The sequence below is a fragment of the Zingiber officinale genome, unplaced genomic scaffold, assembly GCF_018446385.1.
Source record: "Zingiber officinale cultivar Zhangliang unplaced genomic scaffold, Zo_v1.1 ctg72, whole genome shotgun sequence".
Taxonomy (NCBI): Eukaryota; Viridiplantae; Streptophyta; class Magnoliopsida; order Zingiberales; family Zingiberaceae; genus Zingiber; species Zingiber officinale.
This window is the reverse complement of record NW_024589968.1, coordinates 661,482-733,570: the sequence shown is the minus strand read 5'-3', so window position 1 is coordinate 733,570 and position 72,089 is coordinate 661,482. Positions and strand designations below refer to the sequence as shown.

The 72,089-nt window shown below is 39.7% G+C and overlaps 1 long non-coding RNA gene, 8 other non-coding genes and 3 pseudogenes across 9 annotated transcripts; 11 read left to right on the top strand and 1 right to left on the bottom strand.

The window, feature by feature from the left end:
* Positions 1-1,081: 1,081 nt before the first annotated feature.
* Positions 1,082-1,278, top strand: LOC122037717. Its single transcript, XR_006127729.1, has one exon. It is a non-coding gene; the product is annotated as a U2 spliceosomal RNA (small nuclear RNA).
* Positions 1,279-4,113: 2,835 nt separating this feature from the next.
* LOC122037716 lies at positions 4,114-4,310 on the top strand. Its single transcript, XR_006127728.1, has one exon. It is a non-coding gene; the product is annotated as a U2 spliceosomal RNA (small nuclear RNA).
* Positions 4,311-9,076: 4,766 nt separating this feature from the next.
* TRNAA-AGC lies at positions 9,077-9,149 on the top strand. Its single transcript has one exon. It is a non-coding gene; the product is annotated as a tRNA-Ala (tRNA).
* A 2,549-nt stretch (positions 9,150-11,698) lies between these two features.
* On the top strand, positions 11,699-11,883 carry LOC122037727 (annotated as a pseudogene).
* Positions 11,884-17,281: 5,398 nt separating this feature from the next.
* On the top strand, positions 17,282-17,479 carry LOC122037685. Its single transcript, XR_006127699.1, has one exon. It is a non-coding gene; the product is annotated as a U2 spliceosomal RNA (small nuclear RNA).
* Positions 17,480-24,192: 6,713 nt separating this feature from the next.
* On the top strand, positions 24,193-24,389 carry LOC122037713. The gene has a single exon (XR_006127726.1). It is a non-coding gene; the product is annotated as a U2 spliceosomal RNA (small nuclear RNA).
* A 2,760-nt stretch (positions 24,390-27,149) lies between these two features.
* On the top strand, positions 27,150-27,347 carry LOC122037709. Its single transcript, XR_006127722.1, has one exon. It is a non-coding gene; the product is annotated as a U2 spliceosomal RNA (small nuclear RNA).
* A 9,758-nt stretch (positions 27,348-37,105) lies between these two features.
* Positions 37,106-37,302, top strand: LOC122037681. The gene has a single exon (XR_006127695.1). It is a non-coding gene; the product is annotated as a U2 spliceosomal RNA (small nuclear RNA).
* Positions 37,303-43,779: 6,477 nt separating this feature from the next.
* LOC122037663 lies at positions 43,780-48,750 on the bottom strand (annotated as a pseudogene).
* Positions 46,635-46,707, top strand: TRNAA-AGC. Its single transcript has one exon. It is a non-coding gene; the product is annotated as a tRNA-Ala (tRNA).
* A 354-nt stretch (positions 48,751-49,104) lies between the features above and the next one.
* Positions 49,105-49,289, top strand: LOC122037677 (annotated as a pseudogene).
* A 10,207-nt stretch (positions 49,290-59,496) lies between these two features.
* LOC122037666 lies at positions 59,497-61,445 on the top strand. Its single transcript, XR_006127689.1, has 3 exons — positions 59,497-59,922; positions 60,004-60,071; positions 61,404-61,445. It is a non-coding gene; the product is annotated as an uncharacterized LOC122037666 (long non-coding RNA).
* Positions 61,446-72,089: the final 10,644 nt, after the last annotated feature.

Sequence of the window (72,089 nt, the reverse complement as noted above, 5' to 3'; positions counted from 1 at the left end):
TCCGACGTAATGATGCAAAGCCTCTGCGAGTGGCGGCCATGAGCACAACCACCGACCAATATCAGAGCAAACTTTGTGGGTGTCCCTCAAGGCCTACGACGTCAGCAATTGGGGAACTTTGCGACATGGACGCTATCTTTCCATGTGTTGGCAGCAGGCAACAAAATCGATCGGAGCGGCAGGAAAAGAGAGCAAAAGGAAGGGGTAGAAATTTTAAGCAGGAGATTTGTCATGCATTTATAACTAACTATGTGCTATGATACCTTTGTTGATACTCTAAATGCACGAATCAAAACGAATTAAAATGGTAAACACTTACAACGATCTCCCACAGATCTACAATCGACGACGATTGGACTTGCTGCTGGAAGAGCAATCATAGGATTGGAAAGCTCTCCACAATTCCACGAACCAAATCTCACCGTCTCAGATATTCTTCTCACTCTCTCGTTGTCTCTTTCTCTACACTATGAATCATCCCCCATGATCCTTGGACGCACCCCTAAGAAAGGAAAATAACTCAAGGATATAATGGACTTTTCCATTAAGAGTAGTGGGGAATGTGGGCATGCTCCTACGTTCCCATTTCCTATAGGACCGACATCTGAAGCCGACTAGTGACGAGCTGAGCGAATCAGGGGATCAAACCTACAGACACCTTAGGCAAAGAATTTGATCATCTTACGAGGGAGCGAGGCGGAGAGAAGTTGACCGACGGAGGAGATGCCCTGCTTGTCGACGCAGCTGCAGCGGCGAAGCAACAAACCTTAACTGCCTCCAGAACAAAATCACATGCAACAAAACTCTCCTTTCTTTTCCGTGGCAAAGGAGAAGGAGACGTGAGAAAGATCACGATTTGCAGTGTACCCTCGCCTCTTCTTAATAAAAAACTCTAATGGCCATTTATACCTGGTGGAGTTGTACTCTCGCCTCTATTTACAAAAAAAATTTACTGTAATGACCTTTTATACTAGATGGAGTTAAGAGTTTAGGGTTTAGAATTTAGTCCCATATCGTTTGTTTTTGATTGACGGAGTGGAACTAGTGCTATAAAAGAAGAGGCTATGGCACTTTCTCATTCATACCTTTCTCGGCCTTTTGGCTAAGATCAAGTGTAGTATCTGTTCTTATCAGTTTAATATCCGATACGTGGGCCATTGGTTCACTATGATATTAAATTAATTTTTGTTTTGGGGAGGGATCATTATAGTAGCTTGCTAATGGATCCTTCGCGGTCATTCCTGTGTTGCAGTATTGTAGGGGTTCGACGCACTCGCCCAAGATAAATTAAATTTTTATAGTAAGTTAAGTTTATTTTTAAATTATTAATTATAGTCCATGAAATTAAATCTTAAAGTTTTATATATTTAAAAATAAATACAAAACACATAAAAATAATTGAATTTTTTTATTGATTAAATTATTATTTTTCATTTAATGAATAAGAAATTTTAAAATTAGAATTGAATAAATTGATGTTTTCTAGATGAAATTTTGAAATAATTTAATTAAAATTTTATTAGGTTATTCAATTTTATCGAAATAACTTAATTAGTGTGGTTTTTTTTTAATTTGGTAAGAAAAAATGATTTTACTCCGCCCAAGAAAGAAAAATCACGTACCAAACAACTTTCTAAAAGGGAGGACATTTAATTAATCTGTAGGGAATAAAACAGGTAAAACACCTATATCATCCGAATACCAATTTGGCTACATCGTGGGGTAGAGTTTAATTCAAGTTAGGCTTGAGGTTGGTTTGTTTAAATGTTATCAAGTTCTCAATTGAATTAATATCAAGAATTCAACTTTCACTGACTAATCCTGGGATGGTCAATCCAGCCATAAACATTTTCCACTGGTCCATCAATCCAGTGTTCTTAGATCAATCGTCCATTAGAGAAAATTCATCCGTTAATTCACCGAGATTTAAACTCGATCCTTAAATATTTGGGAAACTAAAAAAGTGCTCTACCGTTGTACTATCACACAAGAACAAACTTATTTATTGTTTGAAACTTATATAATTATTTATTAAATTTAATTATTTTATTTATTTTATTTATTTAACATGTTTATAAAAAAGTTATTGATGATCATTATTCACCAATATACTTGTTCAAATTTATTCATAAGTTTTTGAAGCATGTCCAATTAATTTTATAAAAAAGTTATTGATGATCATTATTCACCAATATACTTGTTCAAATTTATTCATAAGTTTTTGAAGCATGTCCAATTAATTAAAATTGTGTTGTATTGAACGAACATAAATAATTTCATATTAAATTGAGCACCAAACTTATTTTTGAACCATTGGCTTGGGATATGCAACGAGGGCAGAATGATAGGGCACGCTTGGGATGTGTACCGAGAGCACAATGTTGTTACCATCTCGATGATCTTGAACTAACTCCAGACTAATGCTTTGGATAAATAGGCTCGTTCAGTCAGACTGATAAATAGATCACTGAAAGAACAGGCCAAATGAAGGACCATGGGAAAACCCTAACCCTACGGTCTACGGAGGGCCCGAACTATAGGAGAATAACTCGAGGGGTGATTAGATTGCGGGTTAGATTAACTAACATGTTAAGGCGCTTTCATACCAGGAAGCAACAGAGTTGGGAAAGTAGGCAACAAAGTTCTTTAATATATTTTGCAATGGGAGAAGGAAGCACAAAGGCCAAAGTAAGATTGACTTTCCACATCTCATCCCTCCAGGCTATTGCAAGTAGATATAAAAGAAACAAAACGAGTTAAATAGGATGAACGTAGCATATCAAATGAGAACCACCAAAACCTCAAGAGTAAGATGCATGAATTGAGACTTCCTCCTCAAAATATTTGACAGTACGATTGATCATGTCTGAAAATTGAAAAGAGGGCATGCTGGCAATGGTGACTTGGTTATTGATTTGAATAAGACTTTTTACTATGATAAAAAGTTTTCCTTTGATCTCGCACACACTAAAACATGCAAAAAAAAAAATGTTAGTGCCCGGAAACCAGGGGAAGTCTTCGACGATAGCCCTCCGATGCAAATGACGCAAAGCCTCTGCGAGTGGCGGCCATGAGCACAGCCACCGGCCAAATCAGAGGCAAACTCCATGGGTGTCCCTCAAGGCCTACGACGTCGACAATTGGGGAAGTTCACAACATGGACGCTATCTTTCCATGTGTTGGCAACAGGAAACAAAATCAATCGGAGCGGCAGCAAACAAGAGCAAAAGGAAGGGGTAGCAATTTTAAACAGCAGATTTGTCATGCATTTATATCTAACTATGTGCTCTGATACCATTGTTGATACTCTAAATGCATGAATCAAAACGAATTAAAATGGTAAACACTTACAACGATCTCCCACAGATCTACAATCGGCGACGATTGGACTAGCTGTCGGAAGAGCAATCATAGGATTGGAAAGCTCTCCATAATTCTACGAACCAAATCCCACAGTCTCAAGTGTTCTCCTCACTCTCTTGTTGTCTCTTTCTCTACACCGTGAATCGTTCCCCATGATCCTTGGATGCACTCCTTATTAAGGAAAATAACCCAAGGATATAATGGACTTTTCCATTAAGAGTAGTGGGGAACGTGGACATGTTCCAACGTTCCCATTTCCTATAGGATCGACATCTGAAACTGACTAGTGACGAGCCGAGTGAATCGGGGGATCAAACCCACAAACAGCTTCGCCGAAGAATTTGATCAGTTGATTAGGGAACGAAGCGGAGAGAGGGTGATCGACGGAGGTGACGTCCTGCTTGTCGACGCAGCTGCAGCGACGAAGCAACAAACCTTAACTGCCTGCAGAACAAAATCGCAAGCAACAGGACTCTCCTTTCTTTTCTGCGGCCAAGGAGAAGGAGACGTGAGAAAGATCACGATTTGCAGTGTACTCTCACCTCTTCTTAAAAAAAACTCTAATGGTCATTTAGACCAGGTGGAGTTGTACTCTCGCCTCTATTTACAAACAAAAAAAAATTGTAATGGCCTTTTATACTAGATGGAGTTTAGAGTTTAGGGTTTAGAATTTAGTCTCATATCGTTTGTTTTTTATTAACAGAGTAGAACTAGTGCTATAAAAGAAGAGGCTATGGCACTTTCTCATTCATACCTTTCTCGGCCTTTTGGCTAAGATCAAGTGTAGTATTTGTTCTTATCAGTTTAATATATGATACGTGGACCATTGGTTCACTATGATATTAAATTAATTTTTCTTTGGGGAGAGATCATTACAGTAGCTTGCTATTGGATCCTCCACGTGTCATCCCTGTGTTGCACTATTGTAGAGGTTCGACGCACCCGACCAAGTTAAATTAAATTTTTATATTAAATTAAGATTATTTTTAAATTATTAATTACAATCCATGAAATTAAATCTTAAAATTTTATATATTTAAAAATAAATACAAAACACATAAAAATAATTGAATTTAATGAATAAGAAATTTTAAAATTAGAATTGAATAAATTGATGTTTTCTTAGATGAAATTTTGAAATAATTTAATTAAAATTTTAAATTTGATTAGGTTATTCAATTTAATCGAAATAACTTAATTAGTGTTTTTTTTAAATTTGGTAAGAAAAAATGATTTTACTCCGCCCAAGAAAAGATAAATCACTTACCAAACAACTTTCTAATAGGGAGGACATTTAATCCTTAGGGAATAAAACACATAAAACACCTGTATCACCCGAATACCAATTAATTCAGCTTGAAGCAAAGATTTTATAAAAAAAAATTAATTCGAACCGAACCCCAATCTGAATAGAATTCGAAATCTTTAAATATGAATCTAAATAATTCGACCAACTTGAATAACTTAATTAAAAATAATTTTTTGCTTGTTATTTTTATTATATTTTTTTATTTTTATCTCAATAATTTATCATTATTATACTAGCTTTAATATTGATATTCATAATTTTAAAAATAAAATTTGATTTAATTTTAAAAAGATTTATTAAATCCTAAATTTAGGCCAATCCTAGTCAATCTGTACTCCGATCCAATCCTAGTACAACTTAAAAACCCTCCGATCTGAATATGAAAATTTCTAATTCTAGTTGGATATTTTTCGGGTTGACTTGGATTTACAGATCAGATTTATTTTTGACATCCCTAATTATAAATTGTTAAGAAAATTTAATGAAATTTTGTTCCTACTTCTACTATACACCCACACAACTCAGCTACCAACCCAATGTGTATGCTATTATAAAATTTATATAAACACAAAATATATATCATGCCAGACCAAACAAAATCTATATATATTTAGATATTATTACATTTTTAATTTGAAATTGATTGATTAAAATTTTTATATTTTAAAGTTTATTTATTTGATTAATGAGTTTAATATTACAGTTTTTTTTAAAAAAAATTATTTACAAATTTAATAACAAGTTTGTTAATAAATATAGTTTACAAGTTTTGTTTGTGAATATAATTTTTGAATAATTTAAAATCTTTGTTTTAAAGAAATTTATTTATTTTTTTAATGAATTAATCAAGCTTATTTATTTAATTCATATCGAATAAATATAAATAAATGATTATCGAGTTAAACACTAAATTTTCTCATAAATGTTTAATTTATTTTTGTTATCGAATATATTGATAGTGGAAATTGTATTTGAATTTTAAAAAAGATAAAATTATGATGTTATTTCTAGATCTCATTTGATCAGTTAAACTTATGAGTCTGAGAAATTTCTAGCATTTTGATTTTTTTTTTCTTATTGTAATAGAAAAAAAAATATTGTTATCCCTCATAATTTGTCGATTTTTTTAGAATGCATCTTTATGGTTTTTAAATCATTCATTTACCTTTACAATAGTTTTAATTTATTGAGTGCAAGTTTTTTTTTACAATTAACTTAAGCCATATAAATTTAGAATTTCCATTATTTTTTAATGTTACAAACTTATATTTGCAATTCGTATACATGTCATAAAACCAAAAAGCTAATAATCTCTTAGAATTTAACTACCATGTTGGAGATAGAGATGTTCTTTGTATATATTACAAGAAGTTAACAAGTTAATGACGAGTTCCTCTAACAAATAGATCTTTGCCATTAGATGATCTCGATAGGTTGAGTACAAGCAATGAGTCCATTTTTGCCCGCCATATCAAAGGTTGAACTAATTCTAGCATGCCTTATCGCGTCGTGAATTGGTTCGCTCAAATCATGCATGTTTTTATGGTATTGATACTGACAAATCTAAGATTTGCACCCTAAAAGTAAGTTAATTTGATAGGAATATTATAGCGAGGATTTGAGTTATGAAGTCTGATTTAATGATTTTTGATGAATGTATATATTTGCAATGAAGAATACTTTTGAGTCGTGAGATTTATCCCATCGCCGTTAGTGTTCAATCAACCTATTCATGGAGCCTCCGAGGCTATGGTGCAGCGGCAGGGCATCTAGGTTATCACCCAGGCACCCACGGTTCGAGCCTCAGCTATGGTGAATTTGCAGGAATTTTTCCTCTAAATGGGGCACGCAACTAAAAGATGTTGGGCTTCTAGGCTGCCCGCTGCGAGCCCTTCCCAATTTACCTTGGTGTCCGGTGAAAAACTTTCGTGGGACCGGGTACTAGCTTAACATTACAAGACAACATTGGGAAGATGTAGAACCAATATCATCACATCTAAAACCCTTATTGTCTCAATCATTTTGATTTTACAACACACATTACAGGAACTAAAACAAAAACATTTTAGATACAAGTCAATCACTAGAAATATTCTCTAACCATATGAAAATGATAAGAAATCCACATGCGAACTCAATTTGTTAGATGTTTAAAGCAGTTCCATTACCACGCATTTATTGTTCGACCATATATATGAATATTTGCCAAATCTTGAATCTATCGATCAATTCCCTCATTGTCCATGGTATAAACAGGGATTTGACAGTTGTTATTGTTATTCTTTGGGCCATTTATTAGATTCCGATCATCTTCATCTTCCTTGTAAGTTTTCACATATGTTTTGGCACTTGCCAAAATCAATCTTTCTACCATAAAAAGCTGATAGTTGTTCTCGACCACCGAGTCGAATATGTTTGTAAAGTTCGATGAGCATGCCAATTTGTACCTGTTACAAAGTTTGCACTCACACACAAAAACCAACATATATCCAATGCAGAAGTGCACGAATAGATGAAGCAACAAAAACAACAAAAAGTAGTCCGATGTACGAAGCTCCCGTTATGCGGGGTCTCGAGGAAGGATCCATTGTATGCAGCCTTATCCTGCTTTTTTGCAAGAGGTTGTTTCCAGGATTCGAACCCGTGACCTTTTGGTCACAAAGCAACAACTTTACCATTGCAAGAGGCTGCACGAATAGATGAAGCAAAGAAGTTTATTTATTTCGATAGACAAAGCATAAATTCCAGAAATTATAAATTTAAAGAACAGAGAGATTCTTATGAATGACAAAAACAACACTTTAAAAATAGATTAAGAGATTGATAGACACATGGAAGTAGGAGGGTTGTAATCAAAGTTCATTCTTGTCATATTTTATGAATCTACTAAATCTTATTGCATTCTATAATAATAACAAGAATGAAAAGTTATCCATATGCGTTGAAGAAATTCTCCAGTGGTATCTCAATATGCATCATTTGTCTGCCACAAGAACAAATTCATCAAATGTTCTCATGTCACACGTTTGCAAGACTTTTGTGGCAAGTAGAGCAATGAAACTAAGAAAGAGTCACACGAGTCCAACACCAACTATTCATTTGAATGTCATAGAAACATCAGAGCTCATGAAAAAAGTGAATTTCTCTGGAAGGGTTTGTGTCATAGAAACATCACAACCCTAACAAAAAGTGAATTTCTCTTGAAAGATATTTTACTTGTATTATGAGATAGTTATTAGCTATTTTGCAAGTCAAATAACAAATTTGGAGAACCAATACCTTATCTGCTACATTCCTTAGTCTTTTGGCAGCCATCGTAGGAAGAAAATCATGTGGTAGCAAAACAGAGCTGTGATTGGTTCGATCCTTGCACTCCATAAACCTGGATGTTCATCATGGTCAAGACTAGAGCTTGAAGATTCAAAGATCACCTAGCAGAGTATCAGACCATTTAACCATGGCGACATCGTGGGAAATAAAGAAAATTTCATGTGTGGATTACTTCATTATACTCAAGAGGTTGAATGTCTTGATTTGTTTCAATGAATTTGATTGAGATTAAAATCTTTAATCAACATCAAACATTTTAAATTCACATAATCACAAAAAAGAATGCCCTATACATGGAACAACAAGGCACCAAATTCAACGAGTTTGCAAAAAATGAGTTGAGATTCAATCATGAAGTAAATTAGTTTTTATTGACTTCAAATAATGTAACAGGAGTTGAGTAATTGTACATTCCATCTGTATTTGGATTTCCGCTTTGGTGCAGGATCCCCTTCTTGTTATGTGTTGGATTGATGCACATTCTAGAAGGCATCACAAATACTCTGCAAATTTTTTAAACAAGCATAATGTCAGTACAAAACAACTATTAATTAATTCCTCCATCTAGAATTCTTCCTACAAATTTTTTATACGCAAGGAGTGAACTTTAACACCCAAATCAAATGCTCAAAGGCAAATCTTCATAATCCCAGAAACTTGGAGTGTTCTTAATTCCAATTCAACGAATCAAAGAAGATCATCCACAATAGTGATGGAATATTAAAGCAAGGTAGTAGAACAGAAGAGAAATTGATGGCCCAGACCGGCGAAGGTGTCGCAGTGCTTTCCGGGGCAATCAATGTGATCGCCCCAATACAAGTACTTGCTCTCCAACACCGCCTTGGCGGCTTCCCTCGACGACGCGGAGGTAGCAGGGATCGCAGAGGAGAAGGCAACCCAGAGGAGCGCGAGGGCAGCGGCAAAGATGAGGAAGAGTTATACGACGAGGTGTCGTTGGAACCCAAGAATCGCCATAACGGTGAGAGTCCGAGGTGTCGTTCACTAAATGCATCAATCTACGAGACGAACTAATTTTGTAATGATATTTGAGAATATACATTAAAATCTATTAATGGGGATGTAGCTCAGATGGTAGAGCGCTCGCTTAGCATGCGAGAGGTACGGGGATCGATACCCCGCATCTCCATAAAATATTTTATTAGTTTATGTTTTTTATTTTGTATGTGAAAGTAATAAAACTCTTTATATATAATTTTATTATTCTAGGTACTCATTTATGAGAAATTCATGAACATACAATAGTGTTAATTTTTTTTAGAGTTTAGGTTAAAAAAATGAACATTTTTTTTAACAGGTTTTGATGATCTTGGATAGATAACCAAGGCTATCAAGAATACCTCCAACAAAACACACCCTAAATGATCATGATTTGCGTATACATGGGTGTGCATGATAACAAAACACTATAAATATAGTTTAGATATACTGCATACATTACTCTGCACATCTCTTGAGTATCCAATTTGTTTTTTAAATTTAATTTTTGTTATGCTTAATACTATAATCCAAATCCTACACTCAAAAGACAAACTCTTATTGACATAAGTGGAGCTAAAAAAATTCGTATTTCGCTGATTCTATGTGCTGCCCACGAATGTCGCCTAGGCTAGCATCCGTGTGTGTATACTATGTTATGCGATCGTTCGTGCCTGATTGGTAGAGGCACCTGGAATTTATCAAGGCGTCTCAATTTTTTTTATTTTTTAAAATAAAAAAAAATCCATAAATCGGAGCTAAAAAAAAAATCCTATATATATATATATTATACCCGTGAGTATCTAATTTTGTTTAATTTAAACATTATAATTTAACATATATAGACACTAAAGGTAAAATCTAATAAGTTTAAACTCGGAGCTTAAAAAAATAAAATAAACTAACACATGTATTTCAATTGGGGTGTCTGGATCAATTCTATGCGCTCGACAACATAGTTGTGGACTGTTCCACTACAAAAAAAAACAGCATTACCGACGGAATATTCCGTCGTAGTTCGGTCGGTAGAGGCATTTACCGACGGAAAATAAAGTGTCGGTGTAAAATTCGTCGGAAAATTATACTCCTACGAAATTACTGTTCCGTCGGTACATTTACCGATGGAATAACTAGTTTCGTCGGTAAATATATACCGACGGAAAAGTTATTCTGTCGACAATTTTCGCTATCCTAATCTATGAGCCCGACAACAGAGTTGTGGGCTGTTCCACCGCGAACGATATATATATATATATAGGTGCCCATCCTGTATTAGATTTATTTTTTAAAATTTATTTCTTTTAGCTCCTGAGTTAAGCCAATTAGATTTAAACTTTAGGGTTTAGGAGTTGGATTATAGTGTTCAAGCTAAAAAAATTAAAATTAAAAAATTTTAAGTACCCATGGGGTATATAATATATGTATTTTGGGTGTTTAGGATTTACAATTTAAAGGAATAAATTAAAAAAAAATTGAGATGCTTGGATCAATTCTAGGCGCGTGAATTGTTCTGCAGCGAATGATCCTTGTAAATTTCTCATAAAGGAGATCAATGATCATAAGCAAAGAAAACCGGAAATCTCCATGTTTCAGGAGATACGTTCTCTTGTGAAACATAGAGATACGTTCTCTTGTGAAACATAGAACAAACACACTATTGTAAAACAACAAATTACTACAATCAAAGTTAACTGCGAAATTGAATCATTACCCGTTCAGCAAGCATGCAAGCTTTGCCAGGAGTCCCAACACCAACTGCAATTAGTTTAACTCCAACTGCATCAAATTTGGATGAGTTTGCAGGTATCAAAAGAGGAGCTAAACTCACCAACAAAAACATCCAAAATGCCTCATGAGTGCAACCACTGAAACACACTAATCCACACAAAAGTAGTTGATCATGTATCAATCAATCTGCTAGGACAATGAAACGGAACAGCTAACAATTGCCTAATCGAACAAACTAAGAGCAGGTGGTAATCAGATCTAGAGAAGAAAGATTTAGAAAATCAGTAGTTAGTATGAACGGGAGAAGGGAAAAAAGGAAGCAATTTGATATTTCATTTTGGTCCCAGAGATCGCTGAGGAACAGGGCTCTCCAGTGCCCCCGCCGCGAATACACGAATACCATCAAGGGCATCCCGGGTTGCGGTCTCATTGACGCCGCTAGTAGCGACTGCGACAGAGGAACCATGCGATGCAGCTTGAAGGATCGGCATCTGAAGCCGACTAGTGATGAGCCGAGTGAATCGGGGGATCAAACCCATAGATGGCTTCGGCGGAGAATTCGATCAGCTTACGAGGGAGCGAGGCGGAGAGAGGGTGAGCGACGGAGGAGAGGTCCTGCTCGCCAACGCAGCTGCAGTGGCGAAGCAACAAACCTTAACAACCTCCAGAACAAAATCTCAAACAACAAGACTCTCCTTTCTTTTCCGCGGTCAAGGAGAAGGAGACATGAGAAAGATCACGGTTTGCAATATCCTCCCGCCTCTTCTTAAAAAAAAAAACTCTAATGGCCATTTAGACCAGGTGGAGTTGTACTCTCGCCTCTTCTTACAAACAAAAAAAAAATTGTAATGACCTTTTATACTAGATGGAGTTTAGAGTTTAGGATTTAGAATTTAGTCCAATATCGTTTGTTTTTGATTGACGGAGTGGAACTAGTGCTATAAAAGAAGAGGCTATGGCTCTAATTTATTCATATCTTTCTCAGCCTTTTGGCTAAGATCAAGTGTAGTATTTGTTCTTATCAGTTTAATATCTAATACGTGGACCATTGGTTCACTATGATATTAAATTAATTTTTGTTTTTGGGGAGAGTTCATCTACTAGATCTTTCGTGTGTTATCCTTGTGTTGTACTATTGCAGGGTTTGTGTGTTAAGTTCAATTAAATTTTTATATTAAGGCGGTGTTTGGTTTAGAGGTTTGGAAATAAGGGAATGGATTAATTTCCAAACCTGGATGAAACCCACGCCCTCCCTTAGGCTTTGATGGAATGAGAATAAGAATTAAGTTTTGGACAAAAATACCCTTAGTATATTTGTTTAATTTTTCTTTCATTTCATTCTCTCTCCTTGTTATCTCTCATCATACTTTCTCTCTCCTCATTCTATCATCATATTTTTTCTTTCAACATATTTTATCTCTTCTTATTCTCTCTCATCACACATTCTTTACAATTTTCTCTCTCATCATACACTCTCTCTCATTATTTTCTCTCCATTCTCTCATTTTTTTCATCATACTTTTTCTCTCATCATTCGTTCTCTCTCTTGAATCTCTCTTACCATACTCTCTCTCCATATTTATCTAGTCGCACTTTCTCTCTCTTCATTCTCTTCCATCACTCTCTCTCTCCTTATTCTCTCTCATCACACATTCTCTACCATTTTCTCTTTGTATTCTCTCTCATCACTCTCTCTCATTATTTTCTCTCTCATCACTCTCTCTCATTATTTTTTCTCTTTTCATTTTTTCATCATACTTTCTCTCTCCTCAATCTCTCTTACCATACTCTCTCTCCATATTTTCTCTCATCCCACTTTCTCTCTCTTCATTCTTTTCCATCACACTCTCTCTTCATTTTCTCTCATCACACTTTCCCTTTCTTCATTTTTTCCCATCACACATTCTCTCTCATCACATTTTCTCATCATACTTTCTCTCATCACACTTTCTCTCTCTTTATTTTTCCCAATTACTCTTTCTCTCTCAACACACTTTCTCTCTCATCATACTTTTTCTCTTCTCAATCTCTCCTATCAAGCTCTCTCTCCTTATTTTTCCTCATCATACTTTCTCTCTCTTCATTTTTTCCCATCATACTTTCTCTCTCATCATATGTGTCTCTCACATTCAATTTTACTTTCCATCTAATTTTTTCTCTTATTTTCCTCTAAGGGTAAAAAAGAAAATTTAAGTTCATTCCGATTGAAAATATTCAACTAACCAAACATTATTTTTAGGAATGATACCCAAGCTCACACTCATTCACATTCCACAATACTATGATACCTATTCCCATTCCGATTCCTAGAAGAGAACCAAACACCACCTAAATTAAGTTTATTTTTAAATTATTTATTATAGTCCATGAAATTAAATCATAAAATTTTATATATTTTAAAATAAATACAAAACACATAAAAAAATAATCAAATTTTTTTACTGATTTAATTATTAATTTTTAGTTAATAAATAAGAAATTTTAAAATTATAATTGAATAAATTGATGTTTTCTTAGATGAAATTTTGAAATAATTTAATTAAAAATTTAAATTTGATTAGGTTATTCATTTTAAATTTTAAATGTTATCAAGTTCTCAATTTAATTGGTATCAAGTATTCAACTTGCAAATCCTCCAGCCATGAAAATTTTTAACCGGTCTGTCAGTCCAGTGTTCTTAGATCAACCGTCTATTAGAGAAAATTCATCCGTTAATTCACCAAGATTTAAACACGATCCTTAAATATTTGAGAAACTAAAAAAGTGCCCTACTGTGGTACTATTACACAAGAACAACCGTATTTGTTGCTTAAAACTTATTCGATTAGTTATTAAATTTAATAATTTAAACTTATTTTATTTTATTTATTTAACATGTTTATTAAAAGTTATTGATGATTATTATTCACTAATATACATGTTCAAATTTATTCATAAGTTATTGAAACATGCCCAATTAATTAAAATTGTGTTGTATTGAACGCACATAAATAATTCCATATTAAATTGAACACCAAACTTATTTTGAACCATTGGTTCATTTACTGCCCTGTAAAATACCGTAAATTGGCGAATAATGATAAGGGAATTTTCCGAAATTTTTGGATATTTTTCGGGAATTTTTCGGAGCTCGTATGGACGAGTTAACAAGGATAAAAACGGGGCCCGGAAAAGCCTATTTAGGCTACCCCATTTAAGCGAGGAAAAGTTGAATTTATTTATATATTTTCTTTTTCCTTTTCCTTTTCCTTATTTTCCTCTTTCCCATTTTCTTCCTCGCCGAATTCCTTCCCTCTCCCTCACACACCCAAGCCGCATCCCCTCCTCACCCGACGGCATCTTCTCCCGAACCCTAACCGGAGCCGAGCGGTTTCCTCTCCCTCTCCGCAGCCGATGCCATTCTCCCTTCCTCCCTATTGCGTCGCTTCTCCTCTTCTTCGAGCGCCGGCCACCAGATTCACCGAGCCACCATCAGCCAAGTTTTTCTTCCGGCCGATTCACCTCCGTCGGTCACCAGGTCCGACTTAGCACCGCCGGGTGCCGCCTCTCCGCTGAGCCATCTCCGGCCTATGCCCTAGCCGACTCCTTCTTCCCGACGCCCTCTGCCCTAGATTTGGGCCACAGCCGCGTGCCCTAGTCGGAAGCCGACGACCACCATCTCTCTCCGGTGGCCACAGCTTTGCATTCCTCAGCCCTAGCGCCGGGCCGGTCTTCTTTCCTCTGTGCTGCCAGAGCCGACCTTCGTGCTCTAGCACCATCGCCGGCTACCCCTTCGAGGAGTGCCCAAGCGCCGACAACCAACCAATCTGCCTACACGGGTTCTCTGTGCCACTATCCCCTTTGTGCCTCACTGCCTTCCACGGGCTGATCTGTGGCCAAGCGAAAGAAGTCGCCAATCTAGCCTCAAGACCAGCGCTGGATTCTTAGCCTCGGGTTGCTGTGAAGTTGCCGACAGTGAGTAAGGTGATCAGACCACAAGGTGAGCCTTGATTTGGTCTTGCATGGTTGAGTATGTACACACTGTGAATTAGACATTTGTTTTGTCTTGGTGCTGATTTGGAAGGGTTGACTTGCTAGGCAACGGCTCCACCTCGCTCCGGATAGGATTATTGGCAGCAACTTCGCCTACTGTGCTACAATAGTGAATCTTCTCCTGCTGTGGTTTGAGGTGAAAATGTAGGATTTTGACACATGTTTTAGGTATGAATTGATACGTACCTAATTTGGTTATAGGGTGAATTAGGTATGTTATGTTATAATACATGATCAATTATAGTCATGTTTTGAATTTGATATTAGTTAGGTATGATCATTTTTGTTGTAGATAAATTATGTTCGATGGTTGTGTTGATTTGGGTTAAGGAACTAACCATAGTGGAACCACTGATTTTATTTAATTAGGGTTCGTTAATTGTGTTGTGTTGATTAGTTGGATCCAATTTAGAATTTTCTTTAATTGGATTTGGAATTTATTTGGCTAATTGTTGTATGATATAATTAGCTAAACTAGACCTTTTGTTGATAACACAGGACTCTGATTCGAGATAGTATCTCGACGTCGAATTTGGACCAGATACGATTCTTTCTTATTGAAGGCGGGTACTTTTGACTTATTGTCTTTGATATGCATAGTAGTGAAATTAACAAGTTGCATTAATTATGTTCCTCATTTGTTTCGGTTAATCACTACCCGATTACCTGTACCTGCTTGATTGATTGTTTGTTTTGCATTTCGTGTCGTTATGTACCTAATTACACATGCTCATAGGGGTAGTGATATAACCATGCTTCACCATGTTCAGGAGCTAGGTTTGATACCTTATTTGATCAGTGTACTTTGATCTGATTTATTCACTAAGGTGCACATCATTATATGTCCAGAGATTGGTTTAGTATATTACCATGCTTAGTGTCATGCACCATTCGCATGATTGCATGCTGTGTGATAGATTGCTCCATTATTGTCGAGCACATCGCCAGTTTCATCATTGTTCGGTGCTCCGTTGTGACGCTTATGGATAGCGTGACGCAGTGTGGTAGCACGTCAGTTTGCTCTTTCGGTGCTCCGTTAGTCCGCTCATGGGTAGTGTGACGCAACGTGTAGCACGTTAGGGACCCCTCCCCGTCATCGTGTACCGGGAGATGAGAGCATTGCGCTCCCCCATTTATGATTTGGGGTAGGAGTATGTGTGTACTCCGACAGCATCCCGTCCACTCGGTCACTCATCAGGAGTAGTGATGCAGAGTGCACGGTCGTCACAACCCTACCCACTCGGTCCCACTTTTGGTTGTGAGTTGGCTGACTGGCGTCACGATGACCATGACATGGGCATCATATGCATGATGCATTTATTGCTTGTATTTGTGTTTGCTGCATTTATATGCTGCATATTGTTTGGATACCTATGTTTGACATGCATACAGGATTTCTATACCACTCGGACTGTTTGTCCTGATACCCAGGTCCTGGTTAGTACAGTTTCTCTCCTGTTTTACTTCGGTTTGCATTTACCTTTATTTTATCAGGAGATTGTACGCATGATTAGTGCTAAGTGTTATTTCCTTACTTTGCATATCAGTTGTACCTGCTGAGCGTTGAACTCACCCCGCCTCCATTGTTGTTATTTTTCAGGTTGATGCTGTCAGGAGAGAGTTCCAGTTGCTAGTCCCTTGCAGACCACGAGGGCCTTTTAGATCTTTTGGTTTTCTTCTTTACTACACCGTGTTTTGAACTTGTTATGTTTTGGATACTTTGGATCTTGTATGGATTGTTACTTATGACGACTTTTATTGGGATTTGCTTTTACTACATGTCTGCCTAGATGGCAGAAGAGGTAAGTTGGTTTTATCACCGGTTTTGAGCTTTACGAGTGTAGTTGAGTAGGGTTGTTTTCGAGTCAAAATATTATTGTTCTGTTTACTTGTTATATAAACTGCGTGGTGATTGTTTTATTTTTGTTATTATTCCAGCCGCATGTGGCTGAGGTATATTGTGCTTGTAGAAAAGTTTCAGATTGCCCGCCGTACAGGGGAGATGATGCCGAAATTTCTTCGGTCAGGGACTCCTCTAGGGTGTGACAATTTAGTGGTATCAGAGCACAGTTTACAATCTTTGTTTTCGTATTTTGGATATTTGGGATAACCTGATACCAATTTATTTGGTATCAGAGCGCCAGGTTGGCGATACTTGTTTGATTTTTGTGTTACGGATTTCGAGATTTATCTGATACCAATTTATTGGTATCAGAGCGGGTTATGATACGTGAGCAACAAGACTCTCCTTTCTTTTCCACGGCCAAGGAGAAGGAGACGTGAGAAAGATCACGGTTTGTAGTGTCCTCTCGCCTCTTCTTAAAAAAAAAAACTCTAATGGCCATTTATACCAGGTGGAGTTGTACTCTCGCCTCTATTTACAAACAAAAAAAACTGTAATGACCTTTTATACTAGGTGGAGTTTAGAGTTTAGGGTTTCGAATTTAGTCCCATATCGTTTGTTTTTGATTGACGGAGTGGAACTAGTGCTATAAAAGAAGAGGCTATGGCACTTTCTCATTCATACCTTTCTCGGCCTTTTGGCTAAGATCAAGTGTAGTATCTGTTCTTATCAGTTTAATATCTGATACGTGGACCATTGGTTCACTTTGATATTAAATTAATTTTTATTTTGGGGAGAGATCATTACAGTAGCTTGCTATTGGATCCTTCGCGTGTCATCCCTGTGTTGCACTATTGTAGGGGTTCGACACACCCGACCAAGATAAATTATAATTTACATTAAATTAAGTTTTTTTAAAATTATTAATTATAGTGCAAGAAATTAAATCTTAAAATTTTATATATTTAAAAATAAATACAAAACACAAAAATAATTGAATTTTTTTACTGAATTAATTATTAATGTTCAGTTAATGAATAAGAAATTTTAAAATTAGAATTGAATAAATTGATGTTTTCTTAGATTAAATTTTAAAATAATTTAATTAGGTCCTTCAATTTAATCGAAATAACTTAATTAGTGTGATTTTTTTAATTTGGTAAGAAAAAATGATTTTACTCCACCGAAAAAAGTTAAATCACGTACCAAACAAATTTCTAATAGAGAAAAGAAAATTCAAGTATTCAACTTACTAATCCTGGGATGGTCAATCCAACCATAAAAATTTTCCACTGGTCCATCAATCCAGTGTTCTTAGATCAATCGCCCATTAGAGAAAATTCATTCGTTAATTCATCGAGATTTAAACTCAATCCATAAATATTTAGGAAATTAAAAAAAGTGCCTTACCGTGGTAGTATTACATAAGAACAACCTTATTTATTGTTTGAAACTTGTTCAACTATTTATTAAATTTAATTATTTTATTTTATTTTATTTATTTAACATGTTTATAAAAAAGTTATTGATGATCATTATTCACCAACATACTTGTTCAAATTTATTCGTAAGGTATTGAAATTGTGTTGTATTGAACGAACAAAAATAATTTCTTATTAAATTGAACACCAATCTTATTTTTGAACAATTGGTTCATTTACCGCCCTATCCAGCACGCTTGGGATATGCAACGAGGGCACAATGATAGGGCACACATGGGATGTGTACCGAGAGCACAATGTTGTTACCATCTCGATGATCTTGAACCAACTCCAGACCAATGCTTTGGATAAATAGGCTCGCTCAGTCAAATTGATAAATGGATCACTGAAAGAACATGCCAAATGATAGACCTTGGTAAAACCCTAACCCTACAGTCTACGGAGGGCCCGAACTATAGGAGAATAACTCGAGGGGTGATTAGCTTGCGGGTTAGATTAAGTAACATGTTAAGGCACTTTCATACCAGGAAGCAACATAGTTGGGAAAGTAGGCAACAAAGTTCTTTAATATATTTTGCAATGGGAGAAGGAAGCACAAAGGCCAAAGTAAGATTGACTTTCCACATCTCTTCCCTCCAGGCTATTGTAGGAAGATATAAAAGAAACAAAACGAGTTCAATAGGATGAACCCAGCATATCAAATGAGAACCACTAAAACATCAAGAGTAAGATGCATGAATTGAGACTTCCTCCTCAAAATATTTGATAGTACGATTGATCATGTCTGAAAATTGAAAAGAGGGCATGCTGGCAATGGTGACTTGGTTATTGATTGGAATAAGACTTTTTACTATGAGAAAAAGTTTTCCTTTGATCTCGCAAACACAAAAACAAGTAAAAAAAAATGTTAGTGCCCAGAAATCAAGGGAAGTCTTTGGCGATAGCCCTCTGATGTTAATGACGGAAAGCCTCAGCGAGTGGCGGCCATGAGCCAAGCCACCGGCCAAATCGGAGACAAACTCCGTGGGTGCCCCTCAAGGCCTACGACGTCGGCAATTGGCGAAGTTCGTGACATGGACGCTATCTTTCCATGTGTTGGCAGCGGGCAACAAAATCGATCGGAGCGGCAGCAAACAAGAGCAAAAGGAAGGGGTAGCAATTTTAAGCAGGAGATTTGTCATGCATTTATAAATAACTATGTGCTCTGATACCATTGTTGATACTCTAAATGCATGAATCAAAACAAATTAAAATGGTAAACACTTACAACGATCTCCCGCAGATCTACAATCGGCGAAGTGTAACGACCCAAATTTCCTCATTTTCAGCCCCAAAAATAATTCAAAAATATTTAGAAATACTATAGAAAAATTCTAGAGATTTTTAGAAATTTTTAGAGTATTTTTATGCAATTTTTGGAGTTCATTTGGTATTTTACCAAGGAGAATAAGTTTTAAAAATAAACTAAAAAAAAAAAAGGGTTGTAGACGCTGGGATTGTAGTTCAATTGGTCAGAGCACCGCCCTGTCAAGGCGGAAGCTCCGGGTTCGAGCCCCGTCAGTCCCGAACTAGGATCCGATCCGTTAAATAAATTTATCCATTTATTTAACGTGAAAAAAGAAAGAGGGAGCAAGAGCTAATACCCAGCGGGATCCCTATTTCTTTTGTTTTTATTTCGTATTTATCATCAGACAAATATGGGAATTTCCATTTCTTTCATTAGTGCCGATTGATAAGAGAGAGACATAACATAATAGTTAGATTCGTACAATCGGTAGTATTCTTATATTTACTTTACTATTTGAATTTAAGAGATACTTGTCCACTTTTGTTTTTCAATATTCTTGATAAATAAAATAGAAAAGAGTACCCCTTTTTACCGGAGTAAGATGCATGAATTGAGACTTCCTCCTCAAAATATTTGATAATACGATTGATCATGTCTGAAAATTGAAAAGAGGGCATGCTGGCAATGGTGACTTGGTTATTGATTGGAATAAGAATTTTTACTATGAGAAAAAGTTTTCCTTTGATCTCGCAAACACAAAAACAAGTAAAAAAAAATGTTAGTGCCCAGAAATCAGGGGAAGTCTTTGGCGATAGCCCTCTGATGTTAATGACGGAAAGCCTCAGCGAGTGGCGGCCATGAGCCAAGCCACCGGCCAAATCGGAGACAAACTCCGTGGGTGTCCCTCAAGGCCTACGACGTCGGCAATTGGCGAAGTTCGTGACATGGACGCTATCTTTCCATGTGTTGGCAGCGGGCAACAAAATCGATCGGAGCGGCAGCAAACAAGAGCGAAAGGAAGGGGTAGCAATTTTAAGCAGGAGATTTGTCATGCATTTATAACTAACTATGTGCTCTGATACCATTGTTGATACTCTAAATGCATGAATCAAAACAAATTAAAATGGTAAACACTTACAACGATCTCCCGCAGATCTACAATCGGCGAAGTGTAACGACCCAAATTTCCTCATTTTGAGCCCCAAAAATAATTCAAAAATATTTAGAAATGCTATAGAAAATTCTAGAGATTTTTAGAAATTTTTAGAGTATTTTTATGCAAATTTTGAAGTTCGTTTGGTATTTTACCAAGGAGAATAAGTTTTAAAAATAAACTAAAATATAAAAAAAAGGGTTGTAGAAGCTGGGTTTCGAACCCAGCACCCCGGACCCAAGCAAAATCGGCCCAACCAACCGAGCTGCGCTCGATTTGTTAATCATATAAGGAGCGATATATATTTAAATAATAGTTAAGAACAGTAAAAAAATTGGAAATAAAAGTGCGCGGCTGAGGAATCGAAGCCAAGATCTCTGACTTGGTTAAAATCTGGCTAACCAAGTGTGCTGCGGGCAGTTTTGTTTAAGAATAGATAGTAAAATTATTTAAAGAAGTGAACCGAATATTGAGTTATAAGAGAGAACTTAGGGATTTATTTTTCCCGTGACCTAAAATCCTGTTTCCTTCTTCCTCTTCTGCGTGTGCGACGGCGGGCTCGGGCTAAAACGAAGCCGAGAAGAGATTAAGGTTTTCTCTTCAGCGGCCGGCCAAAGGGGACTTCTCCACGAGCTCTTCTCGGATTCGAGCTCCTCTCGTCAAGAAGGAACAGTAGGCACGAGGAAGAGGGCGAGTTTGCGAGATCCTCCGCAAGCCCTAGAAGCATTGGAAGCTTTCTTCTCCGCCAGTAAGTCCAAGAAAAGCCTAAGGTGAGTTGCTTCTCACCTGCAGTAGGAGTAGTTCCGATTCGTTTGGTGTTTCCTTGTTGGTTCGAGTTTTACTGTGAAGCATGTTTAGGGATTTTGGTTTTCTACCGTGAGGGGTTAAGGAAGATGAAGGGGTTTTTGTTTGGATTAGATTTTTGGATTTAGCTTATTCCTGATTTCGAGTTAATCTGTGAAGTTTGATGGTTAAGGTTTGCTGTGCAATTCGGGTTTGTGACCTTGTTGTGCAAATCGGATTGGTACGGATTTGGGTTTGTGCCATGCATTAGGCTTGAGTAACCTTGATTTGGAAGTTCAGTTTTGAAATCTTGTTGTAAATTCCGAACATGAACAGCCTTTATAAGTGCAGATTTAGTTTTGTTGAAATCTGAGATAAATGAATAAGTTGTTTAGGTTTAACATGTGGTTTCGGTTTCTACTAGTTGAACATGAGCAGCCGACCCTTTAGTTTGCAACATTGATATCTTTAAATTCCTTTCTTTGCTACTGCATGAGAATGGGCAGCCGGCCTTTAGCTTGCAGTGTTGATTTTCTTGATTTTTCTTCCTTGCTATTAATTGAGCATGAACAGTAGTGTAGTTTCCTTAATGAGCATGCACAACTTGGTACCTTAGTATATTTGGATAGATCTTTTGTTGCTGTTTTAAGGGCAAGAATAATCTTTATTTAGTTAGAATGAGTTTAGCATTACAGCTTTCTTGTCTTTGCACTTAAGGAGCAAGAATAGTCCTTCACATCAGTATTTTAGTTTTGGGTACCTTGCATTTTAACAAGCATGAACAATTTGTGTCGAGTTTCGGATTTCTTTTGAAGTATGAAGTTATTCCAGTAAGCATGAGATTTCCTATTTGTTATTCCAGCAAGAATGAAGTTTTCATTGCTAGTTATTAAGCACAAACAACCTCTAATTTTCAGAAAGCAGTTTGTTTCTGTTTAATTACAGATAGTATATCTTGAGCATGCAATTATTAGTTTCTTTGCTATTACATAAGCATGAGTTTCTATCTTTAAGAACTATAAGCAAGAAAGACTAAGGTTTAGACTTGATTTCAATTCCAGAAGATTGAATATCAAAAGCGCACACAAGGTGTTTGCTTAAATGCCAAGTAAGGGCAAGTATAAAGAAGTTATAGTTAAAAAGAAAGTATTTTACTTTTAAAGGGCATGTACCGGACACAAGGTCCAAGGGATGGGCTCCAAGATGCCCCTAGGCACAAGGCCTAGAAGTATCTTAGTAGTTTCGGGATTAGCTACCTCGATTCTTATTAGGAATTTGCGCTAAGTGGTACAATGCCGGGCCCAAAAGAAGTTTATTATTATTTTGAAGTATTAAAGTATAAGTTTTGAAACAAATGAAACGAGCTTCAAATCTGTCTAGAATTAGAAAGTTTAGTTCTTGTTGTTTGAAGCATTCAGTAGTAGTTTTATTTGTTTCTTGCTATTAGATTATTCAGCATGTTTAGTTTTATTTGCTTTCAGCATGCTGTTATAGTTTTATTCTTATGAGCATGTTTAGCTTTACATGTTTAGTAGTTTTACATGTTTACTAGCTTTACATGGTTAGTAGCTTTACATGTTTAGTATGCTTCTCTTATTGGTTTATGAGCATATCTAGCTATACAATGATTAGCATTTCAGTTAGCATGATTTCCTTTGCTATATATGAGCATGAGTAGTTTTATATGTTAGCATTCAGTTTTAGCATGTTTTTATATATATACATGCATATCGAGTTTTTGTGAGTAGATAGCGCTCACTAAGCTTTATGCTTATAGACTGCATTTCCTCCTACTGCAGATAAAAGGAAAGAAAAGATACAGTGAAGGAAGGCGACAAGGAGATGCAAGAGGAGTGTGTGATGTGTGGACTATGGAGGTCCTTGGGACTTAGCTAAAGAACTCATTTAGTTTAAGAATTTGTTTAGTTTAATTTCTTATTAAGTTGATAAGAGAATTATGTAGTAAGAGGTTATGTTTTCGGTTTTTCATTATCTGCATGATTTGAAATATTAAACTGCGTGGTTGTGGTTAGTTTTCATTTCTTATTAAACTGCGTGGTTGATTGAAATATATTCCCAGCCGCCTGTGGCTGAGTATATTATGCTTGTATTATGGAAAATGGTCACCGGTATAGGGGAGATTCTGCCGAAATTTTTCGGTAGGGTTTTCCATGTGATTTTTAATAAACCGGTTAAGTAGAGTAGTAGATAAGTAACGGTCACTCTTAGAGAGTAGTAGTAGTAGTAAGAAGGGTGGTCGTTACACGAAGATTGGATTTGCGGTCAGAAGAGCAATCATAGGATTGGAAAGCTCTCCACAATTCCACGAACCAAATCCCACCATCTCAGATGTTCTGCTCACTCTCTCGTTGTCTCTTTCTCTACACCGTGAATCGTCTCCCATGATCCTTGGACGCTCCCCTTATAAAGGGAAATAACCCAAGGATATGATGGGCTTTTCCGTTAAGAGTAATGGGGAACCCACAGACCCACAGACAGCTTCGGTGAAAAATTTGAACAGCTTACGAGGGAGTGAGATGGAGAGAGGGTGACCGACAGACGAGAGGCCCTGCTCGTCGATGCAGCTGCAACGGCGAAGCAACAAACCTTTACTAGCTCCAGAACAAAATCGCAAGCAACAAGACTCTCCTTTCTTTTCCGCGGCCAAGGAGAAGGAGACAGGAGAAAGATCACGGTTTGTAGTGTACTCTCGCCTCAACTGACAAAAAAACTCTAATGGTCATTTAGACCAGGTGGAGTTGTACTCTCGCCTCTATTTACAAACAAAAAAAAAAACTGCAATTACCTTTTATACTAGATGGAGTTTACATGTTAGGGTTTAGAATTTAGTCCCATATCTTTTGTTTTTGATTGACGGAGTGGAACTAGTGCTATAAAAGAAGAGGCTATGACATTTTCTTATTCATACCTTTCTCGGTCTTTTGGCTAAGATCAAGTGTAGTATATGTTCTTATCAGTTTAATATTTGATACGTGGACCATTGGTTCACTATGATATTAAATTAATTTTTCTTTCGGGAGGGATCATTACAGTAGCTTGCTATTGGATCGTTTGCGTGTCATCCCTATGTTGCACTATTGTAGGGGTTTGGCGCACCGACCAAGTTAAATTAAAATGTTATATTAAATTAAGTTTATTTTTAAATTATTAATTACAATATATGAAATTAAATCTTAAAATTTTATATATTTAAAAATAAATACAAAACACATAAAATAATTGAATTTAATGAATAAGAAATTTTAAAATTAGAATTGAATAATAGAATTGAATAAATTGATGTTTTCTTAGATGAAATTTTGAAATACTTTAATTAAAATTTTAAATTTATTAAGTTATTCAATTGAATTGAAATAACATAATTAGTGTGGTTTATTTTTTTAATTTGGTAAGAAAAAAGGATTTTACGCCGCCCAAGAAAGATAAAACACATACCAAACAACTTTCTAATAGAGAGGACATTTAATCCTTAGGGAATAAAACATGTAAAACACCTGTATCACTCGAATACCAATTTGGCTACACCGTGGGGGTAGAGTTTGGTTCAAGTTTGGCTTGAGGTTGGTTCGTTTAAATGTTATCAAGTTCTCAATTGAATTGGTATCAAGTACTCAACTTTCGCTGACTAATCCTGGGATGGTCAATCCAGCCATAAAAATTTTCCACCGGTCCATCAATCCAATGTTCTTAGATCAATAGTCCATTAGGGAAAATTCATCCGTTAATTCACCGAGATTTAAACTCGATCCTTAAATATTTGGGAAACTAAAAGTGTCCTATCATGGTACTATTACACAAGAACAACCTTATTTATTGTTTGAAACTTATTCAATTATTTATTAAATTTAATTATTTTATTTTATTTAACATGTTTATAAACAAGTTATTGATGATCATTATTCACCAATATACTTGTTCAAATTTATTCATAAATTTTTGAAGCATGTCCAATTAATTAAAATAGTGTTGTATTGAACACACATAAATAATTTCATATTAAATTGAACACCAAACTTATTTTTGAACCATTGGTTCATTTACCGCCTTATCTGGCATGCTTGGGATATGCAACGAGGGCACAATGATAGGGCACGCTTGGGATATATACCGAGAGCACAATGTTGATATCATCTCGATGATCTTGAACCAACTCCAGACCAATGCTTTGGATAAATAGTCTCGCTCAGTCAAACTGACAAGTAAATTGTTCGGTCACACTGAAAGAACATGCCAACTGAAAGACCATGGGAAAACCCTAACCCTACGGTCTATGGAGGGCCCAAACTATAGGAGAATAACTCGAGGGGTGATTAGCTTGTGGGTTATATTAACTAACATGTTAAGGCGCTTTCATACCTGGATGCAACAGAGTTGGGAAAGTAGGCAACAAAGTTCTTTAATATATTTTGCAATGGGAGAAGGAAGCATAAAGGCCAAACTAAGATTGACATTCCACATCTCATCCCTCCAGGCTATTGCAAGTAGATATAAAAGAAACAAAACGAGTTCAATAGGATGAACTCAGCATAACAAATGAGAACCACCAAAACCTCAAGAGTAAGATGCATGAATTGAGACTTCCTCCTCAAAATATTTGACAATACGATTGATTATGTTTGAAAATTGAAAAGAGGGCATGCTGGCAATGGTTACTTGGTTATTGATTGGAATAAGACTTTTTACTATGAGAAAAAGTTTTCCTTTGATCTCGCACACACTAAAACATGCAAAAAAAAAATGTTAGTGACCAGAAACCAGGCGAAGTCTTTGGCGATAGCCCTTCGACACTAATGACGCAAAGCCTCTGCGAGTGGCGGCCATGAGCACAACCACCGACCAATATCAAAGCAAACTTTGTGGGTGTTCCTCAAGGCCTAAGACGTCGGCAATTGGGAAAGTTTACGACATGGACGCTATCTTTCCATGTGTTGGCAGCAGGCAACAAAATCGATCAGAGCGGTAGGAAAAGAGAGCAAAAGGAAGGGGTAGAAATTTTAAGCAGGAGATTTGTCATGCATTTATAACTAACTATGTGATATGATACCATTGTTGATACTCTAAATGCACGAATCAAAACGAATTAAAATGGTAAACACTTACAACAATCTCCCACAGATCTACAGTCGATGACGATTGGACTTGCTGCCGGAAGAGCAATCATAGGATTGGAAAGCTCTCCACAATTCCACGAACCAAATCTCACCGTCTCAGATATTCTTCTCACTCTCTCGTTGTCTCTTTCTCTACACTGTGAATCATCCGCCATGATCCTTGGACGCACCCCTTATAAAGGAAAAAACTCATTGATATAATGGACTTTTCCATTAATTGTAGTGGGGAACGTGGGCATGCTCCTACGTTCCCATTTCCTATAGGATCGACATCTGAAGTCGACTAGTGACGAGCCGAGCGAATCGGGGGATCAAACCTACAGACACCTTAGGCAAAGAATTTGATCAACTTACGACGGAGCGAGGCGCAGAGACGTTGATCGACGGAGGAGATGTCCTGCTTGTCGACGCAGCTGCAGCGGCGAAGCAACAAACCTTAACTGCCTCCAGAACAAAATCACAAGCAACAAGACTCTCCTTTCTTTTCCGTGGCCAAGGAGAAGGAGATGTGAGAAAGATCACGGTTTGCAGTGCACTCTCGCCTCTTCTTAAAAAAAAACTCTAATGGCCATTTATACCAGGTGGAGTTGTACTCTCGCCTCTATTTACAAACAAAAAAAACTGTAATGACCTTTTATACTAGGTGGAGTTTAGAGTTTAGGGTTTAGAATTTAGTCCCATATCGTTTGTTTTTGATTGACGGAGTGGAACTAGTGCTATAAAAGAAGAGGCTATGGCACTTTCTCATTCATACCTTTCTCGGCCTTTTGGCTAAGATCAAGTGTAGTATCTGTTCTTATCAGTTTAATATCTGATACGTGGACCATTGGTTCACTATGATATTAAATTAATTTTTATTTTGGGGAGGGATTATTATAGTAGCTTGCTATTGGATCCTTCGCGTGGCATCCCTGTGTTGCACTATTGTAGGGCGACGGTTTAATCTTATATGCCTTATATGTATCAAAAGGAAATCTTAATTCCGGGAAGAACCAAAGTTTCAGATTTGATTTTTTTTTTTTACAAAAAACTCTTTCCCTTTTTCGATTCATTCCCATCCAAAAACTTTTTTCATTGGAGTTGTTTTTTTTGTATAGATTTGTTTCTTTTTCTTTCAATTTTTTTATTTTTATATTAATATTTATTTTTTTAGTTTTAGTATTTTTTTCAAGTTTGGCACCGATGTACATCTGTAAAGTCATGGCATCCCTGTGTTGCACTATTGTAGGGGTTCGACGCACCCGACCAAGATAAATTAAATTTTTTTAAAATTATTAATTATAGTGCAAGAAATTAAATCTTAAAATTTTATATATTTAAAAATAAATACAAAACACATAAAAATAATTGAATTTTTTTATTGATTAAATTATTATTTTTCATTTAATGAATAAGAAATTTTAAAATTAGAATTGAATAAATTGATGTTTTCTTAGATGAAATTTTGAAATAATTTAATTAAAATTTTATTAGGTTATTCAATTTAATCGAAATAACTTAATTAGTGTGGTTTTTTTTTTTTTTAATTTGGTATGAAAAAATGATTTTACTCCGCCCAAGAAAGATAAATCACGTACCAAACAACTTTCTATAATAGGGAGGACATTTAATTAATCTGTAGGGAATAAAACAGGTAAAACACTTGTATCATCCGAATACCAATTTGGCTACATCGTGGGGTAGAGTTTAATTCAAGTTAGGCTTGAGGATGGTTTGTTTAAATGTTATCAAGTTCTCAATTGAATCGGTATCAAGAATTCAACTTTCACTAACTAATCCTGGGATGGTCAATCCAACCATAAACATTTTCCACCGGTCCATCAATCCAGTGTGTTAGGACCAAAAGTAGCTAGAGGGGGGGGGGGTGAATAGCTCGTCGCGTTCGCTCGTTGCTCGGTGTTGCTTGTTCCTTCAAAGATGTGCAGTGGAAATACAAAGAAACAATCACACAACGCTAACACGGTTGGTTTACTTGGTATCCACCTCACAAGAGGTGACTAATCCAAGGATCCACACCAACACACACACCCTCCACTAAATAAAACTCTCCTTTATGGTAACTACCAAGGGCGGAGAAGCCCTACAAGACTCAATACAAGAAGAGAGGGAAAGGATACAAGAAATACAAGCTTACAAGCTTACAATGAGTATAAACCCTAACCCTAGCTTCTCTTCTTGGCTTTGATCCGCCTCTTGACTTGGAAAACTTCCAAGATCCTTCAAGAACTGGCGATCTGAGCTTTGTGAGTGCTGTGGAGGAGCTGGCGAGAAATCTGGAGTGAATCGGAGAAGAGATGCCGAAGGAAATGAACGCCTGCGGCCTTTATCGACGCCAACGGTCGGATCCCGATCGATTCGAATATTCCCAATCGATCGGGGAGGCTTTGGATCGATCCACGGATCGATCCAGAGCGCCTCTGTGCTCTGGAAAAATGCCTGGATCGATCCACGGATCGATCCAGCGCTTATCGCGCAAAGCAGCAGCGTCCCAATCGATCCACTGATCGATTGAGACATCTGGATCGATCCACTGATCGATCCAGCTCCTGGATCGATCCACTGATCGATCCAACACTTGGTTTTTGCCCAAAACCAAGTTCCAAGCCTCTCAAACCAACATCCGGTCAACCTTGACCTGTTGGTACATCATGCCTAGCATCTGGTCACTCCTTTGACCTGCTAGGACTTCCCACCAAGTGTGGTCAATCCCTTTGACCCACTTAGACTTTTCTATTCATGCCAAGTATCCGGTTACTCCCTTGACCTACTTGGACTTCCATCAGATGTCCGGTCAACCTTGACCTATCTAGATTTCCTCGTGCCAAGTATCCAGTCAATCCTTTGACCTACTTGGACTTCCCAACACCAGATGTCCGATCATCCTTGATCCATCTGGATTTTCCCTTGCCTGGCTTCACTCACCAGGACTTTCACCTAGCTTCACTCACTAGGGTTTTCCATCTGCCTAGCTTCACTCACTAGGGCTTTCACCTGGCTTCACTCACCAGGACTTTCACCTAGCTTCACTCACTAGGGTTTTCCTTCTGCCTGGCTTCACTCACCAGGACTTTCACCTAGCTTCACTCACTAGGGTTTTCACCTGGTTTCACTCACCAGGACTTTCACCTAGCTTCACTCACTAGGGTTTTCACCTGGTTTCACTCACCAGGACTTTCACCTAGCTTCACTCACTAGGACTTTCACCTAGCTTCACTCACTAGGGTTTTCCTTCTGCCTGGCTTCACTCACCAGGACTTCCCTGTCAAGTATCCGGTCAACCTTGACATACTTGACTCTTCTTCAATCAATTTCTTATTGTCAAACATCTAAACTCAAACCAAGACTCAGCTTGGTCACCCAGGTCAACCTTGACCTGAGGGATGTTGCACCAACAATCTCCCCCTTTTTGATGTTTGACAATACCGCAATAACACTTACAATACCACATGTAAGTTAGGCTAATCCTATAGCCTCAATCTTCATGCCACTAGGTAATGAACATATAAATTAAGCTCTTCATTCTCCCCCTACGAGGGCACACTCCCTCTAGGTAATGAAAGCCTAACTTACACCCATTCATAGGTCCTTTCATTCTCCCCCTATTGGCACACATCAACCCATCTTTGGGCACACATCAACCCATGCCCCAATTTTGGGTACACATCAACAAATTCATTTGTTGACGACTCTCCCCCTGAAGAGTTACTCATCATTGTTCACAACATCACTCGTTGTGATCAACACGATAATGAAGGTCCCATACCCTTCATTTATCCTTAACTTCTCCCTCAATGTAGACAAATACCCAACCTTGAGCATTATCTAACCACTTGAGTTCCCACTTGAAATAATGAGGATATCCACTCCCCATTTTAAGTTCAAAAGCTCATACATGAGCATTTTCTTTAAAGAAGGTTAACCACCTTCCAAGGTTCATGAAAAGTAATTTTTCATGTCTTTAAAGAGTCCCTCCCCCTAAAGACATGGTGGTGACTTCTTTCATTGCACCAACAATGACTTGGAATCCCTAAACCTTTAGGAAACCCAAATTTAGAAGTTTTGAGGTTCAAATACTCAAAATTTGAAACAAACCTCAACCTAAACTTCAATGAAGCCTTCCTTAACCAATTCATCCTTGTTTTCACATGAAAACACCCTTTGAATGTATACAAATGTATTTTAGGGGTTTGGAATGGTTACCTAGACTCAAAGAGGTTCAGAGATGCTGAAATCAAGCCTTCCCAGCCAAAATCAGCAACTTGGATCGATTGGAGTTGGGTTCCAATCGATTGAACCTTTCTGAATCGATCCACTGATCGATTCAGACTACCTGGATCGATCGGCTGATCGATCCAGCGAGCTTCTGCTCGCGGGAGACTTGCCTTCTGAATCGATCCACGGATCGATTCGGGCACTCCAATCAATCCATGGATCGATCGGAGCTCTGATAGTTGCTGAAATTCCATTTCAGTCAACTTCAGAAACCCCTAGAAAATTCTACAAAAATCCAAAAATCATGAAATTTCGTGTAGACATTATTTAGGGCATATACTATCAAAGAAAAATAGTTTTCTATGAAAATACTTCATATTTTCAAATATTGACACAAACTTGAAAACTTACAAAAACTTTAGTGTTTTTCTTCAAGTTTGTGTCTAACTATTCAATGGTGATTACTATCAAAAGATAGCCTTCACCAAGGTTTTCCAAAAACATTTTAAAAACATTTTTAAAACCAATATCCCATCATGTTCCTTGGGCTTAATGCACATGACTTATACATTAGCTTTCCCAATGATGGGAAAACACATAACTATGTGTTTTGATGAACCTAAAACTCAAAGGAATGCACTAAATCAACATCTTGAGTTTTGTTCATCTTTCTAACATCTCACTTGTATCTAATGTGCACTAAAACACATACAAGTCACCTTATAGTCCTTGTGAGATGTGAGATTTTAGTTTTGCCCTATTCTAGGGATCATGCATATCTATCTAGGCATTTTAGAGATATTAGACATCCACCTAGGATGTCACTTGTTAATAAGTGTTGTTAAATGCCATTTGTCCTTAATTACAAGGAATTAAACTTAATGCATGATTATGTTATGGCATACATCAAAGTAAAATAATTTTCAAAAGAAAAATATTCTATAACTACATGATATATGAATGTCATGACATGGTATTTTTGGATTTTTCATATAAAACATGAATGCAAAACTAGACATGATGTCATGGCATATGATGGGCAAACAATCATGGCAAGATTTAGCATAAATAAAATATACCTAGATTAACTATCTAAGTATCCTTAAAGTCTTAGCTAAACTTACAACTTAAACCTAGATTGCCCTAAAGTGCTACAAGAGAATGCCAAAGCCTAAATTGGCATTTCTAATTTCCTTGATTTAATGTATGCCAATTGAAAATAAACATGTCCTCAAATGTTGGCAATATCCATTTTTTCTCAAGAGTGATTACATAAATCAAGGCCCGGATTGCCTTAAATTTCCAAGAGAATACCAAAATCCCAACTTGGTATTTCTCAAGGTTTTCCCAATTTGTGCCATTTTAAGATAAAATCAAATTTTCACCATTAGACACATTTTACTCTTTCAAGGAGTAATCAATAGGTCCATTTCATTTTCAAAGGTTAACTAAAACCTTGAAAATGCTCCTTGAGTGTCAATTTCCTCAAAGTTGGGTTAACTACCCTTCTAATCGGAGTTGACACTCTCTAACCCATCTATGGGGTAGAGAAGATGCTCCTAGGAACCCAACACCTATTGGTGCTCCTTGGATGCTCTAGGTACTCACTAGGGATAACTTCCCTAGATACCTTCCTAGTGACCTTGTTGGGCTTCTTAGAAGCCTTGGTCACATTTTCTAGGTCAACTCTAGGGATAACCTCCCTTGTGACCTTGTTTGTGACTTTCTTAGACTTCTTAGAAGTCTTAGTCACATTTATTGCAAAAATACTCTTAGGGATGACTTCCCTAGTATTTTTGGCTTGACCACTAGACCTAGGGTTTGTTCCATAACTATATGGAACTCTATGGTAAGAGGGCACATCCTTCTTAGCCTTTGGTTTGTATCCCAAACCTCTATGGCCATTTGATGGCTTTTGTACCCCTAAACCTAGGTTATGCTCATTTTGCCCTAATAGGATATTTTCCATCCTTTTTAGGGTCTTTTCTATTTTATCAAGTCTTGACCTCAAGACTTGATTTTCCATCACTAAGTCCTTAGTTTTTGGTTTTCCATTAAGTTCATGAGCATTTTTGTGCCTAGGCTTGTAGATACAATCCTTAGAGTTCTTGCCTAGACTTTTACTTACATTCCTAGCCTTAGGTGTAGTAGTTTTAGCATGAAAAGCTATATGTTTTTCTTTAACGCTATCATGCTTTCTATTTTCATGGTAAATAGCATTAAAATGATATAAGTTAGAACTATCATGCTTTTTACCATAATGTAAAGGGGTAGGCTCAATAAATGTTACCTTCTTCTTTACCTTGGAGGCTCCCCCTTGACGAATGCCTCCTTGAGCCTTGACCATCTTCTTCCCCTTGGGGCATTGACTTCGGTAATGCCCTTTTTGGTTGCAAGAAAAGCACACAATGTGCTCCTTGCTCCTTTTTATTCCGGGGATGATCTCCTTGGGCTTCGCCTTGCCCTTTTGTGCCACTTGGCCCTTCTTCTTGGCCAATTTAGGGCACTTGCTCTTGTAGTGCCCATGTTCCCTACACTCAAAGCATATAATATGATTTTTATTTTTAATTGAAATATTTATACCTTTGCTTGTAGGGGTGGCATCTTTCCCTTTGGATCCGGAGGTAGAAGCTTCCTCTTGATCCGATCTTGATTCTCCTCCATTTGATTTTTCTTGACTCGTGGAGGTAGAAGCTTCTTCAATCTCTTCATCTCTTGACCCGGATGTAGAAGCTTCTCCTTCTTCTTGATCCGGCGTCACCAAGGATTGCTCCCCCTCAATCCTAGAGGTGGAGGCTTCATCATCTTGAATATGAAACAAGGAGTATGCTCCCTCCTTGTTCCCTTCGTTGCATTCCCTTGAGGATGAAGCTTCTTGGATTTCTTCTTCTTCGGAGGTTGAGCATCTCTCAACCTTGGAGTCCTCCTCTTGATCTTGCTCCAAAGAGTCACCCTCTCCGGATTCTTCATGATCTTGTACAGTGGAGGGGATCTCTTCATGAAGCTTGGCCAATTTGCTCCATAGTTCCTTTGCATCTTCAAATTCTCCAATTTTGCAAAGGATGGTGCTTGGCAATAAATTGACCAAAAGCTTGGTCACTTTGTCATTGGCCTCGCACTTTTGGACTTGCTCTTGGCTCCACTTGCTCCTCTTGAGAACTTTGCCCTTTGAGTTTGTTGGAGTCTTGAAGCCTTCCATAAGAGCAAACCATTGCTCTATCTCCATCATAAGAAAATTTTCGATTCTTGATTTCCAAGAATCGAAGCTCGTGGAAGTGTATGGAGGAGCCACCCTCGTGTCGAATCCGAGCCCATCTCGGAATTCCATTGTAGAAGTTGAGCTTTTGAATTTCTTTGACTTTGACAACTTTGCTTCAACTTCTTCACCCTCTAGCTCTTCTTGTTATGCTTGACCCTTCCGGCGATGATTCCGGTGAAGAGCGGCCTCGCTCTGATACCACTTGTTAGGACCAAAAGTAGCTAGAGGGGGGGTGAATAGCTCGTCGCGTTCGCTCGTTGCTCGGCGTTGCTTGTTCCTTCAAAGATGTGCAGCGGAAATACAAAGAAACAATCACACAACGCTAACACGGTTGGTTTACTTGGTATCCACCTCACAAGAGGTGACTAATCCAAGGATCCACACCAACACACACACCCTCCACTAAATAAAACTCTCCTTTATGGTAACTACCAAGGGCGGAGAAGCCCTACAAGACTCAATACAAGAAGAGAGGGAAAGGATACAAGAAATACAAGCTTACAAGCTTACAATGAGTATAAACCCTAACCCTAGCTTCTCTTCTTGGCTTTGATCCGCCTCTTGACTTGGAAAACTTCCAAGATCCTTCAAGAACTGGCGATCTGAGCTTTGTGAGTGCTGTGGAGGAGCTGGCGAGAAATCTGGAGTGAATCAGAGAAGAGATGCCGAAGGAAATGAACGCCTGCGGCCTTTATCGACGCCAACGGTCGGATCCCGATCGATTCGAATATTCCCAATCGATCGGGGAGGCTTTGGATCGATCCACGGATCGATCCAGAGTGCCTCTGTGCTCTGGAAAAATGCCTGGATCGATCCACGGATCGATCCAGCGCTTATCGCGCAAAGCAGCAGCGTCCCAATCGATCCACTGATCGATTGGAACATCTGGATCGATCCACGGATCGATCCAGAGGCTCTCTGTTCGCTTAGGAGAAGCCTAGATCGATCCACTGATCGATCCAGCTCCTGGATCGATCCAACACTTGGTTTTTGCCCAAAACCAAGTTCCAAGCCTCTCAAACCAACATCCGGTCAACCTTGACCTGTTGGTACACAGTGTTCTTAGATTAATCGTCCATTAGAGAAAATTCATCCGTTAATTCACCGAGATTTAAACTCGATCCTTAAATATTTGGGAAACTATAAAAGTGCCCTACCGTTGTACTATCACACAAGAACAAACTTATTTATTGTTTGAAACTTATATAATTATTTATTAAATTTAATTCTTTTATTTTATTTTATTTATTTAACATGTTTATAAAAAAGTTATTGATGATCATTATGCACCAATATACTTGTTCAAATTTATTCATAAGTTTTTGAAGCATGTCCAATTAATTAAAATTGTGTTGTATTGAACGAACATAAATAATTCCATATTAAATTGAGCACCAAACTTATCTTTGAACCATTGGTTCATTTACTGCCCTATCGGGCACGCTTGGGATATGTAACGAGGGCAGAATGATAGGGCACGCTTGGGATGTGTACCGAGAGCACAATGTTGTTACCATCTCGATGATCATGAACTAACTCCAGACCAATGCTTTGGATAAATAGGCTCGCTCAGTCAAACTGATAAATAGATCACTGAAAGATCAGGCCAAATGAAAGACCATGGGAAAACCCTAACCCTACGGTCTACGAAGGGCCCGAACTATAGGAGAATAACTCGAGGGGTGATTAGCTTGCAGGTTAGATTAACTAACATGTTAAGGCGCTTTCATACCAGGAAGCAACAGAGTTGGGAAAGTAGGCAACAAAGTTCTTTAATATATTTTGCAATGGGAGAAGGAAGCACAAAGGCCAAAGTAAGATTGACTTTCCACATCTCATCCCTCCAGGCTATTGCAAGTAGATATAAAAGAAACAAAACGAGTTCAATAGGATGAACCCAACATATCAAATGAGAACCACCAAAACCTCAAGAGTAAGATGCATGAATTGAGACTTCCTCCTCAAAATATGTGACAGTACGATTGATCATGTCTGAAAATTGAAAAGAGGGCATGCTGGCAATGGTGACTTGGTTATTGATTGGAATAAGACTTTTTTACTATGAGAAAAAGTTTTCCTTTGATCTCGCACACACTAAAACATCCAACAAAATATGTTAGTGCCCAGAAACCAGGGGAAGTCTTTGGCGATAGCCCTCCGATGCTAACGACGCAAGGCCTCTTCGAGTGGCGGCCATGAGCACAGCCACCGCCCAAATCAGAGGCAAACTCCGTGGGTGTCCCTCAAGGCCTACGACGTCAACAATTGTGGAAGTTCGCAACATGGACGCTATCTTTCCATGTGTTGGCAACAGGAAACAAAATCGATCAGAGCGGCAGCAAACAAGAGCAAAAGGAGGGGGTAGCAATTTTAAACAGGAGATTTGTCATGCATTTATATCTAACTATGTGCTCTGATACCATTGTTGATACTCTAAATACATGAATCAAAACGAATTAAAATGGTAAACACTTACAACGATCTCCCACAGATCTACAATCGGCGATGATTGGACTAGCTGTCGGAAGAGCAATCATAGGATTGGAAAGCTCTCCATTATTCCACGAACCAAATCCCACCGTCTCAAATGTTCTCCTCACTCTCTTGTTGTCTCTTTCTCTACACTGTGAATCGTTCCCCATGATCCTTGGATGCACTCCTTATTAAGGAAAATAACCCAAGGATATAATGGACTTTTCCATTAAGAGTAGTGGGGAACGTGGACATGTTCCAACGTTCCCATTTCCTATAGGATCGACATCTGAAACTGACTAGTGACGAGCCGAGCGAATTGGGGGATCAAACCCACAAACAGCTTCGTCGAAGAATTTGATTAGTTGATGCGGGAACGAGGCGGAGAGAGGGTGATCAACGGAGGAGATGTCCCGTTTGTCGACGCAGCTGCAGCGACGAAGCAACAAACCTTAACTGGCTCTAGAAAAAAATCGCAAGCAATAAGACTCTCCTTTCTTTTCTACGGCCAAGGAGGAGACGTGAGAAAGATCACGATTTGCAGTGTACTCTCACCTCTTCTTAAAAAAAACTCTAATGGCCATTTAGACCAGGTGGAGTTGTACTCTCGCCTCTATTTACAAACAAAAAAAAACTGTAATGACCTTTTATACTAGATGGAGTATAGAGTTTAGGGTTTAGAATTTAGTCCCATATCATTTGTTTTTGATTAACGGAGTGGAACTAGTGCTATAAAAGAAGAGGCTATGACACTTTCTCATTCATACCTTTCTCGGCCTTTTGGCTAAGATCAAGTGTAGTATCTGTTCTTATCAGTTTAATATCTGATACGTGGACCATTGGTTCACTATGATATTAAATTAATTTTTCTTTGGGGAGGGATCATTACAGTAGCTTGCTATTGGATCCTTTGCGTGTCATCCCTATGTTGCACTATTGTAGGGGTTCGGCGCACCGACCAAGTTAAATTAAATTTTTATGTTAAATTTTAAAATTTTATATATTTAAAAATAAATACAAAACACATAAAATAATTGAATTTAATGAATAAGAAATTTTAAATTAGAATTGAATAAATTGATGTTTTCTTAGATGAAATTTTGAAATAATTTAATTAAAATTTTAAATTTTATTAAGTTATTCAATTTTATCGAAATAACTTAATTAGTGTTTTTTTTAATTTGGTAAGAAAAAAATGATTTTACTCCCCCCAAGAAAAGATAAATCACTTATCAAACAACTTTCTAATAGGGAATAAACACCTGTACCACTCGAATACCAATTAATTTGGCTTGAATCTAAATAATTCGACCAACTTGAATAACTTAATTAAAAATAATTTTTTGCTTGTTATTTTTATTATAATTTTTTATTTTTATCTCAATAATTTATCACTATTATACTAGCTTTAATATTGATATTCATAATTTTAAAAATAAAATTTGATTTAATTTTAAAAAGATTTATTAAATCCTAAATTTAGGCCAATCCTAGTCAATCTGGACTCCGATCCAATCCTAGTACAACTTAAAAATCCTCCGATCTGAATATGAAAATTTCTAATTCAAGTTGGATATTTTTCGGGTTGATTTGGATTTACGGATCAGATTTATTTTTGACATCCCTAATTATAAGTTATTAAGAAAATTTAATGAAATTTTGTTCCTAGTTCTACTATATACCCACCCAACTCAGCTACCAGCCCAATGTGTATGCTATTATAAAATTTATATAAACACAAAATATATATCATGCCAGGCCAAACAAAATCTATATATATTTATATATTATTACATTTTTAATTTGAAATTGATTGATTAAAATTTTTATATTTTAAAGTTTATTTATTTGATTAATGAGTTTAATATTACAGTTTTTTTAAAAAAAAATTTATTTACAAATTTAATAACAAGTTTATTAATAACTATAGTTTACAAGTTTTGTTTGTGAATATAATTTTTGAATAATTTAATATCTTTGTTTTTAAGAAATTTATTTATTTTTTTTAATGAATTAATCAAGCTTATTTATTTAATTCATATCGAATAAATATAAATAAATGATTATCGAGTTAAACACTAAATTTTCTCATAAATGTTTAATTTATTTTTGTTATCGAATATATAGATAGTGGAAATTGTATTTGAATTTTAAAAAAGATAAAATTATGATGTTATTTCTAGATCTCATTTGATCAGTTAAACTTATGAGTCTGAGAAATTTCTATCATTTTGATTTTTTTTCATATTGTAATAGAAAAAAAAATATTGTTATCCCTCATAATTTGTCGTTTTTTTAGAATGCATCTTTATGGATTTTGAATCATTCATTTACCTTTACAATAGTTTTAATTTATTGAGTGCAAGTTTTTTTTTACAATTAACTTAAGCCATATAAATTTAGAATTTCCATTATTTTTTAATGTTACAAACTTATATTTGCAATTCGTATACATGTCATAAAACCAAAAAGCTAATAATCTCTTAGAATTTAACTACCATGTTGGAGATAGAGATGTTCTTTGTATATATTACAAGAAGTTAACAAGTTAATGACGAGTTCCTCTAACCATTAGATGATCTCGATAGGTTGAGTACAAGCAATGAGTCCATTTTTGCCCACCATATCAAAGATTGAACTAATTCTAGCATGCCTTATCGCGTCTTGAATTGGTTCGCTCAAATCATACATTTTTTATTGTATTGATACTGACAAATCTAAGATTTGCACCCTAAAAGTAAGTTAATTTGATAGGAATATTATAGCGAGGATTTGAGTTATGAAGTCTGATTTAATGATTTTTGGTGAATGTATATATTTGCAATGCTGAAGAATACTTTTGAGTCGCGAGATTTATCCCATCGCCATTAGTGTTCAATCAACCTAATCATGGAGCCTCCGAGGTTATGGTGCAGCGGCAGGGCATCTAGGTTATCACCCAGGCACCCACGGTTCGAGCCCCAGCTATGGCGAATTTGCAGGACTTTTTCCTCTAAATGGGGCACGCAACTAAAAGATGTTGGGACCGGGTCGGTCATCCCATGCTCAACGTTACTCAGCCTGGTTAATTATTTTTAAGACTAGCTTAACATTACAAGACAACATTGGGAAGATGTTGTAACGACCACCCTTCTTACTACTACTCTCTAAGGGCGACCGTTACCTAACTCCTACTCTACTTACTGGTGTCACTTATGCTATTATTAGCGACACTTAGATTTATCACGGTTCAGAGGGATTCCCACCGAAAAATTCGGCAGAGTCTCCCCTGTACCGGTGACCAAATCCACAATACATAAAAGATATACACAGCCACATGCAGCTGGATCACAATATTCTTCACAACCACGCATTAATAAATCATATTCTAATCAAAAACTAAACTAGCAATAAGAATTAAACTCAAAACTCTCAGAACAAAGCATAACAAGCTACAATGCACTTCAAACTCAAGCATAAACTCATGGTTTCATAATGGAAATAAGGAAAATGAACTAGACATAAACTCTAAATGAATAAATCTTGCTAGTCCCCTCTGGATCCCTCCATAGTTCAGCCACCATACACATCCATCATCACCACCACCCTGTCGCCTCCCTTCATATCTTAGCTTTTCCTTTATCTGCAGTAGGAGGAAAGAAAACAAGATCTATAAGCGAAAACGCTTAGTAAGTACTATTCTATCTCACAAAACTCGAAATGCATAAATGAAATGCATAAGTACTGAAACTGAAATACTAAAACTATCTGCATATGCTCATGGTATACAAAATGAACTAGATACAAATCATACTCAGTATCGAGCAGAATAACAAGAAACTAACTATGTAAACTTAGAATTAAAGAAACTAACCATTCTTATTTATTCTAAGCATGTAACTTGTTTCATTTCTTATATCCTTGTGTTAGAAATTAATCTTTTAATTTCTATCTTTTACTCACTTCTTCTTTCTTTCTTTCTTAACTTTTCTTTTCTTTGGTTTTCTTTTCTTTGGGTTTTCTTTTCTTGGGTTTTCTTTTCTTGGGCCCAGGCCTAGTACCAACTCATGCGCGTTCCCTAATAGGTTGGGGTTGCGAGCCACCAATCCTAAAAGAGCAGACCTCGGTCTACCAGGGCCAAGACCTCGGAAATGGTCACCTGGATTTGTTTAACGACAAGCTCTTGGATGTCGGGTACTAGCCTCTTGCTTTACTTACTTGTTATCTCTTTTTAATTAGACCTTGGTCTTTTTCTTTACTCATACTTCTCATAATCCTTTATTAGAGCTTATTAGAATCCTTTAGATATATATCTAACAAGTATAGGATCACAACTAACCAAGCATGCTATATAACAATAACATAAGGGAAAGCAAACCTGAACTCCCTAAGCATGATATAAAATAAAGCAAAGGAAAGCAAATCTGAACTTACTAATCATGCTGTAAAATAGAGCAAAAAAAAGCTAACTTGGACTTCCTAAACATGCTGTGATAAAAGCAAAAGAAAGCTAATCTAACCTTACTAATCATGCTACAAAATAGAGCAAAAAGAAAACTAATTTGATCTTGCTTAATTATGCTACAAAATGGAGCAAAAGAGAACTACTTTAAGCTTACTAATCATGCTATAAAAATAGGGCAAAAGAATGCAACTTTGGCTTTCTAGACATGCTGTGAAATAGGGCAAAGGAAGACTAATTTGATCTTATTAATCTTGCTACAAAACACACTTTATATATAGCTGTTCGTGCCCTGTTTTTGGCCAGGAAACTGAACTACAAGGTGCTCTAAATGTATGTTGTTTGTGCTTAATATAACAAGGTAAAACTAAGCTACAAATAAGCTGTTCAATACTACACAGCTTAAATTAAGTTTCATGGCAGCAAGGGGAAATTACACCTGCCCAACTAATTTCTAATGGAAACTATTCCATTTACCTAAAACCTCTTCTCAACTTCCTATAAAACTCACGGCAGCACAAAGGGAAAGGGTTGATACCGTTCAGTCCACAGCAAAGAGCCAAATACAAACCGGGCACACATTTTAGGGCCACACGACTTATCAATTCCAAGCTAATCATGTACAAGAAGAAATCTACTATGCCAGGTTCCAAAATTCTGTACAAAGCAAGGAAAAACTATAGGAAGCTGTTACCCGCAGCTTCTGATCCCAATTGTACAGTAGACCCGAAACCACCTTGGTAAAGAAAATTCTGCACAACATGATCCTAAACGAGAGGAACCATATCCCTAACACAAGGAATTCGGCACAACCAAATCCGGAAGCAAGGAAGAAAGCCCTAACATGCATTTCTACTCGGCACTGTGAAATCCGGAAGCAAGGAAGAAAAATCGAAACTCGGAGCAACTCCTACCGCAGGTGAGTAGTACTTACTTGCTTTCTTGGACTTACAACCGAGAAGAAGGGAAGGAGGGCTTCTAGGGCTCGGGTAGCAGCTTTTCCGGCGTGTTCTCGGAGCTCTCGGGCTTCTCTCCGTCGGGAACAGCCACCGTGGATGAGGGACGGCTGGAATCAAGTCTCGCCGGCGCCGGAATCTCCAACCCTAGCTCGCTCTAGGTTTCCGCCGAGAGTACTTGCGCCGTCGCGAGGGAGAAGGAGAAGAGGAATTTAGAGAGGAGAAGTTAGGTTTTTTAAAATCCCAAAACTTATTTCCTTTTATAAGTAATCGGATATAACTCAACTATACTATAACCTTATTTAACTCTATTTGAGATTAACATCAATCCCTTATCCCAGCTGGTCAAGCCGGTTTGGCTTGGTTTGGTCCGACCCGAGGTCGCGGGTTCGAACCTCTTCTCCAACACTTTTTGCTTAAACTTCTTTGGTTTTGTAAAAATACTAAACGACCTCCAAAAATTACGTAAAAATACTCTAAAAATTCCTAAAAATCTCTAGAATATTTTAACAGTATTTTCAAACATTTTTATGGACGTTTGAAACTCAGAATAGGGAAAATTGGGTCGTTACAATCCCCCATACCTTATAAAAAGTTCGTCCTCGAACTTAGAATAGCTCTGGATACTTCTGTCTCATACTGTCCTCCCGCTCCCAAGTGATTTCCTCGTGCTTCTGGTTCTGCCAGACGACCTTCACTAGTGGTACTTCTTTATTTCTCAATCTCTTGACTGCTCTGTCCACTATCTGTGTAGGTCTGCTCTCATAACTAAGATCCTCTTGGATCTGCACTGACTGAGGCTGAATCACTTGGCTCGGGTCATGGAGACACTTCTTTAGCATAGAGACATGAAACACATTGTGTATTGCTGACATGTCTTGTGGTAAGTCCAGCCTGTAAGCTACTTTCCCAATCCTCTCTATGATCAGGTAAGGTCCTACATAGCGAGGACTTAATTTGCCCTTCTTGCCAAATCTCATCACTCCCTTCATAGGAGCGACCTTGAGGAAAACTGAATCTCCTACTTGGAATTCCAATGGCCTACGGCGTGTGTCAGCATAACTCTTCTGTCTGCTCTGGACAGTCTCAATTCTCTGTCTGATTTTCTGGATTGCTTGAGTAGTCTCATCTATCACCTCTGTCTGAATGCCCAACTCTGCTTCTATCTCCTTTCTCTCTCCTGCTTCTTGCCAGCATATGGGTGATCTGCATTTCCTGCCATATAGTGCTTCATAAGGTGCCATCTTAATGGTAGCCTGATAGCTATTGTTGTAAGCGAATTCAGCTAAGCACAAATACTTGCACCAACTTCCTTTGAAATCTAGCGCACAAGCTCTGAGCATGTCTTCTAAAATCTGATTCACTCGCTCTGTCTGTCCATCAGTCTGCGGATGGAAAGCTGTGCTGAACTTGAGTTTGGTGCCTAGTGCATTCTGAACGCACTCCCAAAAATGTGAGGTGAAGCGCCCATCTCTATCAGAAACGATAGATTTAGGAACTCCATGAAGTCTGACTACCTCTTTAACATATAGCTGGGCCAACTGCTCTATGGAGTGGGACACCTTGATGGCTAGGAAGTGAGCAGACTTGGTCAATCGGTCTACTATTACCCATATCGCATCATACCGGTTAAGTAGAGTTAGTAGTTAAGTAACGGTCATCCTTAGAGAGTAGTAGTAGTAAGAAGGGTGGTCGTTACAGATGTAGAACCAATATCATCACATCTAAAACCCTTATTGTCTCAATCATTTTGATTTTACAACACACATTACAAGAACTAAAACAAAAACATTTTAGATACAAGTCAATCACTAGAAATCTTCTCTAACCGTATGAAAATGATAAGAAATCCACATGCGAACTCAATTTGTTAGATGTTTAAAGCAGTTCCATTCCCACGCATTTATTGTTCGACCATAAATATGAATATTTGCCAAATCTTGAATCTATCGATCAATTCCCTCATTGTCCATGGTATAAATAGGGATTTGACAGTTCTTATTGTTATTGTTTGTGTCATTTATTAGACTCAAATCATCTTCATCTTCCTTGTAAGTTTTCACATATGTTTCGGCACTTGCCAAAATCAATCTGTCTACCATAAAAAGCTGATAGTTGTTCTCGACCACCGAGTCGAATATGTTTGTAAAGTTCGATGAGCATGCCAATTTGTACCTGTTACAAAGTTTGCACTCACATACAAAAACCAACATATATCCAATGCAGAAGTGCACGAATAGATGAAGCAACAAAAACAACAAAAAGTAATCCGGTGCATAAAGCTCCCGTTATGCGGGGTCTCGAGGAAGGATCCATTGTATGCAGCCTTATCTTGTTTTTTTGCAAGAGGTTGTTTCCAGGATTCGAACCCGTGACCTTTTGGTCACAAAGCAACAACTTTACCGTTGCAAGAGGCTGCACGAATAGATGAAGCAAAGAAGTTTATTTATTTCGATAGACAAAGCATAAATTCCAAAAATTATAAATTTAAAGAACAGAGAGATTCTTATGAATGACAGAAACAACACTTTGAAAATAGATTAAGAGATTGATAGACACATGGAAGTAGGAGGGTTGTAATCAAAGTTCATTCTTGTCATATTTTATGAATCTACTAAATCTTATTGCATTCTATAATAATAACAAGAATGAAAAGTTATCCATATGCGTTGAAGAAATTCTCCAGTGGTATCTCAATATGCATCATTTGTCTGCCACAAGAACAAATTCATCAAATGTTCTCATGTCACACGTTTGCAAGACTTTTGTGGCAAGTAGAGCAATGAAACTAAGAAAGAGTCACACGAGTCCAACACCAATTATTCATTTGAATGTCATAGAAACATCAGAGCTCATGAAAAAAGTGAATTTCTCTGGAAGGGTTTGTGTCATAGAAACATCACAACCCTAACAAAAAGTGAATTTCTCTTGAAAGATATTTTACTTGTATTATGAGATAGTTATTAGCTATTTTGCAAGTCAAATAACAAATTTGGAGAACCAATACCTTATCTGCTACATTCCTTAGTCTTTTGGCAGCCATCGTAGGAAGAAAATCATGTGGTAGCAAAACAGAGCTGTGATTGGTTCGATCCTTGCACTCCATAGACCTGGATGTTCATCATGGTCAAGACTAGAGCTTGAAGATTCAAAGATCACCTAGCAAAGTATCGGACCATTTAACCATGGCGACATCTTGGGAAATAAAGAAAATTTCATGTGCGGATTACTTACCATGCAAGAGGACTCGCAGTGCGGTTAATTAGTAGCACATTGGAGTAGTGATTATTTTCGTTGAGATCACTCCTGCTAACTCCATTCACGTGAATCACTCCTTTTCTTCTTAATTTCGAATTTGTTGACAATATGTGTGACCATGCCTTTGAGTTGTCCGAAATCACTCCTATTTTACTTGAAATGAGATCCAAATCCTATAAAGAATCAAGAGAAGAAGAACTTGTAGCCCAACTAAAAAAATCAAGTTACCATAACCAATTGCATTGATTGAACCGATATCAGTGCAAAAATGTAAAGACAAGCACATAAAGCATAGTCGGGATAAGAATTCCTAAAAGAAAATTGGCCCAGGACACTAATTGAAAGATAAAGAGAAAAGGATAATGAATCTAGAAAGTGCATTTGATGAAGAAGATATTCAAAGGGAGCTTGATAAATGAAAGCATTTCAAACAAAAAGCCATACAAGGTTTCATACGAGTCATTGAAATGACATCTCTAATATTCTTAAATTCACTATACACTAAAAAATTAAGGTATCTTGCACAAAAAGACTGGCTCAGATTCCAGTCTCTTAGTCTAACTAAAACACGAAAACAGCTGCACAATTTTCATTCGATTTTAAATATAGAGAGGAATGTGCATATCTTTCAAGTTACAAGTAGATTTGATATCAAAGTGACAATCTAGCTATGTCAAATTGCTAAAGAAATTAAATATTAACAAAACATACATTAGACAAAGTGGAATGGAACCCACTGCACAACCTATCAGAAAGAGTATATGATCCACGGGAAAGATGCAGAAAGCTACATGAAAGAGTATATGAGCATAAGTTTACCCGCTATTGATTAAATAAAAAAGGAACAAAATTTGCACAATGCTTCATTAAAGTTTTAGAAAAACACAAAAATAATGTCTGTGACTTGTCAAATAATGTAACAGGAGTTGAGTAATTGTACATTCCATCTGTATTTGGATTTCCGCTTTGGTGCAGGATCCTTGTTATGTGTTGGATTGATGCACATTCTAGAAGGCATCACAAATACTCTGCAAATTTTTTAAACAAGCATAATGTCAGTACAAAACAACTATTAATTAATTCCTCCATCTAGAATTCTTCCTACAAATTTTTTATACGCAAGGAGTGAACTTTAACACCCAAATCAAATGCTCAAAGGCAAATCTTCATAATCCCAGAAACTTGGAGTGTTCTTAATTCCAATTCAACGAATCAAAGAAGATCATCCACAATAGTGATGGAATATTAAAGCAAGGTAGTAGACCATAAGAGAAATTGATGGGACCTTCCGAGGAAGAGGGCTTCTTGGAGGGTGCATCGGAGGCTGGACTCTTGGTGTCGCAGTGCTTTCCGGGGCAATCAATGCGGTCGCCCCAATACAAGTACTTGCTCTCCACCACCGCCTTGCCGGCTTCCCTCGACGACGCGGAGGAAGCAGGGATCGCAAAGGAGAAGGCAACCCAGAGGAGCGCGAGGGCAGCGGCAGAGATGAGGAAGAGTTATACGACGAGGTGCCGTTGGAACCGAAGAATTGCCATAACGGTGAGAGTCCGAGGTGTCGTTCACTAAATGCATCAATCTACGAGACGAACTAATTTTGTAATGATATTTGAGAATAAACATTAAAACCTATTAATGGGGATGTAGCTCAGATGGTAGAGCGCTCGCTTAGCATGCGAGAGGTACGGGGATCGATACCCCGCATCTCCATAAAATATTTTATTAGTTTATGTTTTTTATTTTGTATGTGAAAGTAATAAAACTCTTTATATATAATTTTATTATTCTAGGTACTCATTTATGAGAAATTCATGAACATACAATAGTGTTAATTTTTTTTTAGAGTTTAGGTTAAAAAAGTGAACATTTTTTTAACAGGTTTTCGTTGATGATCTTGGATCGATAACCAAGGTTATCAAGAATACCTCCAACAAAACACACCCTAAATGATCATGATTTGCGTATACATGGGTGTGCATGATAACAAAACACTATAAATATAGTTTAGATATTCTGCATACCTTACTCTGCACATCTCTTGAGTATCCAATTTGTTTTTTAAATTTAATTTTATGTTATGCTTAATACTATAATCCAAATCCTACACTCAAAAGACAAACTCTTATTGACATAAGTGGAGCTAAAAAAATTCGTATTTCGCTGATTCAATGTGCTGCCCACGAATGTCGCCTAGGCTAGCATCCGTGTGTGTATAGTATGTTATGCGATCGTCCGTGCCTGATTGGTAGAGGCACCTGGAATTGATCAAGGCGTCTCAATTTTTTTTATTTTTTAAAATTAAAAAAATCCATAAATCGGAGCTAAAAAAATATATCCTATATATATAAATATTATACCCGTGAGTATCTAATTTTGTTTAATTTGAACATTATAATTTAACATATATAGACACTAAAGGTAAAATCTAATTAGTTTAAACTCGGAGCTTAAAAAAATAAAATAAAATAACACATGTATTTCAATTGGGGTGTCTGGATCAATTCTATGCGCTCGACAACACAGTTGTCGACTGTTCCTCTACAAAAAAAATAGCATTACCGACGGAATATTCCATCATAGTTCTGTCGGTAGAGGCATTTACTGACGGAAAATAAAGTGTCGGTGTAAAATTCGTCGGAAAATTATACTCCGACGGAATTACTGTTCCGTCGGTACATTTACCAATGGAATAACTAGTTCCGTCGGTAAATATATACCGACGGAAAAGTTATTCTGTCGACAATTTTCGCTATCCTAATCTATGAGCCCGACAACAGAGTTGTGGACTGTTCCACCGCGAACGATATATATATAGGTGCCCATCTTGTATTAGATTTATTTTTTAAAATTTATTTCTTTTAGCTCCTGAGTTAAGCCGATTAGATTTAAACTTTAGGGTTTAGGAGTTGGATTATAGTGTTCAAGCTAAAAAAATTAAAATTAAAAAATTTTAAGTAGCCATGGGGTATAAAATATATGTATTTTGGGTGTTTAGGATTTACAATTTAAAGGAATAAATTTTAAAAAAAATTGAGATGCTTGGATCAATTCTAGGCGCGTGAATTGTTCTGCCGCGAATGATCCTTGAAAATTTCTCATGAAGGAGATCAATGATCATAAGCAAAGGAAACCGGAAATCTCCATGTTTCAGGAGATACATTCTCTTGTGAAACATAGAACAAACACACTATTGTAAAACAACAAATTACTACAATCAAAGTTAATTGCCAAATTGAATCATTACCCGTTCAGCAAGCACGCAAGCTTCGCCAGGAGTCCCAACACCAACTGCAATTAGTTTAACTCCTGCTGCATCAAATTTGGATGAGTTTGCAGGTATCAAAAGAGAAGAGCTAAACTCACCAAAAAAAACATCCAAAATGCCTCATGAGTGAACCACTGAAACACACTAATCCACACAAAAGTAGTTGATCATGTATCAATCAATCTGCTAGGACAATGAAACGGAACAGATAACAATTGCCTAATCGAACAAACTAAGAGCAGGTGGTAATCAGATCTAGAGAAGAAAGATTTAGAAAATCAGTAGTTAGTATGAACGGGAGAAGGGAAAAAAGGAAGCAATTTGATATTTCGTTTTGGTCCCAGAGATCGCTGAGGAATAGAGCTCTCCAGTGCCCCCGTCGCGAATACATGGATACCATCAAGGGCATCCCGGGTTGCGGTCTCATTGACGGCGCTAGTAGCTACAGCGACAGAGGAACCATGCGACGCAGCTTGAAGGATCGGCATCTGAAGCCGACTAGTGACGAGCCGAGTGAATCGAGGGATCAAACCCACAGATGGCTTCGGCGGAGAATTCGATCAGCTTACGAGGGAGCGAGGCAGAGAGAGGGTGAGCGACGGAGGAGAGGTCCTACTCGCCGACGCAGCTGCAGTGGCATAGCAACACACCTTAACAACCTCCAGAACAAAATCTCAAGCAACAAGACTCTCCTTTCTTTTCTGCGGTCAAGGAGAAGGAGACCTTTTATACTAGGTGGAGTTTAGAGTTTAGGGTTTAGAATTTAGTCCCATATCGTTTGTTTTTGATTGACGGAGTGGAACTAGTGCTATAAAAGAAGAGGCTATGGATCTAATTTATTCATACCTTTCTCGTCCTTTTGGCTAAGTTCAAGTGTAGTATATCTTCTTATCAGTTTAATATCTAATACGTGGACCATTGGTTCACTAAGATATTAAATTAATTTTTATTTTTGGGGAGAGATCATCTACTAGATCTTTCGTGTGTTATCCTTGTGTAGTACTATTGCAGGGTTCGTGTGTTAAGTTCAATTAAATTTTTATATTAAGGTGGTGTTTGGTTTAGAGGTTTGGAAATAAAGGAATGGATTCATTTCCAAACCTGGATGAAACCCACCCCCTCCCTTAGATTTTGATGGAATGAGAATAAGAATTAAGTTTTGGACAAAAATACCCTTAGTATATTTGTTTAATTTTTTTTCATTTCATTTTCTCTCCTTGTTCTCTCTCATCATACTTTCTCTCTCCTCATTCTATCATCATATTTTTTCTTTCAACATATTTTATCTCTTCTTATTCTCTCTCATCACACATTCTTTACAATTTTCTCTCTCATCATACATTCTCTCTCATTATTTTCTCTCTCTTTATTCTCTCATTTTTTTCATCATACTTTTTCTCTCATCATTCGTTCTCTCTCCTGAATCTCTCTTACCATACTCTCTCTCCATATTTTATCTAATCGCACTTTCTCTCTCTTCATTCTCTTCCATTACTCTCTCTCTCCTTATTCTCTCTCATCACATATTCTCTACCATTTTCTCTTTATATTCTCTCTCATCACTCTCTCTCATTATTTTATCTCTCATCACTCTCTCATTATTTTATCTCTCTTCATTTTTTCATCATACTTTCTCTCTCCTCAATCTCTCTTACCATACTCTCTCTCCATATTTTCTCTCATCCCACATTCTCTCTGTAAAATATCGGAAAAAATGGAAAATAATAAAGTGGAATTTTTCGGAATTTTTGGAGATTTTTCGGAAATTTTTGGGAGCTCGTACGGATGAGTTAACGGGGATAAAAAAAATGGGGCCCAGGAAAACATGTTTAGTTTACCCATTTAAGAGAGGAAAAGTTTTTATTTTTCTTTTTCTTTTATTATTCTTTTCCCTTTTGTTTTTTTTCTCTCTTGCGTGCTTCCCTCTTTCTCCCCTGCCGAACCCGACGCCTGCCCTAACCCATGCGACATCGACGGTTCTTCCTTCCCTTCCTCTCCGATCGACGCCGGCCCATGTTTCAGTTTCCCCGTCTCTTTCCCTTTTTCGGCCGAGCAGCACAGACTCCTTTCTTCCCGGCGCCTTCTCCCCCTCGCGACCATTCTTCCTTAACCGGCGGTTCTCTCTCCCTTCCAGCGACGCCGACTGGACCGCCGACACCACCCGATTGCTAGCCGCCGACTCCCCTTTGCCCTAGCGTCGACGTCCCACTCCTGACGCCACAGCGTCGCGGCCGATCGCTAGCCACCCGAGCTCTCGTCGCCGGCTAATTCCCTGTGCCCTAGCCGCCAGCCACCGAGAGCCCTCTGATTTTCGCCACCGTGCCCTAGTTGCGATCCTCCTCAGCCGCTGCCCCTCTGACCCGATGCCCTAGTGCCATTGATGTTCTCTGTCGGTTCACCACCACAGTAGCAAGTGGAGTTCGCCTGAGAGAAGGCTGCTAACCTGGATTTGGAGTGAAGCTTGCAAGGTATTGGATTTGCAGGATTTGATTTCAAGATTTGTACTGGAATTGTAAACTATATGATGGATATTTGACCTATACAGCAGGATTTGGGAATTTTAGTGTTGGATTTGGAGGTTAGCGGCTCCACCTAGCTCCGGGCATCGTTTTGGCAGCAACTTCTCCGACTGTGATTCAATAGAGGAGGGCAAATTAGGTAAGTTTTAGAAGTGATTTCGATTGTACATTGGAGTTTGTTTGTTATTTGATGATGGTGTTATGTTTGGTGGTGGAAAATAATTTCTAAATATAAGTATGGATTGGAGGAAATGGTTGTGTTGATTTGAGGTGCTAGATTTACTGAGAAACAGATTTAATAGAGGGATAAATCAGATTTAATTGGTGATTAATTGTGTTGGTTTATAGGAGGAATTTATCCTTGCTGTAGTTACACATAAAATGGAAATTTGGAATAGTTACGGTTTCTGGTAAATAAGGATTTGTATTTGGTTATGCATTTGAGTTGTAGCTAAATAAAATATTTATATATTGGTGACACAGGACTGTGACTCGAGACGAGTATCTCGACGTCGTGTTTGGACCAGCTTGGACTTTTCGATTGGAGGCGGGTACTTTTGACTTATTGTCTTTGATATGCTTAGTAATGAAATTAACATGTTACATTAATTGTGTTCCTTATTTGTTCCAGTTAATCACTGCCAATATATGTTACCTGTTTGATTGGTTGTTTGTTTGCATCTCGTATTGATCTCGTACCTGATTTTTCATGCTCAGGGGTAGTGATATAACCATGTTTCACATGTTCAGGACCTAGGTTTGATACCTTATTGATCAGTATATCTTGATATGATTTATTCACTATGATGCCCATTGTTATATGTCCAGAGGTTGGTTTAGTATATTACCACGCTTAGTGACATGCACCATTTGCATGATCGCATGCTGTGCGATAGATTGCTCCCTTATTGTTGAGCACATTGCCAGTTTCATCACTGTTCGGTGCTCCGTTGTGACGCTCATGGGTAGAGTGACACAGCGTGATAGCACGTCAGTTTGGCTCTTCCGGTGCTCCGTTGGTCCGCTCATGGTTAGTGTGACGCAGCGTGTAGCACGTTAGAGATCCCTCCCCGTCATAGCGTATCGGGAGATGAGAGCATTGCGCTCCCCCATTTATGATTTGGGGTAGGAGTACGTGTGTACTCCGACAGCATCCCGTCCACTCGGTCACTCATCAGGAAGATTGTCCTGACTTCTGAGGCCTACGAGAAACCCCAGAAGAACTCTGACCTGATCGTCTGCGACTACTCTGATGTTGTCCTGTCGCCTGTGTCTGCTGGACCTGCCCTGATGTCTGACCCGTATGCTTTCTTTTCCTGTCCGGATATGCTGTCTGCCGAGCTAACTCTATCATCAAAGCTCGATTCAATGCATCAGAATAAGATGTAATCCCTAATCCGGCAAGCTGTACATGCAGATAACCATCCAATCCCTGTATAAACTGCATCATGCGAGTTCTGTCCTCCGCAACTAACTCTGGACAAAACTGAGCCAACCGGAGGAATTCAGTATTATACTCGGTCACTGAGCGATTATTCTGCCTCAGACTCATAAAATCCTGTCGGCGAGCCATCTGATAGGACAGTGGAAAGAAACGGCTCTCAAAAGCCTCTCTGAACCTGGTCCATGTGACGTTGCGCTCACCAATAATAGAACGCTATGTAACCCACCAGGTTTTAGCTTCATCCCGTAAATGATAGGCAGCCAGCTCTGCTTTCTCCCACTCGGAGCAAGCCATATAGAAGAAAGTCTGCTCCATAGTCTCTATCCATGACAGTGCCATACTCGGATCGAGATCCCCGCGGAAAAGAGTGAAACGAGTCTTCATCGACTCAGCCAGTGCTGGAATCCTAGCTCGCATGACAATATCGATGATACGTAGCCGGGACGGTGCGGGCTGGCGGGCTCTTGGGCGATACTACGGTGGTACCGCGGAATATCTGAGGAGGAACTCCGGTCTTCTGTATATCTGGGAGCATAAGCCGTCGGTGAAATGCTTGCTTGGGGACAAAGCGTGGTGGCGGTGGAGGTACGGTGAGTAATGGTATCGGATATGGTGCTGCACTCTTTGAGGCAGGGGCACGGTGCCCGGTGTCGGGTACCTGTAGGTCCGGTGGCGGTGGTGAGTACCTCGTGGCTGCTCGGAGCAAATGTCGCACGCAAATGGTACCCACGATGGTCTGTAAGGGTAGGCATGGATAGTCGGTGTGGCCAAAGTAGGTATCTCTGAGCTATCGGGATTTGAGGCCCGATGCTCCCGCATCTGAGTGCATCACGGTAGCGGGCTCACTAACGATGGGCATCTCGGCATATCCGAGATCCGTGGTCCTGCGTGGTCGTCCAGCACCACGTCTCGCAGCAATACGAATAGATCGCCTCATATCTGTTAAATTAAATTACAGATATCAATACCAATATAACCAACATAAAATAACAACATACCTATTTGCCGTCTGGAGATGTTCCGTCGCTGTCCAGTCCACAATTTGACCTCAAAATTCCGAACGTACATATCGCCGGAAATCCAAATAAATCCGAAACGGAAATCCGAAACATAACCATATCGAAAATCCGATAATGCCCAGTTTGACTCGCAAACCTGGCTAACCCAAATATCCAGAATACCAACAACAGGTATCCGATAAATCTCCATAAAACCAAAAGCAGGTATCATAACCCGCTCTGATACCGAATAAATTGGTATCAGATAAATCTCGAAAATCTAAAATACAAAAATCCAACAAGTATCGCCAAACTTGGCGCTCTGATACCAAGTAAATAAATTGGTATCAGGTTATCCCAAACATCCAAAATACGAAAACAAAAGATCGTGAAACTGTGCTCTGATACCACTAAATTGTCACGCCCCAGAGGAGTCCCTGTCTGAGAAAATTTCGGCAGCATCTCCCCTGTACGGTGGACAATCTGAAACTTTTCTACATCTCACAAATACATCAGCCACAGGCGGCTGGAATAATAACAGTAAATAAAACCAACCACCACGCAGTTTAAACAAGTATTCAGCCTCTGGCTGTCACAACCACGCAGTTAATAAAAATAAACAACATAGTAATACTCTGACTCGAAATCAACCCTACTCAACTACACTCGTAAAGCCCAAATCCGATTTTCTTACCTCTTCTGCCGTCCAGGTAGACATGTAGTAATATAAAATCGAAAACAAATCCATCAACGAGACAAATTATATAATATCTAAGTATTCAACATCCAAATCCAAATATAGTCAAGTGAGAATCAAAACAATACAAACGATAGCAAATAGCTGGAGATCTGCAGGGGACTAGCAACTGGAACTCCCTCCTGACAGCATCAACCTGAAAATAACAACAATGGAGGCGGGGTGAGTCCAACACTCAGCAGGTACAGTTGATATGCAAAGTAAAGAAATAACACCTAGCACTAATCATGCCTACAGTCTCCTGATAAAGATAAAGGTAATTACAAACCGAAGAAAATAGGTGAGAATCTGTACTAACCAGGACCCGGAAAAAGGACAAACAGTCCGAAAGGTATAGAAGACCTGTATGCATGTCAATCAAGGTATCCAAGCAATGTGCAGCATATAAGTGCAACAAACACAAACACAAACAATAAATGCATCATGCATATGATGCCAATGTCATGGTCACCCCTGACGCCAGTCAGCCGACTCACAACAACAGTGGGACCGAGTGGGTAGGGCTGCGACAACCGTGCACTCAGCAACACTACTCCTGATGAGTGATCGAGTGGACGGGATGCTGTCGGAGTACATACGTACTCCTACCCCAAATCATAAATGGGGGAGCGCAATGCTCTCATCTCCCGGTACGTTATGACGGGGAGGAATCTCTAACGTGCTACACGCTGCGTCACACTACACCTGAGCGGATCAACGGAGCACCGGAAGAGTCAAACTGACGTGCTACCAGCGTGTCCCGCTACCCATAGGCGTCGCGGGCACCTAATGATGGCGGCAAAGTGCTCGACAATAAAGGAGCAATCAATCACTCAGCATGCAATCATGCGAATGGTGCATGTCACTAAACATGGTAATATACTAAACCAATCTCTGGATATATCATAATGTGCACCAAAGCAAATGAATCATATCAAGGTATCTGATCCTATAAGGTATCAAACCTAGGTCCTGACATGGTAAAATATGGTTATATCACTACCCATGAGCATGTGGAATCAGGTACATATCCATACAAGATGTAAACAAACAATCAATCAACAGGTAGCATGTATTGGGCAGTGATTAACCGAAACAAGTAAGAAACACAATTAATGCATCTTGTTAATTTAATTACTAAGCATATCAAAGACAATAAGTCAAAAGTACCCGCCTCCGATAAAATGGTGCAAATCTGACTCCGAGATACTCGTCTCGCGTCAAAGTCCTGTTTCACCAATGTAATATATTTTATTTAGCTACATTTCTCATAAATAACCAAATAAAAATCTATAACCCTAAATTAGGGGAAAACCCAAATCATAAATAAACAACCAACCACAATATTCAATTTAATCCTTGACTACAACTACACACAGTAAATCCACTAAACTCCCAATTCATCTTAATTCAATAATTTCACCTAAATTAGCACCTCTTATTAACATTAACGAACTCCAGACTCACATAACCCATCAACACATGATCCATTATATAACTACCACACGTAGCTAAAAATTCCTACAACATACCTTAAAGTCACAACCTTGTTGGTTGCTGGAACAAGAGTGCTACTAGTTGAAATTTCTGCCGTAACCAAGAAAACCTCCGCAAGTCCTCCCTATTCCCTTTACCGCCTCTGCTGAATCAATTATCCCATACCATACAGCATTAATTCACAGTAAACTAAATCAGAAATAAATTTCTAGCCCTTACCCTAGTGCAATATTGTCCCTGTGAACACACGGCCAGGAGATACAGATGCTGAACAATGCTAGCCGGAAGACTTTGCTGCCACAAACCTGTTGTCGACCCTGAGGTAGAGCCCCTCGTTCCCTCTGCCAGCAACATGTAGACGAGCAAATAAAAATCGGCCGATGATGAGTCTAAGGCACAGAAAGTGAGACTAGGGTTCGGCGGGAGTAATCAAAGGCGCTCGGTGGCTGGCGGCTAGGGCACAGGGAAGAGGCTCGGCTCCACAAAGAAGAGGAAGAAGAAGATAGCCGGCGCTAGGTTTCCCGTGGCCGGCGCTGCCTCGGAAAGGAGAGGGAAGGCCGACACGAGGGATGAAGAGCAACACCCGGCGATGTTAAGTCACAGGCGACGGCGGTCGGCGCTCGGAAGAGAGAAACCGCCGACCGGCGGTTAGGGCAGAGAGGAGGAGAATCGGCGGCGTCGGGGAGAAGGGCTCAGGCTCGCGGAAGAGGAAAAAGAAACGGGAATAAAAAGAAATTAAGATAAGGAAATGTAAATATAAACATTTCCTCGCTTAAACGGGTCGCCTAAACAGGCTTTTCCGGATCCCATTTTTATCCCCGTCAACTCGTCCGTACGAGCTCTGAAAAATTCCCGAAAAATTTCCAAAAATTTCGGAAAATTCCTTTATTCATATCCTCCTATTTCCGGTATTTTACATTCTCCCCCACTAATAAAAAATTTGGTCCCCAAATTTCGTTATCTACCATCAGCAAGTACTAACAACAGATATAGAGTATAAATGCTGAACGGTAAATAAATCACATACCTCAAGTGAAAAGATGGGGATATCGAGCTCGGATAGTATCCTCGAGCTCCCAAGTAGCCTCCTCGTCTGAATGATGCTGCCATCCGACTTTAACCAGTCGGATAGTCTTGTTCCGCAACTGACGCTCTTTCCGGTCGAGAATCCGTACTGGAACCTCCTCATATGTAATGTCAGGCTGAACTGGAACTGGAATATCTGCCAGCACATGCGTCGGGTCAGGTACGTATCTCCTCAGCATAGACACGTGAAATACATCGTGGACGCCTGACAGGGACGGTGGTAGTGCCAATCGATAAGCTACTGCTCCGATCCTCTCCAAGATCTCGAAAGGACCAATATACCGCGAGCTTACCTCCGAGGCCAAATCTCTTCACCCCTTTATGGGTGAAACTCGCAATACATGGTCACCAGCAGAGAACTCTAGTGGCTGCGTCTCGATCGGTAACTCTTACGGCGGTCCTGCGCCTCGACATCCTCCGTCGATAGTGCGGACCAACTCGCATCTGCTGAACTCTCGAGGTCCCAACAATCGAGCCTCTCCACCTCATCCCGGAGGACGGGTGTCCGACAAGGTCTACCATACGCCTCAAACGGTGCCATCTGGATAGCCGAATGAAAATGTTGTTGTAAGCAAACTCTACTAACGCGGATGGTCCTCCCAAGCGCCTCCAAAATCCATAACACGATCTCGTGAAGTCCTCAAGAGTGCGAATAGTCCGCTCACCGCCCATCCGTCATGCGTGGATGGAAAGCGTACTAAGTCGGGGTGTGCCCAAGGCCTGCTGCGGACTCTGAACGAGACGTAAACCGTGGATCTCTATCCGAAATGATACTCAACGGAACACCATGTAGTCTGATGATCTCCCGACAATACAGATCTGCCAATCGATCCAGGGAATCAGTCCTCCGGATCGCTAAGAAATGCGCGGATTTGGTTAATCGATCAACGATTACCCAAATCGCGTCATGGCCTCGTCGTGTCCTCGGCAATCCTACCACAAAGTCCATGGTAATGTGATCCCACTTCCACTCAGGAATAGGAATCCGCTGAAGTAATCCTGCAGGTCTCTGGTGTTCAGCCTTCACCTGCTGACAGACAAGACATCTAGCTACGAAATCCGCGATGTCTTTCTTCATACCGTTCCACCAGTAGGAACGTCTCAAATCTCGATACATACGGGTTCCGCCTGGATGGATCGTAAATCGAGAACGGTGAGCCTCCTGAAGTAGCTCCTGTAAGACCGGATGAGACTGAGGTACGCATAATCTGCCTCGGAAGTATATAACACCCTCCTCGTCTCGTGTAAACTCGGTCTGCTGCCCGGAAGCTATCTGACTGCCAATGAACTGACAATGCTGATCACCAGCCTGAGCCTCTCGGATCTTCGTCCTGATCGACGACTGAGCAACCATGGTAACCAGAATACCCTGCTCTGTAGATCCCTGCTCCTCAAGGTCTAACTCGGAAAAACTCTGAATCAAGTCTGTGACTGAAGTCCGGTGGCAAGCCAAAGTCCCTCTGGACTTCCTGCTGAGTGCATCGGCAACCACATTAGCTTTCCCCGGGTGGTAGCTAATGGTACAATCGTAGTCCTTCAGGAACTCCATCCATCTCCTCTGTCGGAGATTAAGCTCCTTCTGAGTGAAAATGTATTTGAGACTCTTATGATCGGTAAGAATCTCAAATGTAATACCGTACAAATGATGTCGCCAAAGCTTCAGAGCAAAAATGATGGCAGCTAACTCCAAGTCATGAACTGGGCAGTTCTTCTCATGCTCCTTCAGCTGTCGAGAAGCATAAGAGACTACTCTGTCGTGCTGCATCAGAACAGCGCCCAAACCCTGTATAGATGCGTCGGTGTAGAGTACAAATCCATCCTCTCCAGAAGGTAAAACCAAAACTGGAGCCGACACTAATCTCCGCTTCAGCTCCTGAAAGCTGGTCTCGCAATCCTCAGTCCACGTAAACTTCACGCCTTTCCTGGTAAGGCGTGTCAGCGGCATAGCAATACGCGAGAAACCCTCGACAAAACGTCGGTAATATCCGGCCAATCCCAGAAAACTGCGGATCTCCTGAACTGACTTCGGCTGCTCCCAACTGGTGACAGCCTCGATCTTCTGAGGATCAACTAAAATACCTCTACTAGGAACCACGTGTCCCAGAAAACCGACTGAGGATAGCCAGAACGCACACTTGCTGAACTTCACGTACAGCTGATGCCGTCGAAGAATCTCCAAGACTATGCGAAGATGCTGTGCATGCTCCTCCTCGGAATGAGAGTAGACCAATATGTCATCAATAAAAACGATAACAAACTGATCCAGATACTCCAGAAATATGCGGTTCATCAAGTCCATAAACACCGCTGGAGCATTGGTAAGCCCAAATGGCATTACCAAAAACTCATAATGACCGTATCTAGTACGGAATGCTGTCTTCTGAATATCTGAGTCTCTGACTCTCAACTGATGATATCCGGATCACAGATCAATTTTAGAATACACTGATGTACCTCTGAGCTGATCAAACAAATCCTCGATTCGTGGTAAGGGATATTTATTTCTGACGGTCACTGCATTCAGCTGTCTGTAGTCAATACATAACCTCATGGTGCCATCCTTTTTCTTGACAAACAGAACTGGAGAACCCCTGTAAAATACCGGAAAAATGATAATTATTAATAAGGGAATTTTCCGGAATTTTTGGACATTTTTCGGGAATTTTTTCGGAGCTCGTATGGACGAGTTCACGGGGATAAAAACGGGGCCTCGAGAAAGCCTGCTTGGGCTACCCATTTAAGAGAGGAAAAGATTTATTTATTTATCTCTTTTTCCTTTTCTTATTTATTTTCTTATTTTCTTTTTTTGTTTCTTCTCATTCCCGCACCCTTCCTTCTTCTCCCCGACGCCGCCGCGTGCCTTCTCCTTCGGTGCCCTAACCGCCGGCCACGGCGGTTCCTCTCTTTATCTTCTCCTCTTCTCGGTGAAGCCGAGCCTTTCTTCCTCGCCGCCACCCACTTCCTTTTCTTCCTCACTGATTCTGTGCCCTAGCCGCCAGCAACCGAGCCGCCAGTTCTCGGTTCCCGATCGCGACCCCGGTGTTTCCCTTGTGCCCGAGCATTGCTGACACCGAGCAGGAGCCGAGCGATTTCTTGCCCTAGGTGCCGACGACGCACCTCTTTGCCCTAGCGCCGGGCCGCCGTCGAGCCCTAGTTCTCCGGCCGACTCTTCCTTCCCGAGCCGCACCAGGCGATGCCATCACTTGAGGCCGGACGGAGCAGTGCATACCCCTACTCCAATTGCCCAGATTCGGTAGCCAATTTGTTCCTCTGCCTAGTGTCAGTAAACAAGCCTTCTTCCCTCTGTATTGTCGTCGGCCACAAGATTTCGAGCATCAACAGATTTCTATAGCCTATTGACAGAGAGGAAGAAGATTTGGGTAAGGCAGGTAGGGTTCTGTGTTTGCAAATTCTTATGTTAGTGGGTTAATTGATCACATTGGTGTTTTATTTGTTTACAGCAGCAATATACCTTTGCTGGCAACAACAAATCGTGTGTGTGGATCAACAATCAAGGCTGTGAATTTAGGTAAGGGTAGGAATTTGATGCGTTTTGTAGTTAGATGTTTATGTGGTAAGGGAATTAGGTTTGGATTTAATCTAATGGGTTGATTGGGGATTTAGTTGCTAACCCTAATTAACTATTAGATTTAAAAAGGTAAATTGAGGATATGTGATTAGGGTTTTACCCTAAATTTAGTCCTAGGGATTTTATTTAGCTGTTCTTATGAAGTAGCTAAATAAAATATTTGTATATTGTTTGATACAGGACTTTGACGCGAGACGAGTATCTCGACGTCGTGGACCAGATTGGACTTTTCTATTTTCGGAGGCGGGTACTTTTGACTTATTGTCTTTGATATGCTTAGTAATTAAATTAACAAGATGCATTAATTGTGTTTCTTACTTGTTTCGGTTAATCACTGCCCAATACATGCTACCTGTTGATTGATTGTTTGTTTACATCTTGTATGGATATGTACCTGATTCCACATGCTCATGGGTAGTGATATAACCATATTTTACCATGTCAGGACCTAGGTTTGATACCTTATATGATCAGATACCTTGATATGATTCATTCGCTTTGGTGCACATTATGATATATCCAGAGATTGGTTTAGTATATTACCATGTTTAGTGACATGCACCATTCGCATGATTGCATGCTGAGTGATTGATTGCTCCTTTATTGTCGAGCACTTTGCCAGTTTCATCACTGTTCGGTGCTCCGTTGTGACGCTCATGGGTAGCGGGACACAGCGTGGTAGCACGTCAGTTTGACTCTTCCGGTGCTCCGTTGATCCGCTCATGGGTAGTGTGACGCAGCGTGTAGCACGTTAGAGATTCCTCTCCGTCATAGTGTACCGGGAGATGAGAGCATTGCGCTCCCCCATTTATGATTTGGGGTAGGAGTACGTATGTACTCCGGCGACAATCCGTCCACTCGATCACTCATCAGGAGTAGTGTTGCAGAGTGCACGGTTGTCACAGCCCTACCCACTCGGTCCCACTGTTGATGTGAGTCGGCTGACTGGCGTCAGGGGTGACCATGACATTGGCATCATATGCATGATGCATTTACTGTTTGTGTTTGTGTTTGTTGCACTTATATGCTGCACATTGCTTGGATACCTTGATTGACATGCATACAGGTCTTCTATACCTTTCGGACTGTTTGTCCTTTTACCGGGTCCTGGTTAGTACAGATTTCCTCCTGTCTTCTTCGATTTGTAGTTACCTTTATTTTTATCAGGAGACTGTACGCATGATTAGTGCTAGGTGTTATTTCTTTACTTTGCATATCAATTGTACCTGCTGAGTGTTGGACTCACCCCTCCTCCATTGTTGTTATTTTCAGGTTGATGCTGTCAGGAGGGAGTTCCAGTCGCTAGTCCCCACAGCACGTAGTGCTAGTCCTCTGCTGGGTTGAGTTGTTATTTTATTTTAGTTTTTCTCTATCAGACTTTGTTTTAGTCTTGTTTTGGATTTTTCATATGGATATTGTATGGAATCCTTTCGTTTGATGGACCTTTGATATGATTTGGATTTTATTCTACTATATGCCTTCCTGGACGGCAGAAGAGGTGGGTTCGTCGGTTTTGAGCTTTTCGAATGTAGTGGAGTAGGGTGGATTTCGAGTCAGAGTTTTACTGTTTTGTTTACTATTTTATTAACTGCGTGGTTGTGACAGCCAGAGGCTGAATACTTATATAAACTGCGTGGTGATTGGTTTTATTTACTGTTATTATTCCAGCCGCCTGTGGCTGAGGTATTTATGTATGTAGAAAGTTTCAGATTGTCCGTCGTACAGGGGAGATGCTGCCGAAAATTTCTTCGGACAGGGACTCCTCTGGGGCGTGACAATTTAGTGGTATCAGAGCAGGTATACGATACTTGCTATGTGTTTTGGATTTTCGAGATTTATTCTGATACCAATTTATTTGGTATCAGAGGGAACTTATACGATCTTTTGTTTTCGTATTTTGGATGTTTGGGATAACCTGATACCAATTTATTTACTTGGTATCAGAGCGCCAAGTTTGGCGATACTTGTTGGATTTTTGTATTATGGATTTTCGGGATTTATCTGATACCAATTTATTGGTATCAGAGCAGGTTATGGATACCTGCTTTTGGTTTTTGGAGATTTATCGGATACCTGTTGTTGGTATTCTGGATATTTGGGTTGGCCAGGTTTGCGAGTCAAACTGGGCATTATCGGATTTTCGATATGGTTATGTTTCGGATTTCCGTTTCGGATTTATTTGGATTTTCGGCGATATGTACGTTCGGAATTTTGTGGTCAAATTGGGGACTGGACAGCGACGGAACATCTCCAGACGGCAAATAGGTATGTTGTTATTTTATGTTGGTTATATTGGTATTGATATCTGTAATTTAATTTAACAGATATGGAGCGATATATACATATATGTGATTCTAGATCCATGTTTAGATTTATAGAATTGATGGTGAGTGAGTAGATCTGTTTTTTTAAGGATATGTTACTTGAGAATAGATTGATTCTAGATGTGTTTTGATTCTAGATGCTATAAACTAGAATAGTATGTGCCTAGTATGTAGAGATAACTTCATGTTTCTGATGCATCAATTGTCTACCTTCCCTAGAGTGTTTATAAGCATCTACACTACACTTATTCTAACCTTGAGCAGTAGCATGCTGCATCAAGATTCTTTTCCCCTCTCGAAAGGACACTTTTTGTCTAAACATGATAGCTCAGTAGGATATTTCCTAATATTATGATGGCCTGTTGCACTCTGAGTTATAAACAATTAGCTATAGACTCCAAAGGACATATCTTCAAGTTCACCTGGTCTTGTTATGCACTTCCACTGCCCTATTAATAATTCTTGTATGTTGATTCTTACACCAGTCGAACAGAAGAAAGTATAAATCATGACAATTTAGTGGTATGCCATTCCACTGTCATGGCCTACATGCCAGCCAAAATTTGTTCATCCAGGACAATTCATTTAGTTCAGCTAAAGATATGCTAAGAGAGGCCTGAAAGATTAATGCTTTCCTTAGCCATTGGCTCCAGCTATGTTATACAAGCATATGCATGTGAAGAATCAGATAGATCCAAGGTCTGAATTACTGTAACAAGTCAGTAGATAGATATGAAAGTTGTTTCTCCTTCAGATTTTAGAAAGAATTATGAATACAACCAGAGGAAATTAACCTCAAAACCATCTTTATAGCAGCAGCATCACATGATTTTTGTAATGATCCATGACTATCATCATTGATGCAACTGACCTCATTTATGCCAAATGTTTGTGAGTCAAGATAGACGAGATACCTACGGGATTCTATAGTGCAACCCTGACTTAAATCCCTTTCTAGACATAATGGTTGAAGGCCCAATCAAATATAGTTTCAAATAGAACCCGTTGCCTGTACATCACAATCTCATAGGGATAGAAATCCTAAACCCAGGATCAATATTGTAAAGCCTCAGAACCTTATCTGCTCATGGTAGAAGTGATGATGATAATTGATAATTCCATATCCTCTTCTTCATGACCCACTAAGGTCAACAAAGTGCCTGCAATAGCAGTGATAGTTCAGTTGAATATGGTCAGAATATTACTTAGTAACCCAACCCAATGAGGTTTACCTAAGAACTACAATTGAGGATACTCGTGTCGATTATGATTTGTTGGAAGTATTATGTTGATTATATTCTTGGCATAGGTGTATATATGTCATGAGAGTGTTGTTGAGGTGTATTGTTGATTATACCTATGTTGATATATGCACACGGGTTTGATAGGTATTGTTGGAAGTATCATGATGATTCTACCTATGTTAAATGTAGGAGGTGGAGTGTCTACATTATATCATTTGTTGGATTAACTCATCAACTAATTCTCCTATCAGTGGATGACCCACTAGGATGCTGATAGAGTTGATGATGGATTTGATTAGTTTACTAGGTTGTTATAGCCTAGGCTAACCACAGTGATTTGTGGTAGAGAGATCTTGTACATTCTCTAGCTGGATAGTTAGGTTCCTTGGGGTACTTATGTATTATTTTGTGGTGGAGAGTTGCTCCCACATATTACAGATTGCTTGTAGCGAAGCACTGCCCCTATATTTATTGCGATACATATTTCAGATTATTTGTAGTGGAGTGTTACTCCTACATATTGAGGATTTCTGTGGTAGAGCGTTGCTCCCACATATGTGGTATTTTCTGTGATGGAGCGTTGCTCTCACACTGGAGGATCTATGCTTAGATGTTTTATATCGTTGGTGATCATTTTCAGACTTATTGTCAGGGATCTTATGGTTAGAAATGTCTGTGATATGGACATTATGGGTCATGATTTTACCACTAGGGTTTAGGAAACCTTAGATGTTTTCAGAGACTTGATGATTTTGGTATTCCCAGGATGTTTGGATCGGTTTCCATTGTCTTTGTTGACGGTGTTGTGATCTATTTCAGATCCACGGTGAGTCACGCACACTATCTTTGCATAGTTCTAGAGATGTTTTGATGGAAACGTCTATATGTGAAGTTCAGTAGTGTGTATTTTGGTTGTCTTCTGTGAGATGTTTGAGACACACGGTCACCAGTAGGAGTATACCGTGGTTCCACAGGAGGACGAGGTTGTTACCGTTGGGAGTAGACGGGGTCTATAGAAGAGGCTCGCAACTTCCTTAGTTTGGCTCGATATTTCCGGAGATACGTTGAGGGTTTCTCTTGGATAGATATGTCACTGACATGTCTGACCTGGAAAGGCATGAAGTTCACTTGGACTAAGGATGACAAGACCAGCTTCTAGGAGTTGAAGCGGAGACTAGTGTCGGCTCCGATTTTGGTGTTACCTTCTGGAGAGGACGGATATGTCCTCTACACCGACGCATCTTTACAGGGTTTGTGCGCTGTTTTGATGCAGCACGGCAGGGTAGTCTCCTACTTCTCGGTAGTTGAAGGAGCATGAAGAGAACTACTCAGTACATGACTTGTGGCTGACTGCCATTATTTTGCCTTGAAGATTTGGCAGCAACATCTGTTCGGTATTACATTTGAGATTCTCACTGACCATCGGAGTCTCAAATATCTGTTCACTCAGAAAGAACTTAATCTTTGACCGAGGATATAGATGGAGTTCCTGAAGGATTATGATTGTACCATTAGCTATCACCGGGGAAAAGCTAATGTGGTTGCCGATGCACTTAGCTAGAGGTCCAGAGGGACTTTAGCTTGCCACCGAGTTGTGGTCACAGATTTGATTCAAGGTTTCTCCGAGTTGTGCCTTGAGGGATAAGGATAGACAGAGCAGGGTACTCTGGTTATCATGGTTGCTCAGGCGTTAATCAGGACGAGGATCCGAGAGCCTTAGGCTGCTGATCAGTATTTGCAGTTTATTTGCAGCCAGATAGCTTCCGGGTAGCAGACCGAGTTCACACGAGACGAGGAGGGTATTATATACTTCCGAGGCAGATTATGCGTACCTCAGTTTCATCCGGTCTTACAGGAGTTACTTCGGAGGCTCATCGCTCTCGATTTGCGATTCACCTAGACGGTACCCATATGTGCCAAGATTTGAGGTGTTTCTATTGGTGGAACGACATGAATGACGACATGAAGGAAGACATCGCGGATTTTGTAGCTAGATGTCTTGTTTGTCAGCAAGTGAAGGCCGAGCACCAGAGACCTGCTGGATTACTTCGGTAGATTCCTAATTCTGAGTGGAAATGAGAACACATTCCTATGGTCTTTGTGGTAGGTTTGCCGAGGACATGACGAGGCCATGACGCGATTTGAGTAATCGTTGATCGATTAACCAAATCCGCGTACTCGTTAGCGATCCGGAAGACTGATTTCCTGGATCGATTGGTAGATCTGTTTTGCCAGGAGATTATCAGATCACGTGGTATTCTGTTGACTATTATTTCGGATAGAGACCCCGGTTCATGTCTCGTGTTTTTTTTGACAGAGTCTGCAGCAGGCCTTGGGCACGCAGCTCTGTTTAGTAAAGTTTTCCATCCGCAGACAGATGGACAGTCAGAGCGGACCATTCAGACTTTAGAGGACCTGCTGAGGTCATGTGTTATGGATTTCGGAGGCAGTTGGGAGGACCATCTGCCGTTAGTGAAGTTTGCCTACAACAACAGCTTCCATTCGGCTATCCAGATGGCACAGTTTGAGGCGTTGTATGGTAGACCTTGTCGGACACCCGTCCTTTGGGATGAGGTTGGAGAGGCCCAGCTGTTGGGACCTCAGAGAGCTCAGCAGGACGCAGAGTTAGTCCGTACAATCAGACGGAGGATGTCAGAGGCACAGGACCGCCAGAAGAGTTATGCAGATCGGAGATGCAGACCACTAGAGTTCTCTGTTGGCGACCATGTATTTCTACGAGTTTCACCCACGAAAGGGGTGAAGAGATTTGGCCTCAGGGGTAAGTTAGCTCCGCGGTATATTGGTCCTTTCGAGATATTGGAGAGGATCGGAGCAGTAGCTTACCGACTGGCACTACCACCGTCCCTGTCAGGCGTTCACGATGTATTCCACGTATCGATGCTGAGGAGATACATACCTGACCCGACACATGTGCTGGCAGATATTCCAGTTCCAGTTCAGCCTGACATTACCTATGAGGAGGTTCCGGTTCGGATTCTCGACCGGAAGGAGCGTCAGTTGCGGAACAAGACCATCCGGCTGGTTAAAGTCGGATGGCAGCATCATTCGGACGAGGAGGCTACTTGGGAGCTTGAGGACACTATCCGAGCTCGATATCCCCATCTTTTCACTTGAGGTATGTGATTTATTTACCGTTCAGCATTTATACTCTATATCTGTTATTAGTATTTGCTGATGGTAGATACTGAAATTTGGGGACCAAATTTTTATTAGTGGGGGAGAATGTAAAATACCGGAAAAATGATAATTATTAATAAGGGAATTTTCCGGAATTTTTGGATATTTTTCGGGAATTTTTTCGGAGCTCGTATGGACGAGTTCACGGGGATAAAAACGGGGCCTCGAGAAAGCCTGTTTGGGCTACCCATTTAAGAGAGGAAAAGATTTATTTATTTATCTCTTTTTCCTTTTCTTATTTATTTTCTTATTTTCTTTTTTTGTTTCTTCTCATTCCCGCACCCTTCCTTCTTCTCCCCGACGCCGCCGCGTGCCTTCTCCTTCGGTGCCCTAACCGCCGGCCACGGCGGTTCCTCTCTTTATCTTCTCCTCTTCTCGGTGAAGCCGAGCCTTTCTTCCTCGCCGCCACCCACTTCCTTTTCTTCCTCACTGATTCTGTGCCCTAGCCGCCAGCAACCGAGCCGCCAGTTCTCGGTTCCCGATCGCGACCCCGGTGTTTCCCTTGTGCCCGAGCATTGCTGACACCGAGCAGGAGCCGAGCGATTTCTTGCCCTAGGTGCCGACGACGCACCTCTCTGCCCTAGCGCCGGGCCGCCGTCGAGCCCTAGTTCTCCGGCCGACTCTTCCTTCCCGAGCCGCACCAGGCGATGCCATCACTTGAGGCCGGACGGAGCAGTGCATACCCCTACTCCAATTGCCCAGATTCGGTAGCCAATTTGTTCCTCTGCCTAGTGTCAGTAAACAAGCCTTCTTCCCTCTGTATTGTCGTCGGCCACAAGATTTCGAGCATCAACAGATTTCTATAGCCTATTGACAGAGAGGAAGAAGATTTGGGTAAGGCAGGTAGGGTTCTGTGTTTGCAAATTCTTATGTTAGTGGGTTAATTGATCACATTGGTGTTTTATTTGTTTACAGCAGCAATATACCTTTGCTGGCAACAACAAATCGTGTGTGTGGATCAACAATCAAGGCTGTAAATTTAGGTAAGGGTAGGAATTTGATGCGTTTTGTAGTTAGATGTTTATGTGGTAAGGGAATTAGGTTTGGATTTAATCTAATGGGTTGATTGGGGATTTAGTTGCTAACCCTAATTAACTATTAGATTTAAAAAGGTAAATTGAGGATATGTGATTAGGGTTTTACCCTAAATTTAGTCCTAGGGATTTTATTTAGCTGTTCTTATGAAGTAGCTAAATAAAATATTTATATATTGTTTGATACAGGACTTTGACGCGAGACGAGTATCTCGACGTCGTGGACCAGATTGGACTTTTCTATTTTCGGAGGCGGGTACTTTTGACTTATTGTCTTTGATATGCTTAGTAATTAAATTAACAAGATGCATTAATTGTGTTTCTTACTTGTTTCGGTTAATCACTGCCCAATACATGCTACCTGTTGATTGATTGTTTGTTTACATCTTGTATGGATATGTACCTGATTCCACATGCTCATGGGTAGTGATATAACCATATTTTACCATGTCAGGACCTAGGTTTGATACCTTATATGATCAGATACCTTGATATGATTCATTCGCTTTGGTGCACATTATGATATGTCCAGAGATTGGTTTAGTATATTACCATGTTTAGTGACATGCACCATTCGCATGATTGCATGCTGAGTGATTGATTGCTCCTTTATTGTCGAGCACTTTGCTAGTTTCATCACTGTTCGGTGCTCCGTTGTGACGCTCATGGGTAGCGGGACACAGCGTGGTAGCACGTCAGTTTGACTCTTCCGGTGCTCCGTTGATCCGCTCATGGGTAGTGTGACGCAGCGTGTAGCACGTTAGAGATTCCTCTCCGTCATAGCGTACCGGGAGATGAGAGCATTGCGCTCCCCCATTTATGATTTGGGGTAGGAGTACGTATGTACTCCGACAGCATCCCGTCCACTCGAACACTCATCAGGAGTAGTGTTGCAGGGTGCACGGTTGTCACAGCCCTACCCACTCGGTCCCACTGTTGATGTGAGTCGGCTGACTGGCGTCAGGGGTGACCATGACATTGGCATCATATGCATGATGCATTTACTGTTTGTGTTTGTGTTTGTTGCACTTATATGCTGCACATTGCTTGGATACCTTGATTGACATGCATACAGGTCTTCTATACCTTTCGGACTGTTTGTCCTTTTACCGGGTCCTGGTTAGTACAGATTTCCTCCTGTCTTCTTCGATTTGTAGTTACCTTTATTTTTATCAGGAGACTGTACGCATGATTAGTGCTAGGTGTTATTTCTTTACTTTGCATATCAATTGTACCTGCTGAGTGTTGGACTCACCCCGCCTCCATTGTTGTTATTTTCAGGTTGATGCTGTCAGGAGGGAGTTCCAGTCGCTAGTCCCCACAGCACGTAGTGCTAGTCCTCTGCTGGGTTGAGTTGTTATTTTATTTTAGTTTTTCTCTATCAGACTTTGTTTTAGTCTTGTTTTGGATTTTTCATATGGATATTGTATGGAATCCTTTCGTTTGATGGACCTTTGATATGATTTGGATTTTATTCTACTATATGCCTGCCTGGACGGCAGAAGAGGTGGGTTCGTCGGTTTTGAGCTTTTCGAATGTAGTGGAGTAGGGTGGATTTCGAGTCAGAGTTTTACTGTTTTGTTTACTATTTTATTAACTGCGTGGTTGTGACAGCCAGAGGCTGAATACTTATATAAACTGCGTGGTGATTGGTTTTATTTACTGTTATTATTCCAGCCGCCTGTGGCTGAGGTATTTATGTATGTAGAAAGTTTCAGATTGTCCGTCGTACAGGGGAGATGCTGCCGAAAATTTCTTCGGACAGGGACTCCTCTGGGGCGTGACAACCCCATGGTGAAACACTAGGGCGAATAAATCCCCTGTCTAAAAGCTCCTGGAGTTGAACCTTCAGCTCGTTCAACTCTTTCGGTGCCATACGATACGGAGCTTTCGATGTCGGCGCGGTTCCCGGAATCAGCTCAATAGCGAACTCCACTGGCCTTCTGGGAGGCAAACCCGGCAGCTCCTCTGGAAATACATCTGGGTACTCTCGGACAACAGGAACATCGGAGAGGTGCGAACTACTACTGTCCTCAGTACTGATCAACGACAACAGAAAACCATGACAGCCGTGAGACAGCAGCTTCTACGCCTGAATCGCCGAAATAATCGAGATACCGTCGTCTCTGATGCCAGTGAAACTCCACGAGGGTTGGTTCGGAGGCTGGAAGGCGACCACCCTCGTCTGGCAATCAACGGTAGCATGATAAACTGACAGCCAATCCATGCCAAGTATGATATCAAACTCGACCATCTCCAATACTAGAAGATCTACCGTAAGTATCATGTTGCCAAAATCTAACGGGCAACCTCTGATCTCCTGGGTGACTTCTAAAGTATCACCGGACGGTAGCGAGACAGTCAATCGCTGGGGTCTGCAAGTGGGTAATCTACCAATCTCCCGCATAAAGGTACGGGATATAAAAGAGTGCGAACTACCATTATCAATCAAAATATCAGCGGAGAATGCATAAATGGAAATCATACCGCGGAAAACGGATCCGTCGGCTCGCTGCGCATCCTCCCTGGTAATCGCATGAACACGTCCAATCTCTGGCGGAGGAGGAGGTAACGCTGCCAGCGGCTGCTGCGGCTGGGCAGAAGCCAGCCACTGAGGTACTGCCCCTGAGTCGGATAATAAGATCCTGGAACAAAACTCTGGGGTGCTACAGAAGCACTGGAGTACTCCTGTCCAAGCATGCCAAATGCTGCTGCAGAGGGAGCTGCTCCCTGCGGACGCTGTGAGGGTGTGAATCTCCGCCCTCCTCGTCGAGACCCTGACTGACTAGACTGTCCCCTCTGCTCTGACCCTCCGGAAGCCGTGTGCTGAGCCTTCAGCTGACAATCTCGGCTCTGGTGCCCAGGCAGTTTGCAATAAAAGCAAACTGACTGTTCCAGAGTGCAGGCTGAAGTGATGTGGTCTCTGGAACCACATCGGAAACACTGTATATCGCTGGTGGGCGGTTTCCGATCTGAGGAGACCGGAAGCGTCCCGAGGAAGACTGTCCTAACCCGATGCCTCGAAACCCCGGAAGAACTCGACTGATCGTCTGCGACTACTCGATGTTGTCTGTTGCACATGTCTGCTGGACACGATGTCGACCGTATGCTTTCTTTTCAGGATATCTTTGTCTAGAGCTAACTCTATCATCAAAGCTCGATTCAATGCATCGAATAAGATGTAATCCCTAATCCGGCAAGTTGTACATGCAGATAACCATCCAATCCCTGTATAAACTACATCATGCGAGTTCTGTCCTCCGTAACTAACTCTGGACAAAACTGAGCCAACCGGAGGAATTCAGTATTATACTCGATCACTGAGCGATTATTCTGCCTCAGACTCATAAAATCCTGCCGGCGAGACATCTGATAGGACAGTGGAAAGAAACGGCTCTCAAAAGCCTCTCTGAACCTGGTCCATGTGACGTTGCACTCACCAATAATAGAACGCTGAGTAACCCACGGTATTAGCTTCATCCCGTAAATGATAGGCAGCCACTCTGCTTTCTCCCACTCGGAGCAAGCCATATAGAAGAAAGTCTGCTCCATAGTCTCTATCCATGACAGAGTCATACTCGGATCGAGATCCCCGCGGAAAAGAGTGAAACGAGTCTTCATCGACTCGGCCAGTGCTGGAATCCTAGCTCGTGCAGCGACAATATCGGTGATCCGTGGACGGACTGCGAGGCTGGCGGGCTCTTGGGTGATACTACGGTGGTACTGCGGAATATCGAGGAGGAACTCCGGTCTTCTGTATATCTGGGAGCATAAGCCGTCGGTGGTGCTGGGACAAACGTGGTGGCGGTGGAGGTACGGTAGGTAATGGTGGGATATGGTGCATTTCTTTGCCTTTCAGAGGCACGGGTGCCCGGTGTCGGGTAGGTCCGGTGGCGGTGGTGCCGAGTACCTCGTGAGCTGCTGGAGCAAATGTCACACAAATGGTACCCCGATGGTCTTGTAAGCAGGGTGGGCATGGATCAGTCGGTGTGGCCAAAGTAGGTATCTCTGGGAGCTATCGGGTTTGAGGCCCGATGCTCCCGCATCTGAGTGCGTCACGGTGACAGGCTCACTAACAGTGGGCATCTCTGGCATATCTAGAGATCCCGTGGTCCTCGCACGTGGTCGTCCAGCACCACGTCTCGCAGCAATACGAAT